The sequence below is a fragment of the Ruditapes philippinarum genome, unplaced genomic scaffold, assembly GCF_026571515.1.
Source record: "Ruditapes philippinarum isolate M1 unplaced genomic scaffold, ASM2657151v2 ctg5730_1_1_1_1, whole genome shotgun sequence".
NCBI classification, from domain to species: Eukaryota; Metazoa; Mollusca; class Bivalvia; order Venerida; family Veneridae; genus Ruditapes; species Ruditapes philippinarum.
The window spans coordinates 1-57,956 of record NW_026857497.1 but is presented as its reverse complement, the minus strand read 5'-3'; the positions used below and the strand labels follow the sequence as shown (position 1 = coordinate 57,956).

Sequence of the window (57,956 nt, the reverse complement as noted above, 5' to 3'; positions counted from 1 at the left end):
GGTTCTTTAGTTATTGATCGGAAACCGTTTTTGCTTTCAAGGTCAATGTGACCTTTGACCTTTGACCCCTTGACCCCAAAATCAATAGGGGTCATCTACTGGTCATGACCAATCACCATACCAAGTTTGAAGTTCCTAGGCCTAAGGGTTCTTTAGTTATCACTCGGAAACCATTTGGTCTACGGACCGACGGACCGACAAGTGCAAAGCAATATACCCCCTTTTCTTCGAAATGGGGGCATAATAATTACAAATATCAAGGTTATGCCTGCATGATTGCTGAAAATTATGGTTACTAAAGATTATTAAGTAATTCAGTGCAGGACAATTTTAACCTGAAGTGCATAGCTTGCACAAACTTGGTTAGCACAGTAACTAAGTGATGCTGTTACATACAAATTATCAAAAGCCTCTAGCCTTAAAATTGAGACAAGGTTTATATATTTCACTTTCAGATGCAATGGCAACAAGGGTTTTGCATGGTGAAATGATATGAAACAACTATAATTGGGCTTTACCCATCAATCCACAGAGGCAGGTTTCATCAAATTTGGCCTAAAAGTTTCAGAGATATCATAATATTGTAGATGACAAACAATTATTATTCCTAAAACTATATACCATAAGAGACTTCCTATGGGAATTGGAGAAATAAACAAGCAAATTCGTTGAATTTATATCCCCCGCCGAGTACTGGTTATTATTAACACAACAACTGAAGACATAAGGCTTTATTTATATATTAATCATGGCATAAACTGTAAAATTCTTTGAACTTGAAGCCTTGTACCTTCAAACAAGAAGAGTTTTTAAGTTTTCACTATATACATATAAGGAAAATCTATGACCCCCTGGAGTGGGGCCAATTTTGACTGCAGGGCTAAAATTTGAACAATTTTGGCAGAGGACCTATATGTTATATCATATACCAAATATCACAGCTCTAGGCCTTGTACTGTCAGACAAGATTTTTTAATTTTGCATTTTTGAAACTCCTTTTCTGGCACCGTGTGACTGATGATTGTGATTGAAAATTACAAAATTTTACTAAGTCAAGGGCAATAAATCTAAAAATACTAAAAATATCCAGACGAAAATACCCAGGTGCACAACTACACATACTGATCAACATTCCTGTAAAGTTTCATGACTCTAGGTAAAATACTTTTTGAGTTACATGCGACACAAGTTGAAAATTACAAAATTTTACTAAGTCAAGGGCAATAACTCTAAAAATACTAAAATTATCCAGACGAAAATACCCAGGTGCACAACTGCACATGCTGATCAACATTCCATAAAGTTTCGTTGAATTCCAGCCATTAGTTGCAGAGAACTACTGCCGGAAACGAAATTCGGACAAAATTTTACTGAGTCAAGGGCAATAACTCTAAAAATTGTAAAAAAAAATTTCCTGACGAAAATACCCAGGTGCACAACTACACATACTGGATCAACATTCCTGTAAAGTTTCATGACTCTAGGTCAAATACTTTTTTGAGTTACATGTGACACAAGTTGAAAATTACAAAATTTTACTAAGTCCAGGGGCAATAACTCTAAAATACTAAAAATATCCAGACGAAAATACCCAGGTGCACAACTACAAATACTGATCAACATTCCTGTAAAGTTTCATGACTCTAGGTCAAATACTTTTTGAGTTACATGCGACACAAGTTGAAAATTACAAAATTTTACTAAGTCAAGGGCAATAACTCTAAAAAAACTAAAAATATCCAGACGAAAATACCCAGGTGCACAACACTTCACATGCTGATCAACATTCCCATAAAGTTTCGTTGAATTCCAGCCATTAGTTGCAGAGAAACTACTCCGGAAACGAAATTCGACAAAATTTTACTGAGTCAAGGGCAATAACTCTAAAATACTAAAAAATATCCTGACGAAAATACCCAGGTGCACAACTACCACATACTGATCAACATTCCTGTAAAGTTTCATGACTCTAGGTCAAAATACTTTTTGAGTTACATGTGACACAAGTTGAAAATTAAAAATTTTACTAAGTCCAGGGCAATAACTCTAAAAATACTAAAAATATCCAGACGAAAATACCCCAGGTGCACAACTACACATACTGATCAAACATTCCTGTAAAGTTTCATGACTCTAGGTCAAATACTTTTTGAGTTACATGCGACACAAGTTGAAAATTACAAAATTTTTACTAAGTAAGGGCAATAACTCTAAAATTACTAAAAATATCCAGACGAAAATACCCAGGTGCACAACTTCACATGCTGATCAACATTCCCATAAAGTTTCGTTGAATTCCAGCCATTAGTTGCAGAGAACTACTCCGGAAACGAAATTCGGACAAAATTTTACTGAGTCAAGGGCAATAACTCTAAAAATACTAAAAATATCCAGACGAAAATACCCAGGTGCACAACTTCACATGCTGATCAACATTCCCATAAAGTTTCGTTGAATTCCAGCCATTAGTTGCAGAGAACTACTCCGGAAAGAAATTCGGACAAAATTTTACTGAGTCAAGGGCAATAACTCTAAAAATACTAAAAATATCCTGACGAAAATACCCAGGTGCACAACTTCACATGCTGATCAACATTCCCATAAAGTTTCGTTGAATTCCAGCCATTAGTTGCAGAGAACTACTCCGGAAACGAAATTCGGACGGACGGATGGACGGACGGACAGACGGACGGACGGACGGAAGGACGGACGGACAACGCCAAAACTATATCCCCCTCCCGATTCCATCGGCGGGGGATAATAAACAGGTATCAAATGCAGTTAGGGTTGATTCTAGTGCACCTGACAATATACATGTATACAGAGTTTGTTTCAACGTGACTTTCTACATAATTATAGTCTGTTTTAACAGCAATTTCTTACTTTAAAGAAACTCCACTGAGGTCTTAAAACATACAATTTAAGGTCTTAAAACATACAATTTGAAACTCTTACAAAGAACATAAAAAATAAATGCAAAAGATAATAGATAATTCACTTAGTTTTAAATCAAAAAACGTATATTTTGTCTTAGCCTGAAATGATTTAAAAGGAGTTTATAGCTGTATCTTATGATCATCAGAAATATTTTCAGTGGGAAACGGACAAAAGCCCTCCCATCCGGACAAAAGCCCTCCCGTGAAAATGACTGGGTGGACAAAAGCCCTCCCATGAAAATGACTCGGTGGACAAAAGCCCTCCCGTGAAATTAACAAGGCGGACAAAAGCCAGGACAAGAGGGCTTTTGTACTACACTCATTTTCAGTAAATTTATAGACAGGAAAATTACACCGTTTTCATAATCCTAATATGATCAAATTTCCCCAAAGAGTTGTAATATAAGATGTTTTTTGTTACTTTAAACATATAGAATAAAAAAATGTTCCAGAAATAAATTATTATGCTGTTTTTTTAATAGGTTTCATTACTTTAGCATTGATATCATGCATGCACCATTCACTCTTAAAGAATAATACAAACATATTTCATATTTAATACATGTCAGGTATTTTGAAAGTACTCTTTTTCAAAATTCAACAAATTTAATGTATACAGCTTTTATAAACTTTTAAAGCATTTAAACACTATTAATTCTATATCATTTTGCACAATTAAAATGATTATTCTGGAAAGAAATTTAGCAAATGATTTGAATTCTGCACACAAGTTATGGTCAAGACCTTCATCAGAGTGGAATGAAGGACAAATCTTGAGAGAAAAATACAATCCTATCATATGAAAAGAACACATCAGTGGAGTCCCTTTTATACATAAAACTTTGATAATTAATTAATACAACAGGAAAATAATGATACAATTCCAATACAATTAATTTAATTGAAAAAAATACTATGAACACAAGCCATAAAGCATACAAGCATAAATTCACCGAGAATACAAAATCACGAACAAATAGATATTAAGGCAGTGTTAACAAAGACATTCTAAAAGAATAATTCTAGTTAAATATCATACAAGTTACATATCATGAGATTATTAATGATACTCTCGTATGTTTTCACATATTTAAATTTAAAAACATTAAGTTATTTAAGGACTGTAATTACAAAGCATTTAAATAAAAAGAATCATTCAAGTTCAATTTACAATCTTGTATAACACAATTCTGTGAACAGAATTGAAAGAAACGTATATTCATAGTTTCCATAAGTACAAAATTATGAACACTTAAGGAATTCTTTAAAAAAATTTTAAAAGGATCACTATTCTTGAATATTATGCATTTTGAAAATCAAATGTATACGAAAATGATACATCTATAAAATTCATTGAATTTACAATGAATACAAAATTACGAACACTAGGAATATATAAGCTGTTTTTAAAAAACATTTTCAAAGGATCACTATACTTAAATATAATGCAATTTGAAAATCAACTGTATACTAAAAAAATACATCTGTTAAATTCATTGAATTTAAATTGAATGCAAAATTACAAACACCAGGAAAATATCAACCCTTTAAAAAATTTTTTTAAAGGATCACTATACATTTGTACTTGAATATAATGCAATTTAAGGAAATTTAGGCAGTGTATACAAAAACATTTTTTTGATACAATTTAAATTAGCAAACCCCTAAAATAAATCAAGTGTGCATAATGTTTTCATAACTATGCTTTAATACTGTTACTAGGTGTATTTTAAATTTTGTTTTAGTTTTAAAAATATATCATGTAATATTTTGGGTGTTGGGTCAAAAGCCCTAAATAAAAAAGCAATTAATAAAATTGATATTCCATGGTCTGCTAAACTTTTTCGGCAAATATGGAAGAATGCAGCTTTAAAGAAATCACTCTAAAATTTGAATATCACAAGTTTATCACTGATCACAAGTATATCACCGATACAATTGTAAAATTTCAGACATGAATACAAAAATTATGAACACATAAAAAATCTAGGCAGTTTCAAAGCAATATTTCTTTAAAATACACAATCTAATACAATGCAAGTTAAAATGTAAATTGTACAAAATGTAAATCATAAATGCAAATCAACACAAAAGGCAATGCTATCCTATAGAAATTCTATCTATGAATGATATGTACAAGAAAGATACTAAAAACAATACATAAAAGATGACGATTCACAAAACGCTATTCATTAAAGTTCATAAAACATGTAAAACACTATTCATGAAAGTTCATCTGAAGAAAAAGGGTCTTTGCTCCAAGAATTCTTCAAACACTTACAAAAGGGACTAAACATCATTCTATAAGGACTAAAATTGAGTGTAATATTTAACAGGGGGCACTGGTATTTTAACTAAAACATGTATGTCACATATTCTTATGAATGAAATGACTTGCCCATCAAACATTATGAAATTAGGAGTTTCCCTATTCAAATGTATAACGCTGATAGAAAGTTAATGAATATAAATATTAAAACAAGAAAATCCTGTTTTGTGCAAACACTAATTTTGTAAACTCTAACAAAAACAAGGGCATCAGTGATGACATGTGTCGCCTCATGATAGCCAATTGAATGTTGCAGCTACTGTGTAGCAGGAGACCCAAAAATCATTAACAGGGCAAAACAAATTTCTTATTCAAGGGCAATAACTCACCTGAAAAATCATTCATGCAAAAAAAACTTGTGCAATATGCACAAGTACTTGACCTACGATTAATCCTGTAAAGTTTCATCGAAACTGCATTAATGGTATAAGAGGAGTAGTTCGGACAAACTTTACTAACACCCTTCTTATTCAAGGGCCTTAACTGGGCCAAAAATCATTTTAGCAGAAAACTCGTGTATTATGCCAAGTATTGACCTGCGAATCAATCCTGTAAGGTTTCACTGAAATTGCATAAGTGGTATAAAACAAGAAGGGGCCATAACTCTGACAAAATTCATTGAGCTATGCAAAGCCAATGATATGCACAACTAGACTTGGTACTGATCATTTCCTGTACAGTTTGGATGAAATTGCACAAATAGTTTTTGCAGGGTAGTCCAGGCAAGCTTTTGTGTATCTTGCAACACACAAAAAAACACCTTTTTTATTAAAGGACCATTACTCAACCAAAATCATTCAACCGGAAAACCCGTACAATATGCACAAGGACTTGAACTACAGATCAATCCTTTAAAGTTTCACTGAAAATTGCATTAGTGGTATAAGAGGAGTAGTCCAGACAAAAAATTATTAAAGGGCATCACTCGAGACAAATATCATTGAACTGGAAAATGCTGATGATATTGCGCAACTAAACTTGGTACTGATCATTTCTGTCGAGTTTGGATGAAATTGCCCCATTAGTTTATGAGAAGTAGTCTGGACAAATCTTGTGACGGACAGACAGATGGACAGACGGCCAGACAAGACAACGGAGAAGTGATCCCTATATGTCGCCACTACTTCAGGGAGGCGACACAAAAAGGAGTTTTGTGTAACCACTCAGTTTTGACCATTTCAACGCGAAAATAAGTTTGACCATTTCAATGCGAAAATGAGTTTGACCATTTCAACGCGAAAATGAGTTTTGTGTAAACACTCAATTTGAATATTCCAACAAGAGAAATGTTTTAGGCAAACGCTTGTCTTGTACATTCCAACAAGCAATATTTGTACAAGAGTCTGCATTAAATCAGCTGTGAAGTAACAATAACCAATATCCAAATGATTACAAGTAGCTGAACTGCTTTGAAATAAAGTACACTCTGGGTTAATTTTTTTAATTCGTTTTTTATTAAAATACTGGAATTTAGCAGCAAAACTCCCAACAGATTTTGTCACATGGCAAGTTATGACAACACTCGGTAATGGTATGAAGGATGTCTTATTGCCATGAATTTAAATGAATTTTCACATTAATCCTGGTTAATTTTTTTTTTTTAAGCTTTCACCTAAAATTCCAACACCCAAACCTCATCAAGTGGAAGTTTGAAAAACATTTTACCTTGCAGATAATTAAATTCCATAACTCTTGACACTTCTAAGAAAAAATTATATGCAACAAGTACTTCAGACTCATTCATATTTGTTTAAAACTTATTTCGGCTGTAAAAACAAGTTCTTGAAATCTACATTATTTAAATCATTGAAAAATTCAATTCTGGTTCCTGGAACTAACCAGTGCCGGTATCATACAAGGGGTCATAGTTAAGACTCATTATGGACTCGAACTCACAATCCCTGAATAACGAGGCAGACACCATTAACCTTAACCACAAGGACTTTGCTCATTCATTATCTTATTGCAATATTTTATGTGGTGTCAGAACCTTCTAAGTTTTCCACACTATATACTCTGCTCTGGCCATAACCTTTGATAAGAAAAGTGAAAACCTTTTCTAATTACAAGATTTAAATGAAATTCCAACAGCTTGTACAAAATTACAGTTTCATTTTTCATTTTGACATATGACCTCCAAGTGTAACCTTGACTTTTAACAATAACCATATTGCCATTGTCATACATTGTATTTAAGTAACTATTACAAAAGCCCTCAATATAGATACTAGAATATTTCTGTTGTGAAAGTTTAATTATTTGACCTTTGACATATAAGTTTGACCTTGGCCTATTATTTCATGATCAGAGCACTCTTGATTAATGAAATATGTGTCATATAGACTGAAATATTCATTGAACTACTCCCTAGACTATTTCAAAATTATGATTGTTTGTGATTACGACCAAAAAAAATCAACATATTTAGTGATTAAGAATGTTTTATTATGCTGCACAACACGTGAAACCAAAATAAATAGTGACCTATAGGTTTTTTTACAATAATGAGATGAAATAGTTAAAATTTACTCAAATGTTGATAAAATGATAAAGAAATGTTTAAATAAATGTTAAAGAAAACTTAAAAGAAATAAAATTACTTAATAACTGTGAGTGAAAAGTTTAATACCAAATACCCTATTCCCTTAAAGTTGCTACTGATTGCCCAAGATACGTTCATAATTCATTAGAAGTTTTAAATGGCATGTACAGGTAGCTTAATGATACAACCATAGATAAACCCACCCAGAAAATCAATGCAGGGAAAAATTTCATTTTTTAAAACAGGATTTAAAACCCTAAACCCAAAAAGATTTAATACCTTATCATATTCCCCTTTTTAAAAATTTAAAAAATTTCAAAAAATGACATTTACCTTTTTTCATGAAAAAACAATTTAAAATCTTGGGAAATTTAAACAAATTTTAATAACAACCTTTAATTTGGGACAGTTTTATACATTTTATCAACATCAAAAAACCAAAAACACTAATTTAATCCCCAAACTTTAAACCTTTTTCATGTTTTAAAAAATTAAGAACCAAAAGTTTCATCAGCCCCAAAACCAAAAGCCCCAAAACCCCAACCCCTTGACCTTTTTACATGTTATTAACAATAATGAACTTCACCATGTATACATCGGCACAAAATACCAAATGCACCCACTAACCTCAAACACTTGACCTTTGACATGTTGTACACATTACTGAACTTCACCATGTATACATCGGCACAAAATACCAAATGCACCCATTAACCTCAAACACTTGACCTTTGACATGTTGTACACATTACTGAACTTCACCATGTATACATCGGCACAAAATACCAAAATGCACCCATAAACCTCAAAGACTTGACCTTTGGCATGTTTGTACACATTACTGAACTTCACCATGTATACATCGGCACAAAATACCAAAATGCACCCATTAACCTCAAAGACTGACCTTTGGCATGTTGTACACATTACTGAACTTCACCATGTATACATCGGCACAAAATACCAAAATGCACCCATTAACCTCAAAGACTGACCTTTGGCATGTTGTACACATTACTGAACTTCACCATGTATACATCGGCACAAAATACCAAATGCACCCATAAACCTCAAAGACTTGACCTTTGGCATGTTGTACACATTACTGAACTTCACCTTGTATACATCAGTATCAAATACCATATGCACTCATTTGACCTCAAACACTGGGCATGTTGTTCACATTAATGAACTTCACCTTGTATATACATCAGTATCAAATACCATATGCACTCATTTGACCTAAAACACTTGGCATGTTGTTCACATTAATGAACTTCACCTTGTATACATCAGTATCAAATACCATATGCACTCATTTGACCTAAAACACTTGGCATGTTGTTCACATTAATGAACTTCACCTTGTATACATCAGTATCAAATACCATATGCACTCATTTGACCTAAAACACTTGGCATGTTGTTCACATTAATGAACTTCACCTTGTATACATCAGTATCAAATACCATATGCACTCATTTGACCTAAAACACTTGACATGTTGTTCACATTAATGAACTTCACCTTGTATACATCAGCACCAATACCAAGTGCACTCATTTGACCTCAAACACTTGACCTTGGACATGCTGTACACATTAATGAACTATACAATGTGTCTTATTAATATCTGAGCATGACCTTGACTCATAAGTACTGCTTAGATCTTGACCTCTACAAGCGACCTTTGACATTGTCCAATGCAATGCTGCTTTAACAACATAATATACTGTTATTCAATGTTTTGACCTTTGACTGTTTCCAAATATGACCATGACCTTTTTTATCATTTATCTGTACTTAACATACACACAAAATTAATGCCTGGTTAAAAATTAATGCCACTTTTACTTGGTAAAATTGAAAACAAGAGGGCCATGATGGCCCTAGATCGCTCACCTGAATTATCAAACTCATCCAAACAATTACCTAGACAAGCATTCTGACCAAGTCTCATGACAGGTGAGTCAAAAATGTGACCACTACAGTGTTAACAAGGATTATCCATATTTGAGCAGTGCGACCTAGTTTTTTACCCAGGTGACACATATTCAAACTTGACCTAGAAATCATCAAAACAAACTTTCAGACCAATTTCCAGGATACTTGGATCAAAACAGTAGCAACTAGAGTGTTAACAAGATTTTTCTATTTTTAGCTCCGGTGACCTAGTTTCACATGCGATTTCGAACTCATCCAAGCAATTACCTAGACAAGCATTCTGACCAAGTTTGATGATAATGGAGTCGAAAATGTGACCACTAGAATGTTAACAAGGTTTTTCCATATTTGGGCGGTGTGACCTAGTTTTTCATCCAAGATGACCCATGTTCGATCTTGACTTAGAAATCATCAAAACAAACTTTCAGACCAATTAACAGAATATTTGGATCACAACAGTAGCCACTAGAGTGTTAACAAGGATTATCCATATTTGAGCAGTGCGACCTAGTTTTTTACCCAGGTGACACATATTCAAACTTGACCTAGAAATCATCAAAACAAACTTTCAGACCAATTTCCAGGATACTTGGATCAAAACAGTAGCAACTAGAGTGTTAACAAGATTTTTCTATTTTTAGCTCCGGTGACCTAGTTTCACATGCGATTTCGAACTCATCCAAGCAATTACCTAGACAAGCATTCTGACCAAGTTTGATGATAATGGAGTCGAAAATGTGACCACTAGAATGTTAACAAGGTTTTTCCATATTTGGGCGGTGTGACCTAGTTTTTCATCCAAGATGACCCATGTTCGATCTTGACTTAGAAATCATCAAAACAAACTTTCAGACCAATTAACAGAATATTTGGATCACAACAGTAGCCACTAGAGTGTTAACAAGATTTTTCTATTTTTAGCTCCTGTGACCTAGTTTTTCATCCGAGATGTCCCATGTTCGATTTATTCCCAGCAATGACCTAGACAAGTTTCCTGACCAAGTTTGATGACAATTGAGTCAAATTGTGACCACTAGAGTGTTAACAAGGTTTTTCTATTTTTAGCTCCTGTGACCTAGTTTTTCATCCGAGATGACCCATGTTCGAACTCATCCGAGTTATTACCTAGACAAGCATCTTGATCAAGTTTGATGATGATTGATGCAAAAATGTGACCGCTAAAGTGTTAACAAGGTTTTTCTATTTTTAGCTCCGGTGACCTACTTTTTCATCCGAGATGACCCATGTTCGAACTCATCCAAGCTATCAACTAGATAAGCATCCTGACCAAGTTTGATGATGATTGATGCAAAAATGTGACCGCTAGAGTGTTAACAAGGTTTTTCTATTTATAGCTCCGGTGACCTAGTTTTTCATCCGAGATGACCCATATTCGAACTCATCCGAGCTATTATCTAAACAAGCATCCTGACAAAGTTTGATGATGATTGGGTCAAAAATGTGACCACTAGAGTGGTCACAAGGTTTTTCTATTTTTAGCTCCTGTGACCTAGTTTTTTCATCAGAGATGACCCATGTTCGAACTCATCCAAGCAATTGACTAGACAAGCATTCTGACCAAGTTTGATGATGATTGGTTCAAAAATGTGACCACTAGAGTGTTCACAAGGTTTTTCTATTTATAGCTCCTGTGACCTACTTTTTCATCCGAGATGACCCATGTTCGAACTCATCCCAGCTATCACCTAGACAAACATCCTGACCAAGTTTGATGAAGATTGGGTCAAAAATGTGACCTCTAGAGTGTTCACAAGGTTTTTCTATTTTTAGCTCTTGTGACCTAGTTTTTCATCTGAGATGACCCATGTTCGAACTCATCCGAGCTTTCAACTAGATAAGCATCCTGACCAAGTTTGATGATGATTGAGGCAAAAATGCGACCGCTAGAGTGTTCACAAGCAATTGTGGACGGCCGGACGGACGACGGACATTCATCGATCCTAAAAGCTCACCCTGAGCAAGCTCAGGTGAGCTAAAAAACTAAATGGGCATGCAATAAATAAAAATGAAGGATGATATTGACCTTTGACCAACTTAGAGCTGCAGAAGCTTTTGAAATATATAATTTTATCAAAATGTAAGGTAAATAACCAGACTTTGAATATATGCTTTGAGTAAAATTACTAAAAGATACCCCCATAGAAACTACAAAAAAGTTGTAGTTTAAACATTTGACAAACTAGAAATGTGTCCATAGGACACGGATGCCCCCACACGCCACTGTTCTGTCAATCTTATGACTCAAGGTCAAATATCTTTTGGACCACATGTGAAACAAGTTGAAAACTAAAAATCAACAAAGGGCCATAGTTCTGTTAAATTTGGTCGCAGCAAAAATTCCTTCCTTTACTACCATCTACACATTAAGGTTGTTAATCCCTGGAAGTTTAAGCAAAATCTGCCATCCGGTTTAAGAGGAGTTGCATTCACAAAATTTCTACATAGTATATAGTGAAAAAATCAACAAAGGGCCATAATTCTGTTAAATTTAGTCGCAGCAAAAATTCCTTCCTTTACTACCATTTACACATTAAGGTTGTTCATCCCTGTAAGTTTAAGCAAAATATGCCATCCGGTTTAAGAGGAGTTGCGTTCACAAAATTTCTACATAGTATATAGTGAAAAAATCAACAAAGGGCCATAATTCTGTTAAATTTGGTCGCAGCAAAAATTCCTTCCTTTACTACCATCTGCACATTAAGGTTGTTTATCCCTATAACTTTAAGCAAAATCTGTCATCCGGTTTAAGAGGAGTTGCGTTCACAAAATTTCTATATAGTATATTGTGAAAAAATCAACAAAGGGCCATAATTCTGTTAAATTTGGTCACAGTGAAAAATTCCTTCCTTTACTACCATCTACACATTAAGGTTATTCATCCCTGTAAGTTTAAGCAAAATCTGCCATCCGGTTTAAGAGGAGTTGTGTTCACAAGATTTCGGGAAGTACGTACGGACGGACAGACAGACAGACGGACGGACAAGTGCAACGCTATATGCTCCCACATTGTGGGGGCATAATAAATCTTTGTAAAAACTAATTCAATGGCATAAATTAGTTGGAAAATTATATGTTATCTTATTAAAAGTGATAGTACACATTTGAAAGGTTCAAATCAACACTGCATGAAGCAATACTAGCTGTCATCATGGTCATTAACTGACAAATTATATCGCACCCTAACACTGATGTTTTGAACCCTCCTATTTCATATAAACATTTTGGTTATTAAAAAAAAAATGGCACATAAAAATGGCACATAAAAATCTATTTTTTACGTACATAAACAGACAAAATTTCATTAGAAAAATAAAGAAGGCATATCTAGCTAAACACTAAATTTTCATACATGTAGATAAATATAAAAAAGAAAAGAAAATAAAGAAAGCATCTAACTAAACACTTATTATTTTCCTAATAAAAGCCTTCATCATAAAACACTTGAAACAGTTGCATTCACTATGTTTGTTATATTGTTCACACTGATAGCATCATTCATTGTTGCCATAGTTACATTCATGATGACCGTACCGTTTGCTCCGGCTATACATAAATCCACAGGCTCATCAACCAATAGCAAACCTGAAAATTAAATTCTCAGTATGTACAGGTAGATCATACTGATGTGTCTATATAACAGTTTTAATTCTTACTTTGAACTTATGAAATAGAGTTATTCAATGGTTTTTGCGTTTACATTGCAGTATCCAATATATCCTATATTGGAATGCTATACATATGTATGTACATAACAGGTTATACTTTACTTTTTTTAGCTTGATAAATCACATTAGGCATGCATACTGCAAGCCAGGTATTTTTTCTTCAGCACTAAGCTTGTGTATTCCACTGTTTTATTGTTCAATATTAAACAACCTGTAGTTATGTGTTTAATCTTGAAAACAACTAAATGATAGGGTTGAAGACAACTATATCATCTCTCAAAGCACTATAGAGAAATTGTTAACTAACATGGTGAAATGCATCCAAAAGGGGCATGTACACATTATCAAATTTTTTACTTACCAGCAATAGAGGCGGTAATTAGACATGTGACCACACCTCCTAGGAGTGATCTCAACACGATAGTAGCAATGTGGCCACGCCTCTCAGGAGCCATTGATCCTAAAGCTCCCATCTGGACACCAATTGACCCAAGATTGGAGAAGCCGCAAAGAGCGTATGTTGCTATCACTTGAGATCTGATCTGAAATAAAATGGTGATCTAAAATTACATCAATGTAAGATTATATAATAAAAGGCATCTTTAATATACCTTTTACTTAATTGCTTTGAAAGAATTGTATAACCATTTACCATACAGTAGTCCTGCCTCTGTTTCTACCATCTTGTATGGTATGGTTAAACCTTTTAACAGTACATGTATACTGTTACACTCTTACTATTTAGATTTTATTTGACTTTCCTGTTTGTCTATAGATATACTATGGTGGCTGAGTTTTATAACCAGCAATATTGTCTTTTTTATTGTGTTGTCTGACGCTGAGCATCATTTGTCATTTCGTCTGACGCTGAGCATCATTTGTCATTTCACCTTCTGCTAGCAAAATCACTGGGCGGTAACAATTTTTGTTGAACTGCAAGTTAATATGTGTTGTCATCTTTTCCTTTTTTCACGAAATGCTGCATGATAATGTACCAGACAACAAACTATTTAAAATGCACTAATTGTTAGAGCAGCTGTTTAAATGGCGTCCTCTTATGGTTTGAGCTAGGGACAATATGCCACACAATATCACAAAACCAAATGAATTAGACAGATATCAAGAATGTCATTTAAATCTTATAAATATATAAATATGGGAAGTAACTCTTACATCACACTGGAGAATGCCAAATAAATATATAACCAATTTCATGGAGTACTTACTTTGTATTACTTGAAAATGCCAAAAAAGAAGAAAATCACCCGGAAGTGAAAAATTTAAATACAATCCTTTGGTCAATATAATATATCATAAACAATTTACTTTAATTAAAGTTGGGTTTTACTTTAATTAAAGTAGAATGTATTTCAAAATCCTGAAAACACAAATCAGTTATGTCATTTTCACAGTGAGTAATATATTCCATATCTCACTAATAAAACATATTAACATATATGATACATATTGAACTGTGAACTTACTGAGAGATATTCCCCACTACATGTTGACCTGTTCTCAATAAATTTTGCAAGTTCCTTGTAGGCAACAAACTCATTCAAGAAAGTTTTGATTCCGACCAATTCTCCCACAACACCTGCATCTGACCATTCCACGCCCATTAAATATGCCATTGGCATAAAAATGTATGAACAGATCAACTGAAATATAAAATTTACACATTTTTATAACTATGGTTTTTCTAAATTCATGTTTACAAATTCATTCATCTTTTTCATAATCAATTTGTAAATGTAAAAACTGTAATGTACAGTAAGTTTTTTTGAATAATAGTAAGTGATATTAGTAACTAATTAGGTACTCATAAAAATACAGTCCATTATTACACCTCTTCTTCAAATAAAGTATTTCTATTGAGATCATTTTTTTCTATTTAATAATACTTAACATTTAATATATACTAGATATAGTTTTGGGGTGTTACGTTTATCTGTTTAATCGTGTATGGTTGGTTTTTAGCTGAAATCTGGTTAGAAAATTAAATAACTGGTAACTGAGGTTGCTTATTGTCAAAGAGAAGATTCTGAAAAAGTTTTAAATTGATTATAAACATTACGTTAGTTTCTTATAACAAGATATGACATTTTGTTTATCTTTTAGTTGTTCTCAACAATAACAATGTATTTTTCGGATCTGATCGTTAACGGTACGACCCTAACGAAAAAATAGTCATTCCATACTCGCATATGTATTGTAAAAGAAAATGTGAATCACAATGTCATATCTTGTCATAAAGAAACAAACTTAATGTTGAAAATCTAAGGATTTTTAAGTGTGGTCGGTTAAAAGTTTAACATGATTATCTTGTCTCCGTTTAAATGGTTAGCATTTATTCTAACCATGACACCCCTAATAAAGTTACCCTGTTTATAAAATTTAACTGTCAGACGGCAGTGCTTTGGTACATATTTTTTTTTAAATAACTGTAATATAAATAAAGTAAATAAATGTTTACCTGGAAGGAGAATTCAGGATGACAAACAAAGCTTCCTAGCCAGGACAAGATGGCATTTACAAATGCCAATAATGATAGGAAGGCAATAAGATTGGCAGCAATATTAGCAACCAGTTTGATGGAGGCTGACGCGCCAGCAGCTGCAGCATCTATAATATTTCTCTCCTTACTGAAATGTAAAAAAAAAAATTGGCAATATTAATCATGACACAGGATGAAGTAATGGCTGCTGAAGGTTCTTATCGTATTTATTTTCATCCTGAAATAAAAATGTTACATTGGCAATAATCATGACATCATAATGAAACATTGGCCTCAGTGCTGCTGTCTTAAATATTTTTGCACTTCCTTAAATAGGAATGTAATATCAGCAAAATAGCTAGATTGCTACATAACAGAGCATTGGCCTAAAAGAAGCAGTCTCAATAATGATTGATTCCCTTCCTGAAATATAAAACTAATATTAGCAATAAATAATGGCACAGAATATAGAATTGAATTCTGTAAGTGCTGCCACCAGCAATCCATTCTCTCCCTTTCTCTAAAAGAAACGTAATATTGAAACTAAATATGATACCAAATGGGGCATTGAGTGATACAGCCACAATAATGTGTATCCCTTTTCTGAAATAGAATTTTAATCATGATACATGTGAAGTAACCACTAAAAATGCGACGCACTAAAAATAAGTATGAAAACAAATCAGGTGCAATTTAGATAAGTATCAGGTATGGCAGCATTTATTTGTTGATGTCGTGTTAGCATTGAAATAATATATTCAAATCGGTGATTTTATCGCCTTCGTGAATAACTCCTCACATTCGAACTCCAAACAGTGATTTTATTGAGCAATAAAATCACTGTTTGGGATGTATTATTTCTTAAATAACGTAACATAACGTAATTTGACATAACATAACAGTATATTTCTTTGAAAATAAGGCCACTCACCCATAATATACAATGCAACATGAGAAAATAATCATCTTAAATGACTAGTATCAGTTTCAATCAGGGGACTAAGACTCATAAATCATGTGTAAATGTTAAGAAATTTTTACCTTTCTCCCATGTCAACATCAGATATTTTTCTGATTTTACTCTTTTCTGTCTCAGGATACAATAACTTAGATACTGCTAGAGCACCAGGTGCGTTCATCACTGATGCACATAGTAAATGTTCAGGTGGTACCTGCAAAACAGATAAAATCAGTTATGAACAAGAGCCCAGTTTGAGCCGGGTGATGCTCCCCAAATAGGTTTTGGACACAGGAAAGTACACTTCTTGTAGTTTCAGAGTTATATCCCTGGAATAAGTTCAAAGTGCAATAATTCCAATACTATACAAGGCAGAGTTACTGTTCTTTGCACTTCACTTCTAATCAATGTGATCTATGAACCTACAAAGTTTCTTGTTGATACCTCTTATGGTTTCCGAGTTATGTCCCGGACAAAGTTCAAAATGTAAAAATGAACATAGGACAATAACTCCAAAATTTGGCAAGGCGGAGTTCAAGTTCTTAAGCACTGCACATCTACCCATTGAGATCCATCTACCTACAAAGTTTCATGTTGATATCTCTTGTAGTTTTACAGTTATTTCCCAGACAAGATTTTTTTAAAAGGGGAGATAATTCAAAAATTGGGTAAAACAGAGTTATGTTATTTAGTAATGCACTTTTACTCAATGAGATCTAACTAACAACAAAGTTTCATGTTGATATCTCTTATAATTTTAGAGTAATGTCCCAGACAAAGTTCAAAAAGTAACAAGAGGGCCATGATGGCCCTGAGGTCGCTCACCTGTATGTAGGCCCCCTGGAGCGGGGCCAGTTTAAACCTCAGGGCTTTTATTTGAACAAACTTGGTAGACACTCAAATGAAGATGTTTCATGCTAAACATCTAAGCTCTAGCTAATTGGGTTTTTTAAAAGAAGATTTTTTAAGTTTTTACTATATGCATACAGGGAAAATCAAAGACCCGCTGGGGTGGGGCCAATTTTGACCCCAGGGCTTTTATTTGAACAAACTTGGTAGACACTCACTAGAAGATGTTTCATGCCAAATATCTAAGCTCTAGCTCTTTGGGTTTTTTAAAAGAAGATATTTAAAGTTTTTTCTTTCGGTTGCCATGGCAACCAGAGTTCTGCATGGAATTAAATTCTTTGAACAATTTTTAAAGGTGACCACCAAAGGAACATTCCTGTGAAGTTTGGATGAAATTGGCTAGTTGGTGTATGAGGAGATGTCATTTAAAGTAAAAGTTTACGGACGGACAGACGGACGGACGCCGGACGAAAAGCGATCACAAAAGCTCACCCTGACACTTTGTGACAGGTGAGCTAAAAATAAACAAAGTGCAATAACTCTAAAATTAGTCAAGGCAGAGTTATGATTCTTGTGCTGCACATCAACCCATTGAGATAATATCTACCTACAAAGTTTCATGTTGATATCTCTTATAATTTTAGAGTAATGTCCAGGACAAGATTTTCTATAAGGGGAGATAATTCATAAACCGGGCAAAATAGAGTTATGATTCTTTGATACTGCACTCCCCCTCAATGCCCTCTACCACTGTATGAAGTTTAAGGGTTTTCAAGTTATGCTCCGGACAAGACAACGGACGGACAGAAGGACGGACGACCAAAAAGGCGACTATGTGCTCTCCCTTCGGGGAGCATTAAAATAGTTCACAAAATTATAAACATGACTTTTTAATGTTATAATTAATATTTTTTGTGGGTTATGTAAGTCATATGGCAACTTTCCACCTTTAATGTGAAGGAAGACCCCTCAGATTCCCCAAATTCATGTAGACTCAAAGAGTCCCTTATCATTTATTGCCTACGTCTAACAGAGTTTCATTCCTGCTGACAAATATAAACTAAAGAAATTGTTAATTCAATATTAACAAAACTGTTAAGCGCACCATAATTCTCAATTATTTAGATTGAAAGAACTTTAATCATAGTACAAAATATTATGTCACGCTTACATAAGAAACATTAAAGCCAAAAGTGGAATATTTACCCCAATTTAGTAGCATAAAAGCCAAAAGTGGAATATTTACCCCAATTTAGAAGCATAAAAACCAAAAGTAGAATATTTACCCCAATCTAGAAGCATTAAAGCCAAAAGTGGAATATTTACCCCAATTTAGAAGCATTAAAGCCAAAAGTGGAATAATTACCCCAATTGAGAAACATTTAAGCAAATAGTGGAATAATTACCCCAAAGGAGATGTAAGCTGCCATCACTCCTCCAGCAATTGTAGCAAATCCTCCAGTCATAACAGCATTTAGCTCCGACTTTGTCATTAGCAGCATAAATGGACGAATCATGATGGGTGCCTCAGTCTGAAATAAAGTCCATAAAGATGAAATACTCAAAAATGGCCACCTTAAATTTATCTTTCAATGGTTACAATCATATACATTTTGCTCTTTTCTGACAATTTCTAGTTAACCCATACTCCATGAGCATTTTGACATTGTGAAAAATATCTGTTTTCGTTGAAAAGCCTCCTGTTGCAAGTTCAAAAATCTATGAAACTATAAAAAATGCTTCAATACTGATCAACCTTGGCACAAATGTTTACTGGACCATAGCCTTAATGTAACGGCATGCTCAATCTTAAAGTTCATGTTGCCATGACAACAAGGGGACACCTCAAAACTACCAAAAATCACAATTTTGTGTTGAATTTTTCAATCAAAACAGATTTCAAAGTGTTGCAACTTCTCAATGGATTGAGATAGAGTCAAAGGCTTTTCAGTATTGGTTACACCTCAACCTGAGGCTATTTTAGCCTCTCACAAGTCCAAAATTTTCTTGGCATTTCAAAACCCGTAGCAGGAGAGGGCACATTCCTTCTCTGGCACCACCCTGATGTATCTTTTTGATAGGGGGTGGCGCCAAAAAAAGTGACCACTTTTTTTAACAACATATCTCAAACAAAAAAAAACAGCGATCAGTGATCACATGTGTCGCCTCATGATGGCCAATTTCATGTTGGGACAAGTTTTGTGACAGACAGATGGACAGACAGACGGACAGTGCACAACTAGACTTAGTACTGATCATTCCTGTAAAGTTTGGATAAAATTGCACCAGTAGTTTATGAGGAGTAATCCGGACAAGCTTTTGTGTATCTGGCAACACACAGAAAAAAACACCTTTTTATCAAAGGGCCATAACTCGGCCAAAAATCATTCAACCGGAAAACCCGTGCAATATGCGCAAGGACTTGAGCTACAGATCAATCCTGTAAAGTTTCATTGAAATTGCATTAGTGGTATAAGAGAAGTAGTCCGGACAAACTTTAAAAATAAAAATTATTAAAGGGCCATAACTCTGACAAAAATCATTGAACCAGAAAATGCTGACAATATGCACAACTAGATTTAGTACTGATCATTCCTGTAAAGTTTGGATAAAATTGCACCAGTAGTTTATGAGGAGTAGTCCGGACAAGTTTTGTGACGGACGGACAGACAGACAGACGATGGAGAAGAGGCGACACAACAAGTGTTTGGGGCGTAAATAAGGCATTTTTTTCACTATTTGAGTCCTAAAAAGAAAGAGGGTCCAAAAAGTGTTAAATCACATATAATTATATGAGGTAAAGGGTTCAACATTATTATAGCTTATGTATAATTTTAAAAATATAAATTGAAAACTAGAAATGTGTCATCATGCCACGGATGCCCCCGCACGCAGCCAAAATTTCAGATGGTGCATTAATTATTCTTTTCATTTTAAGTTCAAAGCCCTTAAAACTTTTCAATGTTAACACAAACCATTTTCATACAATGTTCAAGGCACTGAAATAATTCAGTCTTGACCTTTTAAAAATAGCATATTGCATATTTGTAGCCAAAATAATGGCTAAAAGTATGAGTGCTGAAACTGAAAGTTCAAAACCACGACCAAATTCAAACTTAAAATGCTTATTCCTAAGATGTATCTATATTATTTTCAAAGTGAAAGGGACATAACTCTGCCAAAAAATCATCAAACCATGACCAAATTCCAACTTGATCTGCCCATTCCTTTGACATATCCATATGTCAAATTTAAGTAGAATATTTAACACTATTGGGTAGATAATGAACAGAAACTGTAAATTTCATGTTATTTTCAAAGTGAAAGAGGCATTACTCTGCCAAAAATCATTGAACCATGACCAAATTCGAACTTGACCTGGGCATTCCAAAAACATATCCATATGTCAAATTTGAGTTGAATGTGTTGTACCATTGGGGAGATAATAAACGGAAACTAAAAAGTTTCATATTATTTTCAAAGTAAAAGGGGCATAACTCTGCCAAAAATCATCGAACCATGACCAAATTCGAACTTGACCTGTATTTTCTCATTTCATATCCATATGTAAAGTTTGAGTTGAATGTGTTATACCGTTGGGGAGATAATGGACGGAAACTGAAAATTTCGTATTATTTTCAAAGTAAAAGGGGCATAACTCTGCCAAAAATCATCGAACCATGACCAAATTCGAACTTGACCTGTATTTTCTCATGACATATCCATATGTCAAATTTGAGTTAAATGTGTTGTACCATTGGGGAGATAATGAACGGAAACTGAAAATTTCATATTATTTTCAAAGTAAAAGGGGCATAACTCTGCCAAAAATCATCAAACCATGACCAAATTCAAACTTGACCTGTACTTTCTCATGAAATATCCATATGTCAAGTTTGAGTTGAATGTGTTGTTCCGTTGGGGAGATAATGAACGGAAACTGAAATTTCATATTATTTTCAAAGTAAAAGGGGCATAACTCTGCCAAAAATCATCGAACCATGACCAAATTCGAACTTGACCTGTATTTTCTCATAACATATCCATATGTCAAATTTGAGTTGAATGTGTGCAACCGTTCTTAAGATAATGAACGGAAACTGATGATGACGGAATGACAGAATGACGGAAGGACGGAAGGATGGAAGGACGGAAGGACGGAATGACGGAACAGGGTAACACTATATGCCCCGGCCATTACATGGCAGGGGCATAATTAAGTTAGACCATAATAATCAATCAATTTATTAGAAAATTAATAGCCAATTTTAGCATTAAATTGAATGATTGTACCATATAGGTCAATGGCAAATTAAGTTTGACCTACTAAAAAGTAATATTCCTGGCCTACTTAAAATTAATATCTAACTAAGCCTTGCTATATACAAGTATGAATACAATACACTCAGTTAGAAGTTATAGCTTATTACAGAAAAATTCAGCAAAACTCAAAGAATTTACCTTGAGGGTCAAGGTTATTTATTGGACTCAATGTCAAATTCCTTATGACATGCCCAAAAAAAACCTCATTACAATAATTATTACTCCCTTTTCAGTTTTATTATGCAATGTAATTGGTTGAGTAGTTTTGAAGAACCTGAGACACAAGACTGCATGGTTTAAAAAATGTGAAAATCCTGAATTTAGCAATTTTTATCCTGAATTTAGCAATTTTTATAGTTTTAAAAAGAAAAAGATTGCTTTCAGGAGTCTGAAAATCTTGGACTGCAGGTATTCTCCTGGAAACTTTCACTCATGAGATTGTGTGTAGGCCCAGTCAGGCATCCAGGCAGATGGACAGCCTCATACCAAGATTATGACTGCGTGCCTTACATTTTTCATTGTATGAGAGTGAAAATAAAGGTACATAAGAGATTTGTTAACATAAATCTATAATGTAAAACACAAAAATATAACAGTACATTTATTAAAGCATTTAATTGTTACACTTGTCTTGCATGGAATAAAGTCATTTCAAAAGTTTATATGTCACTTATTCTTAAGGTCACTGAATACTTCACATAAGGTCACTGAGCACTGATTACTACAATTAAATCACAGTGTGTGTTAAAATATTTAAATACGGTAGTTAAGACCATTTTAATGCCAATTTATCTGTATATAGAATTACCTGATAAAATTTCATTCATGAATTATCAAGTTTAAACTTAAATAACTAAGTACGGTAGGTTTAAAGTAATTCTTTAAGTTAACAATGGATCTTTGATTAAATGTATTAATCTCCTGATTTCTAAAGCATTGGCAGGTGTAGTGTGGTCTAAAAAAATACTGGTGCATGACAAAATAGTGCTTGAATTTAAACTTGTCTATATTTTTTCATTCTTCTTACTTAAAAAATCAATAATAATTTAGTATAATTTACAATCTTGACTTTTTAACAATGACAAATGGGACATTGGAATTTGAAGCTTTTGTATTAGAATAATACGGAAGTTTGGGATATACATTTGAAGCTTTTTGTATTATGCAAAAGAAGGAAGAAGTTTGAAGGTAACTTTAAAGTTTAGAATTGTACACAAATAAGAATTGCTGCAATTTGGATTTCTACGAAAATGAAATTATCAAAAAGTGCTCAATTCTATAGTAGCTACTTCTAACCTTCATAATTCTAAAAGCAACACACATACCAACTTAAAGAATTATTACAATCACAAGTGCAAGTCATTTACACTGAAATCTACTATGAAAGTTTAATAAAGACTAAAACTACAGACTAAAAAATATTTTAATAAACAGAAAGAAATATCAACATAAATCAAACGGGAAGTTTTAAATTTTTTCAGGAAATGGCTATTCCATAGTTATAAAGAATGGAAATTGTCTAGCAAGAGTGATATTTTCTAATGGCAAAAGTAATGGATTGAAAAAGTGATTCCTGGAAACAGATGATTTGTCAACTAAAGGTTTATCCCCACTGTGAATGGTCAAAATAAAAAAAGAGAAAAAAAAAGAGAAAATGTTGTCGGAATTGATCGAGAGGGGCGACAGTGTTTAAAATCAAAAGGTGGCCTTTGAATAAAGAAATGCATGGAATAAACTTAGTTTTACATAAAATTTATCAACAAATAGTATACTTCACATCATCAGTGATTTAGTGTAACCACTACAACCAATAAAAGTTATGTCTCATAAGGGGGAGAATTTCGCAGCCTTTACTGTGCTCTTACTAGTCGCAATAAATGTTGCGGGTCTAGGGATACCCGTGTGGTATAACAAAGAACATAAGCATAGTGTGAATACGACTGTTGAAAAACCCAACTGTGTTGTACACGTGAACGTTCGGGAAGGCTTGTGGCAAAGATACTGTATAGAAAGCAGGGTAGAGAACTGTGAATTGGATGTTCAAGGTGCGTTACTATTTTTATACATGTACTCATGAATTATAGTGTGTTACTATTTTTATATTTTTTGCCAAAATCATCTTCATAGTCTTCAAAATAATAAACATTTCATGAAGGGACATTTTATAAATAAACCGTAGTTCAGCATTATGGCCAATATGGCGTCTGGTAAAACCATGTACAGATCACATATGGGCTTAAAACAGTCTTTAGGAAACTCAGCAACTTTGTACAATAGGTTCTGCAATATTTAATTTTCAGGGTCAAATTAGACAGCCTTGTTATTATTCATTTCTTCTAGAATACTCTTATATAACAAGAGCGACCAGTGATTACATGTGTCGCCTCATGATGGCCAATTTCATGTTGGGACAAGTTTGTTCAATGAATTTTGTCAGAGTTATGGCCCTTTAATAATTTTTATTTTTAAAGTTTGTCTGGACTACTTCTCTTATACCACTAATGCAATTTCAATGAAACTTTACAGGATTGATCTGGCTAGCTCAAGTCCTTGGGCATATTGCACGGGTTTTCCGGTTGAATGATTTTTGGCCGAGTTATGGCCCTTTGATAAAAAGGTGTTTTTTCCTGTGTGTTGCCAGATACACAAAAGCTTGTCCGGACTACTCCACATAAACTACTGGTGCAATTTCATCCAAACTTTACAGGAATGATCAGTACCAAGTCTAGTTGTGCATATTGTCAGCATTTTCCGGTTCATGATTTTTGTCAGAGTTATGGCCCTTAAATAATTTTTAGCTCGACTATTCGAAGAATATGAGAGCTATTGTAGTCGCCCCGGCGTCGGCGTCAGCGTCCACGTCGGCGTCTGCGTTGGTTAAAGTTTTTTGTAAAGTCAAATATCTCAATTATTACTTGAGATATTCAATTGAAACTTACAATACTTATTAATAGTAACAAGGTACATCAGATAGACAAGTTTGATAACTCTGCCTACAATATTGACAGAATTATGCCCCTTTTTAACTTAGAAATTTTGGTTAAAGTTTTTTGTAAAGTCAAATATCTCAATTATTGCTTGAGATATTCAATTGAAACTTACAATACTTATTTATAGTAACAAGGTACATCAGATTGACAAGTTGGATAACTCTGACTATAATATTGACAGAATTATGCCCCTTTTTAACTTAGAAATTTTGGTTAAAGTTTTTTGTAAAGTCAAATATCTCAATTATTGCTTGAGATATTCAATTGAAACTTACAATACTTATTTATAGTAACAAGGTTCATCAGATTGACAAGTTGGATAACTCTGCCTACAATATTGACAGAATTTTGCCCCTTTGGAACTTAGAAATTTTGGTTAAAGTTTTTTTGTAAAGTCAAATATCTCAATTATTGCTTGAGATATTCAATTGAAAATTAAAATACCTTTTTATAGTAACAATGTACATCAGTTTGCAAAATTGCATAACTCTGCCTGCAATATTTGCAGAATTATTTGCCCCTTTGAAACTTAGAAATTTTGGTTAAAGGTTTAAGGTCTTCAAAGATATTTACTTGAAACTTTACACATGCACTTAGGGTCATAATTGGAGGGTCATAATTTTATGTCACTGACCAAGTTCCATAACTCTATCTTGCATTAAGGCTGATTCATATCCCCTTTTCTACTTAGTCTCTTGGTTAATGTTTACATGCAAGTTTTACATATCTCAATAACTATTAAAGATATTTATTTAAAACTTCACATATGCATTTAGGGTCATAATTGTAGGTCACTGACAAAGATCCATAATTCTATCTGCATTTAGGCTGATTTTTCTCCCCTTTTTCAACTTAGAAATTCATTTGTAAGCTGTTATCTCAATAACTACTAAAGGGTTTGTGCCTTTTTTTGGGACAATTTTATGCATTCATAATAATTAAGCAGTGATTAACTTGATAAAACATCTTAATAACAAGCCTTTGTACCTTTTCTGTCAAATTTATGTATTCATAGGTAATTAGTATTATTATACTCAATAAAACACCCTTGTGACATTACCTTCCGAATAGTCAAGCCAATACTGTTTAATTAGACTCTCTCTAAGGCCTATAACAAGAATTTATAAAAAAAATTAGCCCTTTTGTAAACTTCAAAAATTTAACATTATCAAGGCTCTTTTACTATCAAGCACTTAGAATAGTCGAGCGTGCTGTCCTTAACACAGACAGCTCTTGTTATTTTTAAAGTTTGTCCGACTACTTCTCTTATACCACTGATGCAATTTCAATGAAACTTTACAGGATTGATCTGTAGCTCAAGTCCTTGCGCATATTGCACGGGTTTTCCGGTTGAATGATTTTTGGCCGAGTTATGGCCCTTTGATAAAAAGGTGTTTTTTTCTGTGTGTTGCCAGATACACAAAAGCTTGTCCGGACTACTCCTCATAAACTACTGGTGCAATTTCATCAAAACTTTACAGGAATGATCAGTACCCAGTCTAGTTGTGCACTGTCCCTCTGTCTGTCCGTCTGTCACAAAACTTGTCCCAACATGAAATTGGCTATCATGAGGCAACACATGTGATCACTGAGCGCTCTTGTTTGATATATATATTTCTTTTTAATCATAACTGACTTAATCTTGTTTCATTAATTACAGAATGGTGTGACAATCTAGATTTTCCAGTGTACAACGATTTTGTCATAGCAACAGAAATATGTGGCGATTTGATTCTATTGTTTGTGTTTGGAACAATTATTCGTAGCAAATGTCGGAAAAAATCATTCCATCTAGAGATGGTGGGGGCGGAGGCTGGTCTTGGAGGTATGTGACAATGTTGTCCAACTGTTTCTAGAAAAACTTTATATACTATGATAGTGTGATGACAGTTTAACTTATTTTTAATTTATAACCCTCAACCTGTTAATGGACTTGTCTGGCTTTCAATTCTGGACATGTCCATTATCAATATTGGGGATATCAAGATGAAAATTCAAAGTTATTCAGCTGACAGTAATGATGAGCCTGGCCAGACTGCAGGGTTGTACAGACTGGCCCAAGTCTCTATACTATTGAAAAAGGCCAATAATTTTCTGTTCTGAGCACGTTAAGGATTAATATTAGACAGGTCATGACAAATTTCACAGTGACAAGGTCAAGTGACACAGGATCATAACTGAGGTCCCTGGATCTACTTTGGTTGTTTTTGTACCTATTTCACACCAGTGATTATTACGTATGCAGAAATATCATACCACTTTTTCTGATATTTGTCACAATTTAGAATGGATCACTATTTAGTGGAGATCATGTGCACTTAAGCTGCCAGTAAGCTCAGTTGGTAGAGTCGTGTTATGGTATTTCGAGGGTCCCAGGTTCAAGTCCTTGTCAGGCTGCACATTTTTTTCACCCTGTGACATTTGGCGCCAAACGGAGGTGAAAAATGTAACCCCCATTGCTAGTCAAATAGTGTCATATGAGACAGTTTGTTATGAGCTCAATTTAGCTTAAATCTACAAGATTTTAGTTGAGAATTTACCATTATTTATCTTTATATGGTTTTGCTTCAACTATAAATAGAATAAAATATACTTTATTGATGATGCAGGACATATAAATTACATGTCCAACTGTATTCTCACACTATACTTTTATACATTTATACAGTATACTTTTATACACATGTGCCATTTTCATATAAACCACAATTTTATTTTCATGTATTGACAGGTCTGTTAATGATGGTTGGTGTTCTAGTGTACGCAGCAGCCGACAGTGAGATAGGTTACCAGGCAACAGACCTCCATATTGGTTGGGCATTATGTTTATCAGCAGGGGGCATAGCATTCTTATTGTGTATATTCTGTATATGTAGGCACGTTAAATCAATACCCACAATGCCTGAAGGTTATTTTCCTATAGACGATGAAGATGACGAAGATGAATTAATGTTAATGGATGTGTGACAGACAAAAATGTGACATTATGTCACAGTAAATATGTAACAGACAACCATGTGACATTATGCCACAGTTAATATTTAACAGACAACCATGTGACATAATGTCACAGAAAATATGTAACAGACAACCATGTGACATAATGTCACATAAAATATGTAACAGACAACCATGTGACATAATGTCACATAAAATATGTAACAGACAACCATGTGACATTATATCACAGTAAATATGTGAAAGACAAAAATGTGACATAATGTCACAGAAAATATGTAACAGACAACCATATGACATTATGTCACAGTAAATATGTGAAAGACAAAAATGTGACATAATGTCACAGTAAATATGTAACAGACAACCATGTGACATAATGTCACAGTAAATATTTAACAGACAACCATATGACATTATGTCACAGTAAATATGTAACAGACAACCATGTGACATAATGTCACAGTAAATATGTAACAGACAACCATGTGACATTATGTCACAGTAAATATGTAACAGACAACCATGTGACATTATGTCACAGTAAATATGTAACAGACAACCATGTGACATAATGTCACAGAAAATATGTAACAGACAACCATGTGACATTATGTCACAGTAAATATGTAACAGACAACCATGTGACATTATGCCACAGTTAATATTTAACAGACAACCATGTGACATAATGTCACAGAAAATATGTAACAGACAACCATGTGACATTATGTCACATAAAATATGTAACAGACAACCATGTGACATATTGTTAGGGTAAATATGTAACAGACAAAAATTTGACACATTGTTACAGCTAATGATGTGACATATTGTCACAGTAAAAGTGTTACAGACAAAAATGTTAGTGTTACCTCAAGTATGATTATCTGTCACAGCAAATGTACAACAAATAACAATGTGACATAACATCACATATGTAACAAACAAAATAATTTACATGTATGTAAGTGTTTAAGTAAGTGTTAAGCAGAGAAATGTGTAACGTAAAAAAACATGTTTATAGCATCACATCAATATCATGTAAATAGAGAATAACAGGTTACTGTCTTTTGAGAAAGGGTTTCTCAGACGAGGTTAGATATGGTCCTGGAAGGGGCGAGGCTTGCCGAGCCCCTTCCGGACCATATCTAGCCGAGTCTGAGAAATCCCTTTCTCAAAAGACAGTAACCTGTTATTCTTTTTATCATGCCTCTATTATGATTTTGCATCTTATTTTTTTAAACGCCCCTGAAAGTTTAGCATTAAACTCAAGGTGTTTCATGATCTTGAAGTTGATTCAAGCTAAATCTTTTTGAGTTTAACAATAACCTTTAACATTGTCCCACAATTTTGATATTGACTTCTAAGTTTTCTCTTACCTAAGAATGTGAATTTTACATTGACCTTTTCATCTATATAAAGATAATTTTGATCTTTACCTAATAAAAAACCTATACTAGGGAGGTGCACCATCATGTATTTCAAGGCCTATGCGTAACATTGGCCCTATTTATCACCTGAAGAAAGAAAACACTTGCTCCAGCTAGAGAATTATAAAGTCTACCAAGCAGAAATGCCTACATTTACTTACAATCTTGAACCTGCTTTAACTTCAAAATAACGGGAAAGGTATCTGCATAGTTGAGCTCTAAATACTTACCATTATAAGCCAAAATAAAAAGGCTTTATGAGTGGAAATGGAAATATGAAAATCTATTTTTTAGAAAAGAAGACCTTGACTATAATGAATGATAGAATTTCAAGCAAGGTGTGTTAATTAATAAATATATGCTTTGTAATGAAAAGTTTATAATCTGTTTCACTGCTAATAAGTGTAGTGTCCCAAGGGAGCGTGTTTTGAATACCCACTTGGTAAAAGTCTACTAAACCATGTTACACTACAAAATTGTTAAACATCCTAATACTGAGTCTTGAGGTTTCTAGCAAGAAGAGTTTAAAGTTCTGTATTAAAAGAGTAATGGCCAATTTCAAAGTTGGCAGAGGTATGTTAAATAGTGCAACACCTTAAGGATCTAAAACTCAAAACCGTTCAGATGAAATATCAATTATACTGACAAACAGTTGTGGATGTCAGACAGTCTTCTATCCGGAAAGTTCCACTTGGTTTCAAACAGACATCTGCATACATTCAGAGAACTTCTACAAAACTTCTAACAAAATTTTAGTAACAGTTATGCCCCTTGAATTGCATCATTCTATAAACTAACTTTTAACAAACTACTGTCACAGAGACAAATGTTTCAAATACTTACATGTCCTACAAAGATATTAGCTGCAGCACACAGGGATTCTGGGGCAGTTGTTCCTAGGACCATCTTTAGCAACCACCCTATCTTACTAATGATCATCTGCATGGCTCCAAGGTAATATAACACATTTATAACGCAGCTAAAGAAGATAACCACCGGTAAAACCTGAAATATAGTGAAAATATAACACGTTAAACCCTATGCATTATTTGTATCATATGCAATTTTAATGTCAGCTTAAACTTGCAGGGCATCTTTTCACTGAATTGTGAAGGGGTATTATTCAAATCCTGAAGGGGCCTTTTAAGGCTGCTGTGATATAATGAAAAGAATCCCTGACTTGGTATATCTAACACCCCAGTTACACAGAGCCATTGGAGATTGATCAGTAGTTTTTTTAGCCAAATTATGGAGTGAACCGATGACAAAGTATTTAACACCGATATCACCTATTGGTCACCTGTTTTCCACCTATCAACTGCTATTAGGGAAAGATAAGTTTCATTGGTGAAAAATTACCGATTGGGATTTTTAAACACGTTTAAAATTCTCCATCGGTGAAAATATTTTAAAAATAACCGACGGCTACATATATAACTAGTTATGCAAGCTCTTAATCACCGATATCGCCGATCGGACAAAGATAACCAAATATGAATCACCGGCCATATCTGACGGAAAGTGTTTAACCACTGATGACTAGCTATCAAACACCAATTAATCAGCGTTACGCCCAATTTAGCTCCGATTTACAAACGATAAAAACCAAAAGTATTTCAGCATTTATTCATCAACCCATTCCCGTTTGAGTTTGCTTTCTGTCACTGATGGCCGTTTACACAGAAAACCAGAAATAAAATCACGCATGACAACCGATCAATTAACAGCTAGTAAATTTAAAAATAAATGACCGATTGGGGACCGACCGTCTGTGTAACTGGGCCTTAACTTGATAGTATAAACTTAATACATTTTCTTAACGCATTCAACTTCATTTTAAACTTGAAATATTTAACTGACAGAACTTTACTTAAAACTGAAAGCCTCGAGATGAGCCAAAATATTTTTCAAGAAAATCAAACTTTGTACAGACATTTTAATAAAAGTAAAAAGATAAAAAATTCAATTAATAATTTATATGTAATGTGCAATTTATTACTGTTTTTGCAATAGTTCTCATCACAATTCTACTGTGTGACTGACACAGTAATTAAGGGCTACTTTTGCATATTTGACCTCTTATCAGTAACTTAGTCTAACAAGATTGTTAGTGCCATTTGCAATGTGTAAATCAAGGTTAAATTGTTCATTTAACAAAGTTTTACATTTAAATACAATTCAGAAATTAGCATACATCTGGGTGAATGCTGTTTTTATTGCTTTAGCACATTTAACTTGAGAGCTTAAATGTTGACTCATTAACTCAACATAATAAGACAAGATAACAAGAGCTGTCGGTAGGACAGCACGCTTGACTATTCTAAGTGCTTGATAGTAAAAGAGCCTTGATAATGTTAAATTTTTTAAGTTCACAAAAGGGCTAATTTTTTTTTTTATAAATTCATGTTATAGGCCTTAGAGAGAGTCTAATTATACAGTATTGGCTTGACTCATAATTCGGAAGGTAATGTCACAAGGGTGTTTTATTGAGTATAATAATACTAATTACCTATGAATACATAAATTTGACAGAAAAGGTACAAAGGCTTGTTATTAAGATGTTTTATCAAGTAAATCACTGCTTTATTACGTATTATGAATGCATAAAATTGTCCCAAAAAAGGCACAAACCCTTCAGTAGTTATTGAGATAACAGCTTACAAGCAAAACTTTACCATGAATTTCTTAGTTGAAAAAGGGGAGAAAAATCAGCCTAAATGCAAGATAGAATTATGGATCTTTGTCAGTGACCTACAAGTATGACCCTAAATGCATATGTGAAGTTTTAAATAAATATCTTTAATAGTTATTGAGATATGTAAAACTTGTATGTAAACATTTACCAAGAGAATAAGTAGAAAAGGGAATATGAATCAGCCTTAATGCAAGATAGAGTTATGGAACTTGGTCAGTGACATACAATTATGACCCTCCAATTATGACCCTAAGTGCATGTGTAAAGTTTCAAGTAAATATCTTTGAAGACCTTTAACCTTTAACCAAAAAGTTTCAAAGGGGCAAATAATTCTGCAAATATTGCAGGTAGAGTTATGCAATTTTGAAAACTGATGTATATTGTTACTATAAAAAAGTATTTTAAATTTCAATTGAATATCTCAAGCAATAATTGAGATATTTGACTTTACAAAAAAACTTTAACCAAAATTCCAAGTTCCAAAGGGGCATTATTCTGTCAATATTGTAGGCAGAGTTATCCAACTTGTCAATCTGATGTACCTTGTAACTATAATTGAGTATTGTAAGTTTCAATTGAATATCTCAAGCAATAATTGAGATATTTGACTTTAACCAAAATAACTAAGTTAAAAAGGGGCATAATTCTGTCAATATTGTAGGCAGAGTTATCCAACTTGTCAATCTGATGTACCTTGTTACTATAAATAAGTATTGTAAGTTTCAATTGAATATCTCAAGTAATAATTGAGGTATTTGACTTTACAAAAAACTTTAACCAACGCAGATGCCGACGCGGACGCCGGGGTGACTACAATAGCTCTCATATTCTTCGAATAGTCGAGCTAAAAATGTATTTAACTTGACTGCATTGATTTTATAAAAAACATCATTAACTTGTTATATTGAAATTCACAGGATAAAAGAAAGCTTGCACTTGAGACAATTAATTGCCTGAGCATAAATTTGATACATTTAAAATTTAACTTGACAGCATATATGACCATATATTTAATTAGATACATTTAACTGGTCAGCAGTGAATATTTTACAGTAAACATACAGTCGAACCTGTCTTAGCAGACATATAAGGGATGCAGTCATTTTAGTTGCTTAAGACAGGTGACTGCTGAATGGAGGTTCAAGTTATTATTCAAATTTCTATTTTTTTATGTTAAGCTATACCAAGATGTGCTTATGTGTATTATAACCAAATCTATTTCAAATATGATTCATCATTATCATCATCAGTTTTTAACCATTTACAAATGTATGTGCTCAATGGTTTAACACATGTACACCCCTTCCAACATAAACCCTTTCCAACATTATGTAATATAAAGCTTTAATAAATAGAAAAAGAGAAAAAAAATGCACTCACAATTGGTAGTATATCAATGATCGACAGTAATTAAGTTTATTAATCTTCTTGAGCAATTATTAAACATGCTGTATTCAATGAATATTTAGTAGCGTTACACCTTAGTAATGACAACCATATAGTATTATTCTGGTATTAATTAAAATATTCGGAACTGTCTGATTATGTAGGTAGTCAGTGTTTTAGAAAAGCATGCTAACAGGAATAAAGTTGTTTTCGAAAATGTGTGCTTAAACAGGAATATTAAGTCAATTCATCTGAATTTCTCTACTTATTTTATACCCCTGAAGCTTAAATTAAAAACAGTGAAATTATCAAAGTGGTAATTTCACTGTTTCAAACAGTGAAATTACCAGTTTTATATCACTGATATATTTCTATAAACCACCGAAAAGCATGTAATAAAAAAAATTAATGGCCCAAATGACAGGTAGCTTTTGATAATCTATGACGCATATTATCTTTGAACATTAGCAGCAGCTCGGACTTAAATAACTTTTCACTCCCAGGCAGCAGGTAGTCTGGCTGTTTCACCTCACTATCTGCATGCTGATGGATCAACATGGCATAGCTTACAACATAGCTTACGATTTGAGAAGCATTTTAGGTGACCACTGACCGGGACCAGCAGGTGCCTTCTGAACAGATGTACAAAATAGAGTGATTTTTCAACGGCCGTAACAAAATGGCCGTTCTAGCCAGGTAACAGCTGAAAAAGGGTGACCTATAATACAGATTCCTCTGTATTTAAATTTATATAAAAGTTGGCTTTTGTACGTAATGAACCATTGAACTGTAATCCTGAACCACCTTCCCACATAAAGAATAGCAAAGACCTAAAAAAAAACTTTTGGATTATCATACTTTAATTTTTGGTAATATTTTTTAAATCAATTTCCTAGCAAATTCATAAAGTATCCTAAATCACTATGCATGTACGTTTGGCAGATATATTTCTGTTGTACATTATCTAATAACTTGCTTATGTCATGTAGTAAATTATTACCACATAATTATTAGCTATATCATGTAATTATAAATGTATATGAAATCTTTTTGTTTATGATTGTTATCACAATTTGTAATTGTTCTTCTTTTTTTCTTATTTTTTATAAGTATTTCTAGTTAATACAAATAGAAGTAAATAGTATTGATAATTTAAACAAATTCAATCCCTGTCCATCATGTCTCCAATATCTTTGACATACAGTCAATTATCGTTATCTCGACATTGCTTTTCTCGATATTTCGTTATCTCGATGAAATTTTGAAAGTCCCGATTTTCTTCCTTCTTTATCTATATTGGATATATTTGTTTATCTCGATATTTTTATTTCAATATTTTCAGACTATCTCAATGTAAAACTTCAGCCCCAACAGTTATTTTCACACAATTATCCTTTGTTTATTTCGACTAATAGTTTTCTTTCGTCTGTTCCCTTCAGACGTGTAAAAAACAAACCAGACGATAATTGCTCAATAGCCCATGTCATAATAATGTTTATGTTTGTAACAAGTTGGGCTGTTATTATAAAAGTTAATCTAATTAGCGTGTAGATTGACAAAATGAGTGAATCTTACGTTCTATTTAATATTCGAACACTGTATAAATTCATTATGACTTTAAATGTAAATGAAATAGTGAAAGTATAAAAACGTTATCGTTACAATATTGTTTCACAACATCAACAAATCAATCAGCGGTAGAACAATCCCAAGAAAGACCCGATAACTAACCCAGGAGGATATCCGGATCAACCACCCTGAAAACAATGTTTTCACTATATTGGTGTATCACTGAGTAAACCTCACTATATGTTTTTTATCACAGACACCCGTATTTCCGCTGGTAAACATCCTCTTATGTTACTTTGTTAAATATTGACTAGGCTTATGAAAACAAGACATGCGGATATCATAGTTTAATTGACATAAGGTATGCACATGTCTTTTGTAAAAATCAGTTTCTGCCTTGTTCAAACCCTAATACAGTCCGACCCCGGTTATTCCACAACCCTTTATTCGAATACCCGGCATTAACTGAAGTAGATCGGCGGTCCCGTTTTTATTTCTATATAAAACAATATAAATACGAGCGTATTATTCGAAATGTATTATCCTAATACCTCCTGTTTTTCGAAGTAAAATTTCGGACCCGATTATACAATTATGAAAGAATTTCACACCTATTATTCGAAGCCAGCCTAATTATTATTCAAAGCCAGACTAATTGACACAGATCCACTCGCTGACCGGTCGTCTTGTGAAAAATATCAACAGACATGCGTGTATTTAGACAATCATGATAATAACTCTTTGTGTGTTCTTTAATCAACTTTAATTATCGAAAATGAAAAGCTATGCACCGTGTCCGATTTTTATACATACCGTATATAAGAATTTGTCAAAATATCCAAAACATTTTTTTCATTAATTGTAATTTACATTCCTAATGGAAAATACCAGAGTTTAGCTGTAAATACCGTAGTGACAACACGGCCATTATCTAATATCAAGGCTTTGTGCGAAACGAAACGATACATAATGTAGAATAAAATGCAAGTATTTATGTCTTCAGTGTCAATACAAATAATTTTTACTCATCTTTTCTTTAATATTTATTTTTCTCAATTGATTACAGGAAGTAAGTGTATTGTAAATGGTAGTTTTGCTACATTTGGTCAAAGTGGAGGAGTTTTCGTCTATCACATTATTCCGATTTCGATTATTCGAACCCATCGATTATTCGAAGTAAATTTTCAGTCCCAGACACTTCGAATAAACGGGGTTGGACTGTATGTTTATCTCAACATTTTGTTATCTCGATATTTTTTGGACAGTCCCGATGATTTCGAGATAACAAGAGTCGACTGTATGTTACAAATTTACAATGATGTAATTCATAAATCTGTATCAATATACAAACATGCCAAACAACTTCTACCATTCATGCACAGCTATACCAACCTTGTTCTAACTGAAATCTAATATAACAGTAAATAAGTAATTATTTGAAAATACTCTTTTAGCTGAACAAAAAATAATGAAACAATTCTATACATTTTTTACAATTTGTATTAATTTGAAATATCTTTTAGGTAGATTTTCAATTATTTGCGATATCACAATCATATGAAGGAAAAACGTTTCAGCAGCAGTCATAAAAGCAAAAGACATACAAAGTACAATCAGTGTTCAAAAAGGTGAACTCCCATGGGACTAATGGCTAGTATGTCAAACAAATCTTAGATTTGGTTTATCAATGGAAGGTTTTGTTAAAGTGACATTCACCCTAAACTTGTAAAATTCACGCAAAAATGAGACCCATGACCCCCTCTGGAAAACTAGTTGAATAGCAGCCAAATTCACCCTGGAATATTTATTGCTAAAAAATCGAAATTCTGCTTTACCCTAGAAAAAAACCACGATCCATGCTTATAAATCAATCAATTCATAGGCCATAAATATTTACTACTTTTTGTCATAGAAGGTAAAAAGGTAAACAAGATTTGCTCTAAAGACTTCCATACTATTCAGTATTGTAAAATAATTCAATAACGAAAATAATGAACTTACTTTCATGGCAAATATATGATCAGTGTATTTAGATCCAAACACAAATTCCGCACCATAATTGGTAAAGTTTAGAAATTCTTGGACCCTTTGACCCAGCCAAGACAAAAGATCAAACCCAGCCTGCCATCGAAGTATGATCACAGCAAAGTAAAACTGCAAACAAAATCCTCCAATCACAGGCCGCCACTTTACCTGGGGTAAAAAAAACAAATCCATTAGATTATTTCATTATTACTTCATAAAAATTCACAGTAAGATGTTTCAAGACCAAATTCAAACATATATTTATATTGCTTATCTTTAACATATGGTTGCTAGTATATATTTTTGTTTTTAAATTTGTCAAAAGTTATACTAATATGTACTATGTTATTCAATTTCTTAAACTGACATAAAAGTAATTACAAGAGCAGTTTGATGACAGTGTGTGTGACTTTTATAAGTACTTGCCTTGAGGCGGTGATGACAGAAACTAACAGGTATTTGAAGTTTCAAAGCAATGTCTCAAAAGGTATACTCTGGGTAGTACAAAAAAAGTGTGATGCAGACGCTTGTGTGAGTAGGATAGCTCTCCTTATTATATAAATATAATAACAAGTAAATCAAGAGAAGGAGAGAACACACATCAAACATCAGGATGGTTTGTAAACTGGTTTATTTAAGGATCTACCGGTTTCGGTCTTTCAAGACCTTCATCCAAATATAATAGACTATTAGTCAAGCTAAAATTGGGAAAATAAAAAGTATAATCTTAACACAATGAACCAAGTAGGAATTTTTTACCTGTCCTGGATGAGCCGAGAAAATCCAAAGGAATATAACAAAAACGAGGAAACCAACAATAGATATAAGATTTGCAGGTCGACGATATCCTATGAGTAATATCACAACTGTGATTCCAGCCAATAACAGCAGACATGTTGCTCTGAAAGTAAACAGCTTTCATATTATCAAAGAGATATATTATTTGGTCTCCGGACAAGTAGCGAAGAATGACGAGTCAAACAGAAGCTCTGTCCTACGGAAAGTTATATGAATTAAGAATCTACTATTATTCAAATATTAAAAGAAACTGCTTCTATTCAAACATTTAAAAAGGAGGTAAATATAATCAATTTCTAACCTTCTACAGGATTAAGCTCCTTGTTAGTAAAAAGTATGAAAAACAAGATCAACAAGGAAGGATGGCATTCACCGAATGCTTCCACCAACACAGGACCAAGGGAAATTTAATTACATTTTGATTATTCTTCTTTTTTTTCCATTAATAGCTTCTCCAACAGCTTGTGAGCATTTTTCTAGTTGTGAACTAAAGCATATTTTGCAACGCCAAATGGCCACACATGTAACAATGGCAACAAATAGAGTAATCAGTGGACGAATATCCTGGCAGTCATATTTGATAGAAATAACCAGTGCCCATATAAAATATCCCAGGGCAGAAGTGCACAGTAGTCCAATAAATACCTGAAAGAAGAAAATAATTGTAACATGTTTAAAGCGACTCCACTGAGGTTTAAAAGTCTAAGAACATAAAATTTGAATTTTCATACATAAATGAGCTGGGGCACTTTAAACTGAAATATACGCAAAGATAGTCAAGAAATATACTTCGAAATAAATTGAAAATGATATTTTTATGCTTTGATTAGCTTGATTTGTGTGAAAAGCGTTTAAATGCTTTTCATTTTTGGTCATGATATTTTTACAATTTGAAGAATTATTCTGGAAAAACGAAGTGCGCGAATGACCTGAAATTTTGCACAAAGATTAGTGGTCTAAACCTACATCAAATGGTACATTTTTCTGGAAAAGTATTTTCAGTTCCAAAATTTCAAAAAACCTCAGTGGAGTCCCTTTAACACCAGTAAAAACTACATAAGCAATGACCCAGCTGCTGTAGTTAATATGTCTGCCAGAAAGCCAACTAAAGTGTGGAAAGATGTCTGTGATAAACATGCTCGTATAAATAGTTTATATTTCGTCACAATGTATAACACACATTGATTATGTGAAACACACAATAATTACTTGATCTGTTGTGCAACTCTTGAATTACTAAAATTCTAACACACAATAATTACTTTATCTCCTTTACACACATTAATCATATAACTTCTGGTGTATAAAATATATGACCTATTGGTCTGATATAAGAATAGCCCATTATAGTATTAGGAACTTCAATTTATCAACAACAGCGATCTGTGATTACATGTGTTGCCTGATAATAGCATGTAGCAGGAGAGACAAAAATCATTAACAGGCCAAAACGCGGTTTTTATTTCAGGGCCATAACTCAGCCAAAATCATTCAACTGGAAAACTCTGTAATATATGTGCAAGTTCTTCAGCTACCGATCAATCCTGTAATGTTTCAGTGACATTGATCACTCGGGTATAAGAGGAGTAGTCCAGACTATTTTATTAAAAATAAATATCAAAAAAGGGTCATAACTCTGACAAAAATCATTGAACTGGATAATGCCGATGGTATGCACAAATAGACTTGGTAATTCATTGGTGATCATTTGTGTAAAGTTTGGATGAAATTGGCTTTATTGCACCAGTTATTTCTGAGGAGTAGTTCTGACAAGTTTTGAGGCAGATGGTCAAACGGACAGACAGGCAGACTACTGAGAAGTGATCCCTATTATATATCGCGGCTACTCAGTGGCAGGCGACACGAAAAGAACAGATCATTATTCCGCATAGAATACAAAATTAGTTTTTACTTTTCTACTCTGTCAGGATATACCCCTCAAATATGTAATACCTACCAGGTAATATTAACTTACACCTCTAAGAATGACTTTATTGGTATCAATAAATGAGCCGATATCTTGATGAATCTGTTGAACATTGTCAAATGCATTGCAGATAGAACTGCTACTACTGCTGGGCGATACATTAGAACTACTATCAGTTGATTCTATATCTGAAAATATCCATTAATTTAAATCATTATTGCATAACGTATCTACAACATAAATATACATATAAATATACATGTCTAATATTGACATATGGTTTAATTATCCATTCGAATAAATTCTTTGAATGAAATATTGAATTAGCACTATGTTTCACTTCAAGGAGACTTACTGACTCTTACAGTAACATTGACATTTGACCAAGTTACCTCAGAAAGGGTCTTGCTGTAAAGACTAAAGCTGATCAAAGGGGCATGAAATTGGTAAGTTTGGAAGCTGTAGGTGGAAGCTTTAGATCTTAAATATTTATATAATGATCAAGGTGGTTAAAGTTTTGTGGTAAAAAATAACAGACTGACAGACCAGAAAACAATATGCCCACCTGATTTATTGATCTGCGAGCATAAAGAATTCATTGCTTCAATTACTATGTATGTATCTATTATAATATATAATAGTATCATTTACTTTACAATATGTTACAGCGTTCAACTGCTGTTTGTCAGGTTTTAATTGACTTGAATTTCAAACAGATTTTGATCAAATTAAGGTGTTTGGTCCACCTTAATGATTTACCTGCATATTTATTGCCAGTAATTACCAATTTTTCACCAGCAACTAATATCACATAATTTGATTACTAAGTACTGAATCATTGCTTTGTTGAGAGACAACTGACCATCTCACTTGAAGACAGTTGTTTCTTTTGTCAGTTAATTAATATATAATTAATGAAGGCCAGACATAATGTTATAATGAATTTTTTGCCATCTGAATTCTTAGGCTGCACATCTCTGCAGTCTGACATTTAAGACAGTAATATATAAATGTTGGTGGACAAACTTTTATTCTTATTTTGATTTGCACATACCCGTTAATAATTAATGACAGTGCCAGAATGCGTTACCTGGGCAGATTCATTTCAGACTTTGAACATTTAATACAGAATAACGATAAAAATATAAATAACCTTTAACTTCCACACTAAAATCTTCATTCTCTAACATAGGATCATGTGCCTGACTTGAAGCTGATTTCTCATCTAAACCACGTTCTTCAACACAAATATCTGTATAGGCTGGTGGACTAAATAACTGTTGATCATTAACCAGACTTGGTGCTGTCGACTTCTCACCTAAACCGCTCTCATCAACACAAGTATCTGCGTAGGCTGGCATAGTTAACTGTAAACAGTTCACAATCATAATGTTTTATACCATTACAACTAATTTATACTAAATTTGATTGTGTTGGAAGTTATAATGTCCAAGTCCCTGCGAGGGGTTTGACATAGATAGATAGATAGATAGATAGATAGATAGAATAAGACAGGACAGGACAGGACAGGACAGGACAGGACAGGACAGGACAGGACAGGACAGGACAGGACAGGACAGGACAGGACAGGACAGGACAGGACAGGACAGGACAGGACAGGACAGGACAGGACAGGACAGGACAGGACAGGACAGGACAGGACAGGACAGGACAGGACAGGACAGGACAGGACAGGACAGGACAGGACAGGACAGGACAGGACAGGACAGGACAGGACAGGACAGGACAGGACAGGACAGGACAGGACAGGACAGGACAGGACAGGACAGGACAGGACAGGACAGGACAGGACAGGACAGGACAGGACAGGACAGGACAGGACAGGACAGGACAGGACAGGACAGGACAGGACAGGACAGGACAGGACAGGACAGGACAGGACAGGACAGGACAGGACAGGACAGGACAGGACAGGACAGGACAGGACAGGACAGGACAGGACAGGACAGGACAGGACAGGACAGGACAGGACAGGACAGGACAGGACAGGACAGGACAGGACAGGACAGGACAGGACAGGACAGGACAGGACAGGACAGGACAGGACAGGACAGGACAGGACAGGACAGGACAGGACAGGACAGGACAGGACAGGACAGGACAGGACAGGACAGGACAGGACAGGACAGGACAGGACAGGACAGGACAGGACAGGACAGGACAGGACAGGACAGGACAGGACAGGACAGGACAGGACAGGACAGGACAGGACAGGACAGGACAGGACAGGACAGGACAGGACAGGACAGGACAGGACAGGACAGGACAGGACAGGACAGGACAGGACAGGACAGGACAGGACAGGACAGGACAGGACAGGACAGGACAGGACAGGACAGGACAGGACAGGACAGGACAGGACAGGACAGGACAGGACAGGACAGGACAGGACAGGACAGGACAGGACAGGACAGGACAGGACAGGACAGGACAGGACAGGACAGGACAGGACAGGACAGGACAGGACAGGACAGGACAGGACAGGACAGGACAGGACAGGACAGGACAGGACAGGACAGGACAGGACAGGACAAGACAAGACAAGACAGACAGATAGATAGATAGATAGATAATAAAAAGCTTATTGAAACACTCTCAAATACTTTCCTGGGACCAACAAGTACTAAGCAATGAGTGTAGTTTCTTGCTCACAGAAACAACAGCTTGCCACTGACTATGTATTACATTTACATCAAATGGGTATGTTAAATAATTTAAAAATAATGAGAAAAATTCAGCACAGACAAGAGACATAGGTAATCTACAGTTAGTTATCTACATCTCTGCACAGACCTACTTTCCTATTTCTAAAGCTGCTCCACAGACTATTACATAATACATTTATAAGTATGTGGTTGATCTAATGACATTTAAGGATACAAACACAGAAATCCTTATAATGATATGATAAATATATGACAAGGAAATAATCATTATAGACATACGATATTATAAAAAAAAGTTTGACCCTCTAACAAGGACACTTACATGTAAGTTATGTAGATCTCAATTTTATGTTCCTGGTTATAAATAAATCCTGGTACGAACTATAAATTGAAACTTCAAACATTATAAGGAAAAAAGAAAGGTACACATGGTCTATATTTTATAAGAACTATCTCAATACATGTATCTAAGTAAATACAGGTAAATATACCGGCATTAATACGGTACACGTGGTACCCACGTGGAGAATTGGCATGCTTCCAATAGATATATTTATATATATGTATTAATAATTATTTTAAGTAAACTAGATCTATAACAATTATGCCGATAGTTCACAAAACTAGATGATTATTTTAGAGAAATTTAGAAGGTTAAACATTACCTGTGTTTAAATCCGCACATCCACATGCGCCAATATTAATTGTTGCTAACTTGCTACTAGGAGCGGTTTCTTCACTCGTGTACCCTTTACCCGCGCACTCGACAATGGATAATGAATAACAAGCGTATGATGCAATATTGCGCAAAGTAGAGGCATTGTGGTTCAATTATCGATCTTCTACTGGTGTTTGTTTAAGATATTAGAATTACCACTTAGCAGGATGGCTTCGATTTGATCTTGTCAAACCCGGAAGTTAATATAATGTAGATCTAATTAATATAAAATATGTTTAAACCCGCTGTGAAGAATAAAATATTTTATCTTATATTTTGGGTTCAATCTTCTTTGTGAAATGGATCCGTGACGTTATTGTAAAAAAATTATGAATGATCAGATCGTGATTTCCATCCATATGCACACGGATTTATATTACAATATATTAATTGTAAATTCCGTGATATGCATTTGTATAAATATGCACGCGCCTTTTTCGTGATTGAACAATATTTTATGAAGGAAAAAAGGTGGAAGAATAAAAAAGACATACTCGCGATGAAGAAGAAAAATATAAAGCGTCAGTAGGATCTTGGGACATTTAAAAACTATTTTTCAATGAATTAAAATAGAAAACAATTGTATAAGAAACTTTTTTAATCATCAAAGTTAAATTATTTGTCACCGTTCAACATTCTGAATTTTATTTGATTTAATATTCGATCTAGAAATTTAAAAGCTTGAATCCGAGGCACAACCCTTATTTATATACGTTAAATACAATACTTTGTCCCTCATATAACTTTATTAAAAATCTGTATCCCATTATCATCATTATTATTATTTTTTTTATTTAACATCTGTAAGATCTACTGCGAATACCTATTTTTCGGTTATGTCAACTGCAAACATCTTTACAACAATTAAAATCGTGCAGCAATTACATGACCATGAGTCTGTTGCACAGCAATGACTGAGCAAAACGTATAATACAAACAAATTAATCATCTTATCAGCAGATTTTTTTACCAGGCCAAGTCTATTCAATATTTAGTCTAGAAAATCATTATCATACGCGGGAACTGTACGGGTAGTCATACTTTAACACACAGCCAATAAGCAATAACCACGTGATTGGCCATGGAAATATCATGACGTGTACTCACACAGCATGTGATATCCCCTTCGTTCTAAGCCACAGGCAGATCTTATTAGTGACGGAGATGTCGGAATTCTGAAAGTTTTTTTTGGCTCAGTAACGTTCGGTTGTAAGTCTGCTCGGCGAGCGTTATGTATGGCAAACAACCTTTTACACATCTTTACAACGAATTTTTATTACACTATAATAACTATTTATATTATCGCCTAGATAATGATTTGAGCGGGAAAAAAACGAGTGTTCATGATAACATAATGATATAGCATACTATAATATTTAGCTGAATGAATGATGGTCCATCCGCTTCCGCACCTGAGACATATAATATATAGTACATACATGTAGTATATCGCATATAGTAGCTAACATATATGGCACAAAATTAATCTAAGCCGGATCCCAGCAAACACACGACGTTGACCCAACGTTGGATCAACGTTGAATTTTGGTCGCGACGTCGGTGACCTTCATACAACGTCAAATCGACGTGGAATCCCCGACGTCTAACAGACGTTGCATTTTGACGTCGACTCGACGTCGGGTTTTGGTCGGTTATCTGACAATAGGTAAATTTAATTTATGAAACCAATATATATATAAATGAAAGCATAAACAGCGAGAATTTTAAGTTTAAGTTTAGAAAGGGAGCATTATATATTTATTTTCTCCATCAAAACAACAGTATCACGTGGGTGGCTAACGTACGATATTCGATAAGTGGCGCTCTGTAAACGGATAGTCGCAGATCAGTATGAAATATATTTGCTCTATTTTCGTTTAAATAATATCGAAATTAGTCTAAGAAGTGTTTATATAATTTACAATGAAGTTGTTATCATTTTTGAAGGCTTCATTTTATAGTGGTAAATTATTTAGTAAATTCGAATTTGCGACTCATCGGATTTGAAATTCAATTGTATTGGCGGACAAAAAACGACAGGTTGACAGACAAAGTTGTGTATTCCAAACAAAAGAAAAAGGTAGGCAACCATTATATATTGTTTTTCAATGCTAATTTACCACATGTTTGTATGGATTTGATGGTTATTTGATCAATGAAATGTTTGACTGGTAAAACTTAATGTCACGTGATTTCGCGAGATAATTTTTTTTTGTTTCCACGTAAGAACACTTTATCATTTGCTATAGAACAGTCTGTATAATCGGATCATTTTCCCCACACTATATCGCCATGCCAAATAAATGCACAATCAATGATAGGAAATATCCTAGCAATTGAAATCAATAAAAAGTTAAATGCAGTACGTAAGACTCATATTATTCAAATGCTGGTAAATAAAATTTCCTCTTATTTCTTATCAACATGAATTTCACTTATATGAGGGGCCAGTCATTTACACATGTATCAGATGCAGTTTGATTTTGATATCTGTGTAGTTGTTAAACTACTCGTTGTTAATTGTAGTACTTTACCCATACTGTAAGCATACCATGTGTTTCTTATATTATGATAATGATTCATGGCATTTGATACATGTAAATGATACGACTTTTGTAAGATATATCTGAAAGCACATTGTATTTGACTAGTTATCTTTTTATTAATGTAATCAAACAACATATTATCAATCAGAAAACACATTATCATAGTTATAAATCAATAAAAGTAATAGTTTGTAAATTAGCCTGCTTATCAACAAGTTGTTTGCTCGTATCATAAAACGTTTTTACACTAAGCCAGTCTGTCCTATATACACTTAGCAGACCAGATCATGCTGGGCAGAGATGATATCTATAAAAATGACAGTAACATGTGAATTTCTTTGATGTTGTATGAGCATTTGTACAAAGTACTTTGAATATAAAAAATAACAATATCAATTTTTGCGGGAGTAGAATTAATTTGGTATTTGTTATATCTGTTTTTCATGCGCTTATGAGTTAACTAAGATTAATAGTAATTTGATTTTGCCTAATGTATTAGACAAACATCCTTTCACCACATGGTTATTAAATTCTAAAATGATTATATTTCGTCTTTCAGATTGTGAAAAGTATGATAATTCAACATGTGTCAAAAGTTCATGAGGAAGACGAAATATTTAGAGGAAAAGAAAAATGAAAACCTACCAAGATTTTGTGACAGGTATATTTCAAAATATTATAGAAAATACAGTGATCTTATTACCCTTGATTTTATAATGACATTCTTCACGAAATTTAAGCCATTTTTATCAAAATTAATAGATATATACAGTAGGTACACGAAACTACATGGTTTAAACTAAATTAAAAATAATAAGTGCATGTATCTTTTTAAGTAGTTGGAGAGTTTTATTAGAATTTCGTTTAATTATAATATGTAAAAGTGATTTATTTCTTGCACTTGTAACTGATTATTTTATTTTTTTTAATTTCAGAAAGTGTGATGAGATCTCAGGTTGGAGACGGTAATGATACGCTTAAAGTATGCCCCAGATCGACATAGTGGAGGAGGACGAAAGAAGCTAGAATACTAATGAAGATACATGAACATTGCTATTTATAGTTATAACAAAATGTTCAGAATATTGTTCCATTTAACATTCAGATCTAGATTCAGTTTTAAAATACAAAGACAAATATACATTTAGTGAGTTGGATAGATGATTGAAAAATCCCAAACTCAGAGTGATCAGTTCAGTGGTGATATAAGAAAAAACACATGCATGGATGTTTGCTTTATAAAATGTCAGTGTTAATATTCAAGAAGGATTTTGTTTAACATGCTTAATTAATACATGAAGCGTTATTAAAGTACATACCGTCAAGGTAAATAGTTAAAAAAATATTATGTAAATCTTGCATTTGTTATATAGTACCACATTTCTTGTTTTGTACTTGTGATTCCGAGTATAAAATAAATTGCTAAAATTATAAGAATGCTTATTTTTAACCCTATTAAAGAGCTTTAAAATGAAAAAAAATCATATTCCAAAAGTTTTGAATGAGGTTAAATCATTGGTTAGAAAATTTGGTCAGATAAGGTTGGCATATGGTCAGATAATGGTCAGAAAAGGTTGGATTATGGTCAGAAAAAGGTTTGATTATGTCCAAATAATGGTCAGAAAAGGTTGGATTATGGTCAGATAATGGTCAGAAACGGTTGGATTATGGTCAGAAAAGGTTGGATAAAGGTCATTTTATGACGTTGTATAGACGTTGGTTTCTGACATCTTAAAAACTTTCAAATCCAACCTTCTGCCAACGTTTACCCAACGTCAGGGTCTAACGTCAGTACAACATTGGTACAACGTCTTTTGTTTGCTGGGATACGGGTCCCAGTCCACCCCCACCCCCAAGACATGTCACAATCATGCAATTTTGAAGCACAAAGTGGTGATAATTCACATTAATGACTGTGTAATTTCTTAAGCGTAATCGCGTCTGAGCGGACTGTTTAGCTGATTTAATTTTTTATTTTAGCTCGGCGCCAGAAATTCTGTTCAGGTCTCAGCGTCCATGCCTGTCCGCTCTAGAAGTCTCATCGTAGACGCCCTTTTCATGCCGATTTTCCGTAACCTGGAGGAAAGACAGTACTGGCAATTTTTAAGGCACCATGACGGCAGCAAACATAAAACGGCCCTTAATTGTTAGCGCCACCCTCCCGAGTTAGTCACGACAAGTCAACCAATCTCAGACGACTTGACCTTGACCTGCCGCGTGCTTTCTCTGCGACGTGCACGACTCGGGAGGGATTTGGAGAAGTCTGTTTAGCTGCAAAGAAGAACATATCTTGTTAGTAAAAATAACCTGAGACAATACGAAAGGATCCATCCTTTTATTGCTTGATTGTTTGACATCAGTCATTCAATTTGTTAGATTTTGATTGGGAGAGATTTTTTTTATAGGCTATTGAGAACAGAGATACATTGTATAGGTTGTATATTCTAACAGATCTAAAAAATTCCAGATTAAGTTCAATAAAGTAACCAGTTCTGTAATCTTGAATGCAAATCGATCTTAATTGTGACTGCATCCGTATTAAATTGATAGGACCACGGATTTATACCGTGATAGGACTTATAAATGTTAAAATCTGTTTCTTGGTGTAGGTATAAACACAAACGTGCGTTTATATATTTTATTAAGCTAGTCCAGAGCTAATACATAGAGCAGACTACGTATATTTACTAAGCATGCGCAGTTAACATAATAACTAAAGCATCATGGGAAGGTCTGTACTTAGTATGTAAATCAAATACTGTTACATCTTTTCTCTTTTACAAAAATAAGAAGATATTTCCAATCTCTTTCAGTCATTAAAAAAATGATTAAGAAATACTTAAAAAAAAATAAACAAATCATGATCTCAAAATCATAAACTGTCAGAAAAATAAGTTGTTACTGTTAATAAAGAACATTTATACACAGTCTCACAATTTCTACAGTTTGTATATTATGTTACATAGTCCTTGTATTTCACTGGACCTGATCTCTGGTTTTAAGAGGTTCAACGGGAGGTAACTCATTACTGCTAGCATTCGTAGGTAATCGACAGTTTCTTCCCTTTCCTTTCGTTAGTTTTGCGAATCTGTTTAAACTATACTTCAATCTCTTTTCTTCTTTCTTTCTAATTGAAAATTTCTGTACAAGAATGAAACTTTTCTTTATCATTACAGGGTCTTTCAAATATTCTAGACATTTCGTTCTCAATTCTGATTTGTATGTTGAAATGTATGAATTTTGAACAATTATGCACTTTTAGCTCTATTCTTGTTCGATTTACAAATTCATACACCCTAGCCTAGATTAGTCAGAGATTCTGATACGCCTTTTCACTCAAATTTACCATAACGTTATCATACAAAGCCTTCCTTCCATATATGTTATCCATGAAAATGTATATATATGTCCGTATTTCTTCCCCTGGTACAAATCTGCGGAATGATTTGTGGAGAAACCGCTTCATGTGATTAAGAAGTTATTCCATAAGAAGATTGTAATCGAGGTCACACAAAGATAGGAAAAATGAAAATGGCTAAAATTGACGCTGAAGAATCAATTATACGTAGAAATCGTCCGGGAACAAAGGCACAGGTGAGTATTATCTGCATTTTAGTATAGTAATTGCAAGCATGGTAAAAACTGTAGATAAATTAGGCTTTGTTTGAAATGTTATGAGTTTTCGCGATGTTGAAAATATTTCTTTGATGTTTTTGTTGTTGCTTTTACCACTCAAGTTGTGTTTGGGTAGCTATGTAAACAATAAAAGTTAGAAATGGTGTTTTGCAGTTCATAATTTATCAGATACGTTCAACGAATCATGTTTTTGATGCATAAATAATAAAAAGATACTGATGTTTTTGTTTGAACAAATCACCAGCTGTCAGAACAGATTATGCTTGAAAATGAAAGCAGAATGCTTGAAAATGAAAGCTTTCGGTTATATTGTGTCCACATTTGCCATGATATAAAGCAATGGCTGATATACAGATTATGTGTATATGTCATGGTTCAGAGCTTATTCGGGGACGAATTTCAAAATAGCGCCATAGTCATGGTTCAGAACTTTCCACTTTTAGGGGAGAAGATAGATAAAAGATGTAAGCGGCCAAATAGCTCAGTTGGTAGAGTCACAGTATGGTATTCGGAGGGTGTCGGGTTTAATCCCTGGTCAGGCTGCACATTTCTCTCACCCTGTGACATATACATACCATATTGTTTTTTGTTACAACTTACACATTACATGTATTCATAGTTTTACACAGTTTTAGAAATATATACCAATTAATTGTAACCCTAGCCCCAAATCCCTGGAGAAAAGCATATACAGTCTGATAACAATCCCCTAATAAATGATAAATTCTCGTTTAAGTGCAACAATCAATGTTTTAATTGAAAATATTGATTTTTTTAGTTCACAATTACCTCCCTTCTCTTTCCGGTGATCATGTAAACAAGTAGATACAGATGCAGGATTTCCATACACATGTTTCCAAAATTCTACAATCTTTTGAAAAATAGTGTCAATCACAACCCTGCCTCGTAGAATAGACACTGGATCTAGCTGTTTTACGTCTCTTAACTTCTTTTTATTTCAAAAAAAAATTCATGCAAAAAAAACAACTGTGTGTTGGGGAGGGGGGGGATGTTGAAGATCCCCCATACACCTTATTTTTTCTATCAAACAAAGTTCATTTAAAATTTGCTTGAATATATCCTTCAAAATATTTAAAATAAATGTAAGGTGTCTTTGTTTAGATATCTGCTGAGCTTTCAGTCATAAAATTTGGTCAGTTTCAAACACTGTTCAAATGCCTTAATTGAGAAAATTTGCAGTACTTTGTTAGTAAATCCAGAGATGTAGATAATGTTATCTTTGTAGATGACTCTGGTATACCCAACAAATCTATTACATTAACAAAAATCATAGGGGATTGTTTAAAATTTAGCCATGCCAGGACATTGGGAACCAAATAATGTAATGCAACATCTATTAGGCATCTGAAAGCTGATGTTAAGTTTTGTCAATTATTAGACTTAGTAAATCATGTAAATTGTTGTCAGGGAGTAAAATTTACTACAGAAGTTTGTAGGGCTGGGGCGAGTATCCGAGTACTCGGATAATCACGAATCAAAGTGAAAAATCGAGTTTGAATATTCGTAAGCCCAGAGATCGTGGATTGCGATTTAATTTTTTTATATACAGTAACATTCACTGTTTCTCACACTCTTAAAGTCAAGAAAAATACTATTTGAGTTTAAATTATATGAAGTTTAACTAAATACAATTTTGCCAGTTAAAGATCATGTACCATGATGCTGAGCTAGGAAGTAATTGGTTTCAAAAAACAAAACAAAAATACTCCTCCAAAGAATAAAAACATAAACCTAGTTTATATGTTTAATGTTTAGTATTGTTTTATTTTTAATTCAACATGTTTTTATACCTAATGTACATGTTTTTATGGGTGTCTTGATAACAAAAGATTTGTGGTTCGATTTGTGAATCGTAAGTGCTGAATTGTGGTTCGGATCGGATCGTCACTTATCCGACGATCCACACCCCTAGAAGTTTGATTTGTGGTTAAGAACTAATCCTTGGGCTGTTTTGGAGTGACATGTATACAATGTAGGTATTGTCACCTCTTTCCAACTAACAAAGAGTTGCATATGTTGTATTTGTCAATATATGATAAGAACCTCTGGCTTACATCTTTACAGGGCTTTATTGATGTTATGAAAGCGGATTTAAGATGTAAAAAAAACAACAAAATGACTTGATAAATCACATTTAATACTTTAACACTGTATTGTATTAAAGATAAGGTGATATGGCTTTATTTGTATTTTATCTTTATATTGACATTCTTATGGATGATTTTGTAATAAGGCCTTAGGTTATATCATATGTCTTATGATATCCTTTGAACTATTTAGGACAGTTTACTTCATTTCAGATTTTGTAGTCAACTTTTAAGCTCCTATATTTACCGGTAAATAACTTTAAAATTAATGTAGAGGACGGTTGTTTAGATAGAAGAGGTAACTGATATGGCAGTCTTTGTCTACTAAGTTACTGGTAAAAACTGGTTATTGGTGCACAAGGATTTTATGGACCTTAAAAACAAAATATTATGTATCACATTGTTTTCTTATACATGACGTGTTCATATCATTTGCATACAGGCTTCAAGCTTTCCTTCAGACAAGACAGGGCCAAAAAACCTTTCTTTGTAGAGGCCGAATATAGGCTGCTTCCCCAACCAAACTACCCTCTTTTTTCTCCAGTTTGGTCCTCAAAATTCCCCAGTCTTTTGAAATTTCCTATAGAATTTAGAACAAAATTAAATGTTGGTGTTGAATAAAGGTCTTTTACTGCCTTATTAGTATTTCCGAGTGCTTTTTTGCTTTTCTATTTTGAAGAACTTGTTCAAAGTTTGTGTTAAATTTGAGACTCTTTTTCCCAAAGTATGCCAAAATCACACATATTTTCCCCAAGAAAAAGGCTGAGGCCTCTTCCCAAAAAATAGTGTTTTGGCCCTGCAAGAGTAGAAGTCTTGGTATAGGTGATAATCCAGTAATATTTTTCATAATCAGATAGGGATGTTATATTGTATTTATTTATGTATGTTGTTTTAGTCTTTTTTTTTAACAGATCAGTTCCAAATTGCAAGAAAATGCCTGCTTTTTCCCTGATTGAAAATTGTTCCAAATTCCATTATTATTCAAATTGTTTCAAATTCTATTTATTATTGAAATTCATTATAAGGCTGTTTTTGCTGCTGGTTTATTTTCCCAAATTTCCTATATTTCATAATGTCACATGTCTCAGAATATTCCCAATTACCCCAGACTCATTCCCAAAAGCATGAAAACAAATCTGCACATAGATTTGTTTTAAAAAATATCACATACATCAGATTTATTGAAGCATGCATATAAATGATTGCATGAGTGATACCTACTGTTTTAGTGAAAGATTGAAATATGTTTCACTTAGTCAACACCACAGATCATAAAAGGTGTTTCTTGTTTTAATTTAGGCATGGTGTAGTTGGCCAGATGAATTATTTGAAGAGATGGACAGCACCCTTGCCGTGCAGCAATTTATACAACAGTCTATTGCACGAGATGCCTCATGCGTTGATGAGATACTTACTCCACCAGATGGTCAAGACGAAGGAGTCTGGAAATATGAACATCTCAGGTATTGTGAATGATTAGAAACAAAATTGTAATTACATTCTTTATCTTTAATCAAAAGTTTTCTAACTTTCAGAGATTTTTACTTTTAGTACTTTTTTGTTAATAATTATGTAGGTTTATTCGCAGTTTTTGTGGTAAAAGTGATTTCAGGGCCTCGGAGTGAAAGTTCACATGATGAGGTCAAAATATGATATAATTACATTAGTCTTGATAACTTCTGAAAAGTTTAAAAACATTTTGTCATATGAGAAATATGTATAATTTATAATATATCATATTTTTAACCAGGTTTTCCGAAGGAAAAAACTGGTTATTAGATTGAGGTATGTCGGCGGGCGGATGGGCGGGCGGACGGGCGGGCGTTAACAATTTCATCTGTGCGCAACTCCTCCTACATTTCTCAAGGGATTTTGATGAAAATTTCACAGAAGCTTTGTCATCAAGTGCCCTGGTGCATATTGTCAGGGTTTTGAGATTTGATAATGTTTGACCTTATTATGGTCGTTTATCTTTTATCTTTATATGGAATATAGAGTGAACAATTCCTTCTGTGCGCAATTTCTCCTACATTTCTCAAAGGATTTTGACGAAACTTTAACAGAAGCTTTGTTGTCAAATGCCCTGATGCACATTGTCAGGATTTTGAGATTTGATAATGTTTGACTTTATTATGGCCCTTTGTTTTTGTTCCTTATATAGAATATATAGTGAGCAATTTCTTCTGTGCGCAACTCCTCCTACATTTCTCAAGGGATTTTGACCAAACTTTCACAGAAGCTTTGTCTTCAAGTGCCCTGGTGCTTATTGTCAGGGTTTTTAGATTTGATAATGTTTTATCTAATTATGGCCGTTTATCTTTTTTCCTTATATGGAATATAGAGTGAACAGTTTCTTCTGTGTGCAACTTCTCCTACATTTCTCAAAGGATTTTGACAAAACTTTAACCAGGTTTTCATACGGAAAAAAATGGTTAATAGATTGCAGTATGTCAGCTTACAGAAGCTTTCTTATCAAGAGCCCTTGCGCATATCATCGGGTTTTGAGATTTGATCATTTTTGACTTGTAGCAGTTTTCAGAAGATAACTCTTATCTATGACTAATGGATATACTGGTAACATAAAAAGGTAAGAATACAATCTGTTCAGATGATTATGCTTCATTAAGTTACTATTATGTCATATTTTGTAATTTAAAGTTATGTCATTGCTATTAATCTATTTTTATCAATAACTAGTAGATATATAATTATGATCAAGGGAGATAATCTTGATAAGTCTTACAGGTTTCCTTGACAACTAGGAAAGGGAGATCACTCATGTTCAGAGAAATAAGGGCTAAATATTTTCATCATTTTAACAAGTATTTAAATATTCTTATGATGATATTCTTAGTGTTTTTATTATTCACAGTATAAATATTATGTATCTTTAACAATTCTTCATTTCATGTAAATAATATTGTGTTTTGAACACATTCTAATGGAACAACTTTTTTGGGACTACTTTCACAAAAGTTTCTGGGATATTCTATTAAAAGAATTAGGGATGAATCATGTATCACTTTTGTTTTAAACATTGTACTAACTTAAATCATTATTTACTTTAAATTTGATATTAGAAATAATATAAGTTTACTATTTAGTATGTTTTGATTACATATTTGTCATTTTTAGAATGAAAATTACAGAATTCTAAATTTATAGATTTGACAAATTTAACCTGAATAACCTCTTTTAGACCTCATGAACCAATCCAAAGTTTGTGCCATTATTGTAAGGGAATTAATGACAACAATTAGTCAATGTTTTATTGTTTATTGATTTCATTATGTTCATTATCAATTTGTTTTGTATCTATTTATTGTAAATACATAATGTTATATAAAATATACACTTTTGTATGCAAGTATATGTTGATTAAGTAATTATGCTAAATCTTACATAACCTATTTAGGGGACAGTCCATTATGGTCATTTCTGATTGGTTGTTGAGATTTGCAGCATCTGTTGTGTAATGAATAGAGATGCTGACCCTTGTGTTAACACAGAACATTAACTTGGAAAGGAAGGATGAAGGAAACTTCAGGAAAAAAAGGTTAATATTTTTGGCATTTTGTTAATTAATTAGATTTCATATCTTTTAGCATTCTTTATCTTCAGCAGAGAATAGAGACTTAAATTCATTATGCTTAAATAAATGAGATCAGGGACTTTGTCACTTTTTACATAACAGAAAGGTGAATGTTTACACTGTAAACACAACAGGGTCTGTTGTATTATATGAAAATATACATTTGAATAGCCTGATCAATGGACCATAAGCCAACTGGTATTCTTCGGCTGAATAACCGCTTTCTGTGATCTTAGTTTAATATTTGTTGTTGTTTGTTTTTTCATTAAGTAATATTCAAATAACTTTTTAATAGAGAAACACTGGAACTATGTTAAATATAACAGGAAATTATAGATTGAACATGTTCAGAGGCTATGGTCCAGTCAACATTTATGCCAAGTTTCATCAGTATTGAAGCAATTTACATAGCTTCATAGCAGTTTGAACTTGTAACAGGAAGCTTTTCAATGAAAACAGCCATTTTTCACAATATGCTCATGCGGTAAAAGGTTAATCAAATTTTGAACATAAAATGGAGGTATGAAGGGCTGTAAAGGAGGTGGAGGCCGCAATATCTAAATAAAATTTTGATCTGTTCTTCTTTTACTTTTAGACGTTCATATGTGATAAATTTACCATGCTTAGTCAAATCAATGTTTTGAAACTAGTTATTACCTGACTAACAGCCGTAATTTACATCTTCTTTACCTTCAATCTAATGTGACAGTGTGTATTAAATTTAAACTGGAATAATAGTGTTTATCCAGTTGTGTTTTCATGTCAGGGCCATAGCTTTGTCATTCTGCTTGCAAGTTTGTACCTTGTAATATCATGATGCTGTGTTCATTGCGTCAAATTTGAATTTTGGAGCAGTCATTTTGCAGCAAAAACTTCAATCATACTAAATATGCATAGTTTACCAACACTTTAAGGAAATATCTGTTTAATTAAATATTTCAGTCTAATGTTTGATAACATCCATCTTACTCCTAATGTGTTTACATTTTAATAACGATTAAATAAAAATTTCAGACTCAAGGCTACTTGTTAAGAGTGAGAAATTTACCTGATTACACTGTTGCTCTCAACCCAAAATGCCCAAGAAAAATAGACCTAAAGGCTACAGAAATAGAACGAGACAGAATAGAGAACAAATGGCGCAGAACTCAGATGACAGTTCTAAGGTGGATAAACTGAATACTAGACATGTAAAAGGACCAGAATCTGGGGTAAACTGTTTTATATTAATTTACATTTAATTCATATTGACAAAATAATTTAGCCAAATCATGTTATATGATATACAGTTGAGTTCACACTAAACTTCCCACCCTTGTGCACTTCTAGTGCACTAGAGCTGAACTAGAAGTGCACACTGTGTACACTTCCAGTGCACTAGACCATATTACCAGACTGGCCAGGGAAGGTGACACCTAAATGGTTTTGGATAATTGCATATCAAGTGACAGGGGGCATCCATTGTTAAGCTGCTGTAAGAAAAAAGCTTTGGGAATATATGGCCTATTCATGAATATAAATAAGTAAAATCGGCAGTTTTAACATTTTAGGTGATATCATGTTAAAGCTTAAAATTGCTTCTTTTTTTTATTGTAATTATATTTTTATTATCCTGTATTTAACAGTTACTGTCTTAAAATAAAATTTATGAAATTAATAAGGTTAGATTTAAATATGCTTATTTAATGGATAATTAAATAAGTGTTTTTTTTTATAATTTTAAATTTATAAAGCTTTTTTAATGGCCATGTATTTCAATTTTTCTAGTGAACAAATGGAAAAATCAATGTGATAATTCGGGCCCAATTCATTTATTTTGTAACAACATAAACTTTTTTTCATAAGCTCAAACAAATCAAGGAAAGGTTTATATTTAAGCTAAAATATTATTTTTATATAAAAAATAACTTATAGATACAATTCCTCATGTTTAATATTGAAATAGCATGTTCAAGATTGAAAAAGAATAGTATTTCATTGATTTTAAAACAATCCATACACTGTGATATTATGTTTTTCAACCATGAAATGCTTGCATACTTTTTAAAGATATAAATAATTAAAAATTTTCCATGACATAAATAAAATTGATAACTTAATTCAAGATTTCTATATTAAAAATTTAATGTATAAAGGGATAGATGTAAAGGGAATGCTTTTATACAAGAGAAAAGTCTCAAGTCATGCTGTGTATTGGTATTTTTCTGAGAGCGACTGTTTTCATTACACTGGTCTCCTGCTGATAAGAGGGCCTCAGGGTAAATAACAAAAATGCAGATGAATGCAATATTTATGTAAAATTTCCTGTTTTTTTTTCCCCAAAATACATGTAAGACATAGATAAATGATTATATTTTTGTATAATCAAAAGTAAAAATAATCATAATGGCATAAACGCATGTTAGATATTATTGTCATTATTGTTTTTGAAGTGGAATTTTCTAATCTTATCATAAAAAAAACTGGTTTAAAATCAATATCAGTGTTAACTATTTTAGAAACTTAAAAAGACCTCATATCAATATTTATCCACATTTCTTGCAATTCTGCATTAAAAATTGCATATTTTACTTTCTGAACTGGGAAATGTTAATCTTTTCTATTATAGACTTGACAAATTTGCCTTGTCAGTTTTAACACATTTAGAAGATAATTTATTTTAAAGAAAATATTTAAATACATGATTATAAAACTTTTGCAACTTCCTTTTCACTTTAATGCAGATCTGTTTTTTTTTTTAAATATTATACATGAGCAGAAAAACTGTTACAGAAGATTAAAGTGTCAAAAGTCATGCTGTGTATTGGTGTTTTATAGTACCCC

At 33.3% G+C, this 57,956-nt stretch overlaps 3 protein-coding genes and 1 long non-coding RNA gene across 5 annotated transcripts; 3 read left to right on the top strand and 1 right to left on the bottom strand.

Moving 5' to 3' along the window:
- Positions 1–11,753: 11,753 nt before the first annotated feature.
- On the bottom strand, positions 11,754–43,310 carry LOC132749949 (solute carrier family 28 member 3-like). Of its 2 annotated transcripts, none has more exons than XM_060739890.1 (13): positions 43,199–43,310; positions 41,000–41,213; positions 39,895–40,034; positions 38,335–38,564; positions 37,881–38,022; positions 37,098–37,289; positions 30,290–30,451; positions 19,149–19,274; positions 16,977–17,107; positions 15,915–16,083; positions 14,923–15,099; positions 13,800–13,980; positions 11,754–13,355 (listed from the first exon to the last, which is right to left on the bottom strand). In XM_060739890.1, the coding sequence occupies exons 2-13, from the start codon at positions 41,205–41,207 to the stop codon at positions 13,204–13,206; spliced, it is 2,010 nt and encodes a 669-aa protein (XP_060595873.1). In that variant the 5' UTR covers positions 41,208–41,213; positions 43,199–43,310; the 3' UTR covers positions 11,754–13,203. The 2 variants fall into 2 exon arrangements, with proteins under 2 accessions (XP_060595873.1, XP_060595874.1); XM_060739891.1 differs by lacking the exon at positions 43,199–43,310 and adding an exon at positions 42,856–42,992.
- On the top strand, positions 23,053–29,050 carry LOC132749948 (uncharacterized). The gene is made up of 3 exons (XM_060739889.1): positions 23,053–24,110; positions 26,716–26,880; positions 27,787–29,050. The coding sequence occupies exons 1-3, from the start codon at positions 23,885–23,887 to the stop codon at positions 28,020–28,022; spliced, it is 627 nt and encodes a 208-aa protein (XP_060595872.1). The 5' UTR covers positions 23,053–23,884; the 3' UTR covers positions 28,023–29,050.
- A 1,441-nt stretch (positions 43,311–44,751) lies between the features above and the next one.
- Positions 44,752–47,493, top strand: LOC132749947 (uncharacterized). The gene is made up of 3 exons (XR_009628482.1): positions 44,752–45,331; positions 46,357–46,458; positions 46,733–47,493. It is a non-coding gene; the product is annotated as an uncharacterized LOC132749947 (long non-coding RNA).
- A 1,406-nt stretch (positions 47,494–48,899) lies between these two features.
- Positions 48,900–53,004, top strand: LOC132749946 (MOB-like protein phocein; the record flags this gene model as incomplete). Its single annotated transcript, XM_060739888.1, is given in 2 exon segments — positions 48,900–49,391; positions 52,841–53,004. Coding segments are annotated over 2 exon segments (233 nt in total), but the record flags the coding sequence as incomplete, so codon positions are not given.
- Positions 53,005–57,956: the final 4,952 nt, after the last annotated feature.

Coding starts and splice junctions, on each gene's coding strand:
- LOC132749949 (XM_060739890.1), bottom strand. CDS start 41,207: ATGCCAGCCTACGCAGATACTTGTGTTGATGAGAGCGGTTTAGGTGAG. Junction 37,290..37,880: donor TCTCGGCTCATCCAGGACAG/GTAAAAAATTCC, acceptor TTTTTACCCCAG/GTAAAGTGGCGGCCTGTGAT. Junction 13,981..14,922: donor GTAGTGGGGAATATCTCTCA/GTAAGTTCACAG, acceptor ATTTTATTTCAG/ATCAGATCTCAAGTGATAGC.
- LOC132749948 (XM_060739889.1), top strand. CDS start 23,885: ATGTCTCATAAGGGGGAGAATTTCGCAGCCTTTACTGTGCTCTTACTA. Junction 24,111..26,715: donor CTGTGAATTGGATGTTCAAG/GTGCGTTACTAT, acceptor CATTAATTACAG/AATGGTGTGACAATCTAGAT. Junction 26,881..27,786: donor GGCGGAGGCTGGTCTTGGAG/GTATGTGACAAT, acceptor ATGTATTGACAG/GTCTGTTAATGATGGTTGGT.